Raw genomic sequence first — 72,089 nt, 5'->3', positions numbered from 1 at the left:
TAACATACCGTCCAGACCGATCCAATTAAGAACCAGCCTAGAAGCTGTGGCAGCTCGGATTGCAGTTGGTATTTCAGTTACCATTGTTTCGATTTACATTCCACCATCTCTATCACTGGCCCAATCAGAACTTGACAACCTCATCGCACAACTTCCAACTCCAATTTGTCTTTTCGGTGACTTTAATGGCCACCATCCATTGTGGGGATCAGCTACAATGGACAGAAGAGGCAAGTTGATCGAGGAATTTATATATAATAATGACCTAAATTTATTAAACTCTGGATCTCCTACCTACATCCACCTACCTACAGGATCTACTTCTCAAATTGACTTGTCAGTTTGCTCACCTTCCATCTTTCCAATCATGACATGGTCTGTATTAACTGATCCTTTTAGCAGTGACCACTTTCCGATCATTTGCTCCTTACAAACAGGAGTAACACCAAATCCTGATAAACGATCCTCTTGGAAGTTTAAAAAGGCGAACTGGGATGGCTATTCTGCTCAAATACTTCTAGACAGATCTTACGTTAAAAAAGAACCTATTGATGATGTAAATACTTACATCACCAATCAGATTCTGACTGCAGCAAATACTTACATTCCAAAATCCAAGACATATCACAATCACCGAAATCACTGGTGGAATGCAGATTGCTTCACTGCCAAACAGGAAAAAAACCGAGCTTGGAATAATTTCCGTAAGAATCCCACCACTAATAACCTCATTGCTTATAAAAGGTTTAAAGCAAAAGCAAGGCAGATTAGACGGAAAGCGAAACGAGACTCGTGGATCGCTTTTGCCTCAACAATCACAAAAGACACCGACACACGCCTCATTTGGAAAAAAATACAGGCACTAAATGGGAAATTCGCTCGTATGCCCTCTCCAATACTTCATTGGAAAGGGAAAGACCTATCTACAGCTGAAGAAGTTGCTAATGCACTTGCTGAATCATTTGCTACAATCTCTGCTTCTGCCTCCTATGGGTCCACATTTCAGAACATCAAAACTAGTGCAGAACGATATAAAATCAACTTTTTCACGAACCGTTCTTTCCCGTACAACCAACCCTTTACATTCATAGAACTTCAAGAATCGTTAAACAGATCTTCAAACAGTGCTGCAGGCCCAGATGGAGTTCATTATGTTATGCTGAAACATTTAATTCAAGACGATTTGAGTACCATGTTAATCTTTTATAATCGGATATTCTCCGAAAATGCCTATCCTTCCTCCTGGCGTCATTCTTTCATTATTGCTTTACCAAAACCAGGAAAAGATCATTCCTGTGTTGAAAACTATAGGCCAATATCTCTTACGAGCTGCCTGGGTAAAGTTTTCGAAAGAATGGTTCACACTAGGCTTACTTACATCCTGGAGTCACAAAATCTCCTTCCAGATCATCAGTATGGCTTTCGGAAGAATAGATCAACGCTGGACGTGCTTATCAAAGCCGAATCTCATATCCGCAATGCCTTTGTCATGAAACAACATCTTGTCATGGTCAACCTAGATCTTGAAAAGGCATTTGACACTACATGGCGTCATGGGATTATTATGGACCTTTACCACTTGGGGCTTAGGGGCCATTTGCCGAAAATAATTCAAAATTTTCTGCAATTGCGTTCTTTTCAGGTCCGATATAAAAATGTACTCTCTGCATTTCACATTCAGGAAGAAGGAGTCCCGCAGGGATCGATACTTAGTCCAACACTATTTTCAATCCGAGTTAGCAGCATAACACGAGACATCTCAAAAACTGTTGAAACTTACATGTACGCAGATGACCTTACAATTTCTTGTCGATCTCAAAGTATGAACACCATCGAACGGCAGCTCCAACTTGCTATTACCAAAATACAATCGTGGACTTCACGGAATGGCTACAAACTATCAGAAAAGAAATGCACTCTCACCCACTTTTGCAAGAAACGAACTCTCCATCCCGATCCGGAATTACAAATAAACAATATTCCAATCCCGCTTGTAAGTACCATTAAATTCCTTGGAGTGATATTAGATAGCAAGCTGAATTTTCAAGCTCACATCTCTCATTTAAGAAATACATGTCTAAAGCATCTGAATATACTGCGATCAGTCTCGGCTATGTCATGGGGCGCTGATCGGTATACACTATTGCACCTTTATAGAACTTTAATCCGGTCACGGCTAGATTATTGTTGTCCGGTGTATGACTCTGCCAGGAGCACTACTTTACAACGTCTAAATATTGTCCAGCACAGTGCTCTCAGGACTGCGTTGGGCGCTTTTAAGACTTCTCCAATCCAGAGTCTCTATATCGAAGCACACGATCCTCCATTACATCTTCGTAGGAAATCATTATTGCTCCACTATGCTGCTAAGATCCAGAGTCTTCCATCTCACCCCAGTTGGGAGTATCTTTATAATACTCGGTGGGATTTGATATATGACAGCAAGCCAAATGAAAACAGACCTGCTTCACTAAGGATTAAAGAGCTTTCTCAGAGTTGGAATATCAATTTAAGCGATATTTTTCAGAACACAACTGCTCCTGTTCCACCTTGGACATACGTTTCTTCCTCCCACGATACACATTTTTTGGAGTGGGGAAAGAATACTGTACCTTCCTTTAATATCAGGCAGTTGCACTTAGCTCACACTACTCTGAACTCCCATGCCTGTAAAGTCTATACTGACGGATCCAAAACAGCTACTGCGGTTGGTGCAGCTGCAGTTTTTCCTTCTCTAACGGTTACAGCTTCACTACCATTAGTCTGCAGCGTCTTCACAGCCGAATTATATGCCATCAAATTAGCACTCAGTAAAATTATTGAACTTTCCATCTCACCTGTCATAATTTACACTGACTCGCTCAGTGCTGTTTCTGCCATAAGGAAGAATTTTTCATCTTCTCATCCTACCTTGAAACACATTCATTCTCAGCTATTTTCCTGCAGTGTGTCTAATCAATCAATCAGTTTTTGCTGGATCCCTGGCCATTCTGGTATTCCGGGAAATGAAAGTGCGGATCTTGCAGCTAAAAATCCTCATCCAGCTGGCCCAGAACATCTTCAGGTTCCTTACACTGATTATAAGCCTGTTATTCGCAAAGCAAGTTATGACAATTGGTCACAGATCTGGAAAAGTAACACCAACAATAAACTTTACCAGATAAAGCAAGAACCAAAGCTGTGGCTCTCAGGCTTTCGACAAAACAGACGAGAGGAAGTAGTACTGGCAAGACTCAGAATTGGACACATTCATCATACTCATCTGTTCCTGCTACTGGGAGAAGATCCACCCCAGTGTTCATCCTGTGACAGTCAACTTACTGTTAGGCATTTCCTCTTCGATTGTCCCCTATATTCAACCATACGGTCAAACACTTTTCAGTCAGTCTCTAGGCTGAACCTCTCACATGATTTAACTCATATCCTGGGAAATGAAGCAAACATAAATGAACTTGTAATATTTTTAAAACGTATTGGACTATATAGGAGTATTTAATTTAACACCAACAGTGCTATATTTCGACTAAATAAACTATGAACAGACACAATTTGGCCTCAGTAGCCCTTGTGTCGTTAAGCTAAATAACAACAACAACAACAGCATCTACTTTTGCTGGATCGTCTAATGTGACTAGCATCTTGAGATCGTCAGCATATGAAAGGAAGTTTGGGTGCTTCTCAAGGAAGGGCTCCAAAGCAGTGGCAAAGAACCATGAGGAAAGAACTCCCCCTTGTGGGATGCCGACAGTTGTCGTGATGGTGCTCTCCAACATATGGTTATATTTGATAATAATTTTTCTGTTGTTAAGAAGTTCGTTTAGAATGGCAAGTAGGTTTCCTTCGATTCTGAAGTAATGTTTCAAAATTTTCATCAGCTCTCTTGTGCGAAGTGTGTCAAAAGCTGCTTCTATATCCAGGAATACGATTTCGAGTTGATTCTTAGTATTTAGGGCTTTTTGGATTGCCCAGCTGGTCATTAAGAGATTAGACAGTGTGGATCTTCTCGGAATAACAGTATGGAGATGCAGTTGTCGTCCGTTGAAACAGTGTTCGGACGAAGATGGGCTGGATCGATTTTTCAAAGACTTTTAGCAGCCCGCAGGATACGGAGATTGCTCTGTAGCCTTTTAGGACTTTCGGTTTGTTAGTTTTCGGTACTGGTAGGGTGAATATTCCATATTATCGGTGTGAGACCAAAACTGTAGAATGCGGTTGAATATGTTATGCAAAAGGTCGATCACGTAGACACTGCAAATTTTGAGAATGAAGAGCGGAAATCCGTCGGGACCAACTGTAGGTTTGTTGGGTAAGCTGTTATTTGCTTTCATTGTCATATCTCGCGAGATCGTAACATTCGTAAGTGAGGTCCTGGCTGTATCTGTGATGGCCGCTACATGGAGGGGAGGATATTCTAGATCAGGGTGGAAGGTTGACTGTACCCTGATCTAGAACTGTTTGAAGGTTCCTTCATCCATTACCACCTGACGTCAACGTGTAGTTGCGATGCGTTTAGAATGCCTGAGCCTTCTTTGACCATACTGAAGATGGGCCCTCCTCCTTACGCGCAGGAAATTCGCTCTTTGTTTGCTGTAATTGATGTGGTCTTGAAGGGATCCAGACCTTTTCCAAGTTCTGTAGGCTTTTTGTTTTAGATGGAAAGCTTGCTTTTCCCCGGTCGGTGGAGTATCCAGGGGGGGTAAAGCCCCAAGGTAAGCCCCACAAGAAACTAGCATTTATACTGCAGAGTTGCATGCAATACAAACAGCCCTAGATCACATTAAAAATTGCGACTACCAGAGGTATATGATTTATTGCGATTCATCAAGCGCGTTACAGGCTCTGGTATCGGTGAGTTTTAATCCTCATCCGATCCTGTCCAGGATCCGGCAGATTCTTTTTTCTCTCATAGAATTGGAATATGATATTCGCTTTTGCTGGATCCCAAGCCACATTGGGATCCGGGGAAATGAATCGGCTGATGCCGCTGCTAAATCAGCCATTTCCCTGGATAATCATTGCCTGTCAGTCCCCTATACAGACTACAGGCAAATAATACGTTCTAAATTACTCTCCCAATGGCAAGATTCTTGGCACGGACAGGCCACAAATAAATTACATCGCATTAAGCCTGTAATTGCGCAATGGCAGTCCAGTCTACGCAGGGTCCGAAGAGAGGAAGTTGTTCTTGCTCGGCTCCGCATAGGTCATAGTCATCTAACCCATTCCTACTTGCTGAGGGCGGATGACCCACCTATGTGCGAGATATGTAATGTTATTTTAACCGTTAGTCATATTTTAATAGAATGTCCTGATTTTATAGAAGCGCGACGTTTGTATTTTACCGTTTTTACTAATGTGACTGAGCCATTTACACTCAGTCACATTATAGGTGACAGAGACAATATGTCTGACGTTTTTAACTTTTTACAGTCTATTAATTTTTATAAAAGAATCTAAGGTTTACACTTTTTATACTTTTACTATACATCTTTTGACAATGATTTATTACTTGACGTGGTAGCTTTGGCTACCAAAATGTTTAGTAGCGTTTTAAAATTTGACTTGGCGCATTATGGCCTTAGCTGCCAATGCGCCATAAAAAACCAAATCAAATCAAACCCAAGGTAAGCATGGTATCTTCCATGTCTTGCCTTGCCTCCCTGAACTTTGGCATAGGCATGTTAAAATCCCCTAAAATGGTTGTTTGGATTTCTGGCAGAAGATGGGAGGATAACCAGGCAAAAAGATCTTCTCTGATTGATGGGGTGTGTACTGACGGGAGATACACGAACCGATTTGGATCCTTTTTCCATTCTTGCTGAAAATTGCAATGACTGCTTCGTAGTGTGGCGTTTTACTGTTGTGAACATGTAGCTACCTGAAAGAGGTCTTGAAGAAGATGATAACTCCGCCTCCTCTCTTATCTTTTCTAGAGCGCTAGATAGTGATAGGGAGTGAAGGAGAGGAGCACCACGAGGTGTTTCCCCTCTTCAATCCAAGTTTCTGAGATGCAGATGAAATCTGTCTTCCTGAAGGAAGAGGGCTTGCAAAGTACGGAGCTTGTTAGCTAGGCTCCTAACATTTTGTAGAAAGAAAGTTAATGACATTTAATATCCATTTTGACATTTAATATCCAAATGGATATTAAATGAACAGATATCTTCTAAGCAGTGTCCTTTTTATCATTTTGTACAGAACGCTATCGTTTTTATTATCTCAACATTTATCTTTATACACTACTCAACAAAAATGAACAGTCCACGCAGAAAACGTGTTGTAACTCGTGCAGCATGCAATAAAGCGGGTCAAAATTTGGTATGATGATGTAGAACAGAATAACGATGAAATGAGGAGACAGCGAGAAAGTTTGGATTGGATAGGTATAAGGGACATTTATAGAGGATTGATGAGAATTACCAAAAAGGTCGCATTGCAGAAGTCGATACAAGATGCTCGAAAATATAGTCACATGACATCAATATGGCGTATGATTCCCTCCAATGGCTAAACAGGCCTGACAACGGTGAACCATTCTCGCCATAAGGGTATCTATAAGATTCTGTGGCAACGAATCCTATCTTCCACCAAACGCAGACCTGACTCAGTATCGCTTGCAGTTTGAAAGATCATCGACGAATAATCCCTATCTACTATTGGCTTACACATAATTTTTATGAAAATGTGAACGTTTAAAAATCATGCAATTCGACTGTACCTTAACTTTTTTCTACCAGTGTATATTATGAACGTGTATTTTAAATTTCCAGTAGTTCAAATTTCAAATACACATTCATAATATACATCGATGGAAAACAAAAACAGCGTTTTAATCGATAACTGCAAGAAAAGATTATACCAAGATCTGTAATCCGGGTCACTTCTTTCAAACAGATTATGCAGCTACTTAATAGATTTAATCTATGTTCATTATTTATGACTAAAGGAGAGTCCAACTTCTGTTTTCTCTTGTTTCTGCTTTGCAGCAAAAAAAAAAAAAAAAAAAAAAAATGAAGCAAATGAGACTAATCGACATCTGTGCCTGAGTAAATGAACACGTTTATTATTTCAAAAGCTTAATTAAAAAAAAACAGTTTTTGCAACCTGATATGCTTGTATTGTAATTTCTACAATGCGTACTGTATTTAATAATACTTTATCGTATTATTTCTACGATACTTTCTGTATGTCTAATTTGTAACCTAAGTTGCTTGAATTCCCCTCTCCACCTAATTCTTATAGACCGATAACTGCGATCTCTGCTTCTTTTTTTTTAGTCAGACTTCGTAAAGTAAACAAAACAAGACATTGCAATGGATTGCAACTTCCTATGCTCTCCTAGATGTTTAATCGTACGATTAATTTCGTCCTGTTTGTCCGGATGCAACCAAGTAACGCAATCTGTTTTTGTGAAACCTATTTCGGTTACACATCTCATATACGCACATCCGAGAGAGACCAAACGGATATTAGAATCTTATTTTTTCTCCTATTATTGATTTCTTACTTTAGTCTTGTACAAACGACCCGAGGGGAATAGTAGATTGTGAAGATGGACTGTTTCTGGTAGTCAACCTTGAAACGATTTTTTTCTCTGATGAAGGATGGTCAGCGGTAAAGCGAGACTCGTGTTTCGAATGAGTCAATTATTTTTGGTAGTTCACTGCTGCTGTCAGGAGTAAACCTCACTGTATACGTGGTGGAAGTTAATTCTCATTCTCAGAAAATATGGTACAGATTTTAGCAATGATAGCGTGCACGCACGATGTAAATTGCCATATCCAAATAAGCCACAAGCGAGAAATTTTATTTCCTGCGAATAATAGAAGAAAAACACTGGGAATGCATATTCTGGTCTTAGGGGACTAAAAGATAGAAATATTTAGAGGAAAGGAAAGTAATAATATGTGCTTTAGGCGAAAAGTGTAAGCCACTCCAGCAACGAGAGGAATACAAAATATCATATTAATGGTACAGAGTATCGTTTGCGGTATTACGTAAGCTTAGGTCCCAAACTTGAATCCAGATGGCGTATCTGAAGATAATTTTGGATCTACGTTAATCGCTTATCTGAAGATCACAACTCAGCAACGGGTTCGAACCGAACCATTGAAAATGTATCGCAATTGCTTGATCCTTCGATCACTTAAGTCCCATTGGCGAGTGTTGGGTTTGGTGATTTTATCTCTCCAATTTCCCCCAGATCTGAAACATTAGTTTTAAGCTATTTTCAGAGAAATAGGTGATCCACAAATACCATTTAGGTTAATCTACCTTGTCAATGAAAATTCAGTCTGCTCTAGAAAGTGTAACGTAAAAAGCAAATGGTTACCAAATCACCAGAAAAAAGAGAAAATGTCTTCTGAAGGTGATACTAAGACCATAAATAAGCACACCTCACTACTTCCTTGACATGCATATTTGTGGGTGGTTCGATAGCCAAAAATAAACCAAGGCGCCAGCCCATACGACGTATAATGTCAACGTACACAAAATAAGTACACAAAATATAAATAATCGTCGTATGTGGGGAGCTTTCGGTACGTGTTCCACTCTATCATACCCTGTAATTCAGCCTTGAACCCCTTAAGAAATACCGCGAAATCCTCCTTTGGCATATCCTCCAACTCTATTCTTCAATTTACCCTCGTAAACATCCCTTCGGCTTGTGAGGTCACTGGCGCCAAATCGAGTGAAGTGGCGTTCCCCGCTTTGACAGTTATGAAATGTGTAGGAACGCTAGAGAGACACGTGCAACAAAGCGAGCCTAGCGATATGGATCGCTATCAGAATAATGTAAAGGAGAGGCACTTAGAGTGGGTACAACGCGAACACATCTTTCGCATCAGCTTCTTCCTCATCATATAACGATAGGATGGCAACTTCCACAGCTTTCATTCAGGTGAGGGTCAAAGGGAAGTTATGTTTTATTTCTTTATTTAATACATTGGTGGTTTACGGATAAAAGCCTCTTGATCGCGAACATATGTTAACGAAGAAAATATAAAAGAGTAAAACATTGATATGCAGTTTCCCGGTATGAGAGTAGAAATATAAGTAGACGCCACCTACCGATAACTATATTATAACATAGCATCAGCATGAAGTTGTACTGGGAATTAAAACTTACAGTATTAAGCACATCAGAGCAGTTAATCTTTGTGTTAATTTGTTGCTTTTCCAAAGTCGAAAAACCAATAGAGCATCATATTCGGGAGTATGGCACTCAAGATCACATTCTAATTACAAAGATGCTTAATGCAACGTTGATTTCCTTCTGTTATTGAAGTGGGCATTTGGATCACCAAACAGGCGATTCATAGTCTAGTAGCACTTGGGTAACTTAGAGTGGAAGAACAGTCTCATTTGCGAGAAACTTCCTCACATGAAAGCGTATGATTCTATTCTTAGAATTTCTGTTCAGTTGGATGTCGAAGATTCTCTAAAACTAGTAGATCCGTAATTTGCTACTAGATTGAAACAGATAATACTTAAAATTGATTTAAAGTTAATTATTAATTTTATTCGACCCTTATTAAGAAAGTCGTTGTTCAAGTGAGTAATTAAGCGATTGAGTTTTATTGTGAGCCTCAGCGAAAGAAACGAAATTTATATAAAATGAAGGGAGGATGCTATTTTCCACATGAAGCTTATTTTTAGTTAAATGTAGTTGGGAAGCAAACAGTTCTCCACATTTAGTACAATAACTTGCTAAACCAGCTGACGGGCAACGTTTCGGAACACCTTTGTCACGGCCCCGGGTGCCAAGCGATTGACTAAGCGATTTCTCTTTGTGCTTTCACTGCGACTTTTTCATTGGTGAATTCTGCGTTCCCTTTTACGTTCCTCTCGTTGAGAAATCCTTTTATTTAGTAGCTCTTTAATCAAAAGTACTGGTAGAGAGCAAGGAAGGAAAGTAACCTTTCTTTATTTTTCATATTTAATAGACTAACTCCTACTAATTTCGCTTGGTCACTCCAGGCACTGCTCCTGCCTCCCCGTGGCGGGGCCGGTAACCTTGGCAGAAAAGTTCATCTGCCAGGGGCTAAAAGGAGCCAAAATGGAACAAAATATGTTTCCTTCTTTATAACCGACAAGCAGTCGGCTAGACACAGAACAGGAACATGACTCTTCACAAGCAAAGAGGTTAAAAACCATTTCCTCTGCGACGAGTTTCCTGCATTTTTAATAATGCATTCATTATCAGAACAGCCTCTTAGTAAGCTATCCCCCTTTCTTATCCAAAAACACTTGGAAAGTATTGCAGGGTCTCCCAAGATGGTTAAGAGATTGCAATCGGGGGACTTACTAGTAGAAACTGTCAACTGCAGGCATTCTGAAAAACTCCTGAAAGTGACAAACTTTGCAAAAATTCCAGTAAAGGTAACTGCCCATGCAACCCTAAATACATCTAAGGGTGTTATATCTAGTTGGGACCTTTTGAATGTGACAGAAGAAGAAATTAAAGAAGAGCTAAATGAACAAAATGTAATTGCTGTCAAAAGAATCATGACTAAAAGGGACAATATACACACACCCACCAGAAGTATCATTCTCACCTTTAACAGTCCAAATCTACCCTCAACAGTAAAAGCAGGATATCTACTCTGTCGCATTCGTCCTTATATTCCTAATCCGTTGAGATGCTACAAATGCCAAACGTATAGCCATTCTCAGACGGCATGCAGAGGGAACCTAGCTTGTCCCAACTGTGGATCTTCTGATCACAGTCAAAACGACTGTTCGGCAAAAGAAATGACTTGTCCTAATTGCAAGGGTAACCATCCTGCTTACTCTAAAACATGTGAGAAGTGGAAAATGGAGAAAAAAATTGTAAAATATAAAGTCGAAAACAAAGTTACTTATCAGGAAGCAAGAAAATTAATTGCACCCAGTATATCTAACCGTAGCTATGCCAGTATTGCAAAAAAATATCAAACAATAGCCACGCAAACTGATGTTACTGTTCCATCCAACATATCAATCTCCGACTGGGCTCGAGCTGTTCTTTCTCAGCAACAGTCCAATATCCAGAAGCACTCAGATCAAGCAAGTAATACGCCTCTTACGATTCCAGCAAAATCTCCTCATTCGCCAATGATTGCTACTACACCAAATAATCCCAGTTCAACTTCAAAACAGAGTATTCAGGAGACATCAATGGATCAAGAATACCCATCTAAACAGGAAGATCCGATTCTTGAAATATTTGCAGAAGAAGAAGAAATGGACACAGGTCGCCCCACCTTTCCAAAAAGAAATAAACCAAAGCCAGAACGCCACAAGACAGCCACGTCAGGTACAGCTTCTTCTAAACTCAAATAATGCCTTATATTTTACAGTGGAATTGTAGAGGCTTTAGAGGCAACATTAATGACATTCAGTACTTAATTAGACGCTACTCTCCAGTGGGTTTCTGTCTGCAGGAAACCTATTTAACTGCTAAAATTTCTGTTTCTATAAAAAACTACTCAGTCTATCGAAGAGATCGCAATACATCTAACTCTGCTCGTGGTGGTGTAGCTATTTTGATTAACTCAAAGATCCCTGCTAGTCAAATCATTCTTCAAACCCAAATTGAAGCCGTTGCTGTGCGTCTGATTGCTGAGATTGCATTTACACTAGTCTCAGTCTATCTCCCACCAAACAATACCTACTCTTTCAAAGATATTGAAGAACTTTTAGTACAGCTACCTTCACCAGTCTGCTTGCTAGGGGATTTCAATGGCCACCACCCTTTATGGGGATCCTCTAAATTAGAAAGACAGGGCCGACTGATTGAAACTCTACTAGATAAACAAAACCTTACCATTCTTAATACTGGTACACACACCCATATACAGTTACCTACTAGACAGACCTCTGCAATTGACCTCTCGATTTGTTCTCCGATACTGTTTCCAGTCATTCAGTGGTCCGCTATGGATGATCCAATGGGAAGTGACCATTTTCCAATTGTCTGTAACCTGCTCACTACACAACTACCATTAGACCAACCCTGCAGAAAATGGAAATTTTCTAAAGCCAAATGGGCCAAATTTCAATCAGCAATCATTCTGGACAAAGAAACTATTCAGCTACAACCTATAGATAAAGTAACCGATTATATCACATCCAGTCTTTTAGTTGCAGCAAAATACTCAATTCCATTATCAAACCCCCCAACCCGACGGCACTTCAAGAGGCCCCGGGTGCCAAGCGTTTCCGTGGCCAAGCGATTCTTGCGAGTTTATAAAGCGTTTTTCCTCCAAGTGACAGAGTTTTCCTTGTTTTTCTCTTAGAATTAAAATTTTCTGTTAAGTAGCTCTACTTACTTAAAAACACTAAGAAGAGAGCCCAGAAGAAGGCAAGTACCTTTTTCTTTAATTTAACTAGCCGTACTAACTTACTAACTCTACGCTTGGCCACCAAGCGGCACTGCTCCTGCCTCCCCGTGGCGGGGCCGGTAACCTGGGTGGTAAAGGCAAACCCCCAGGGCAAAAAGGAGCAAGCATGGATAAAAATCATTATCCAAACTTAGAGCCTTTGAGCTCAAGAGCGGAAGATTCCAACCCTGACCATGACTCAAGTCAACCAAAAAGACTGCGAAGAGAAGCAGAATGTCATGACGATTGCCCAAACTTCCTGGTTATTCATTCCCTGTCCGCCCAACCTGTGGGTAAGTTGTCACCATTCTTAATTCAGAAAATCTTGGAGTCAATTGCAGGATCACCAAAAATGGTTAAAAGACTGCAATCCGGAGACCTTCTGATAGAAACAGCCACCTCTAAACATTCTGAGCGGCTGTTAAAAACAACAACATTTGGTGGATTGACAGTAGAAATTACTCCCCACAAAACTCTAAATTCGTCAAAAGGTGTCATCAGCGAGTGGGACCTAATTACAGTCTCCGAAGAAGAACTACTCCAAGAACTCAGCAGTCAGAAAGTAGTAAATGTAAAACGGATCATGACAAAAAAAGATGGAAATCTTACTCCAACAAGATCCATCATTCTGACATTTAGCACTCCAGACTTACCATCCTGTATTAAAGCTGGTTATTTAAACTGCCGGATTCGACCCTACATCCCGAATCCTGTTCGTTGCTTTAAATGTCAGAAATACGGCCATTCCCAGCAGGCTTGTCGCGGGGAAGCCACATGTCCCATCTGTGGCTCTAAAGATCACACCCAAGCGGATTGTTCAGTCAAAACTCCTGTTTGTCCAAACTGCAAAGGAAGCCATCCAGCCTTTTCCAAAACTTGTGAGCTATGGATAACAGGAAAGAAAATACAAAAATACAAAATTGAAAATAAAGTCACGTTTCCTGAGGCACGTAGACAAGTTATGTTGACCATGCCTAGTGGTCGTTCTTATGCAGCTCGAACTAGAAACTTTGTTTCTACTGCAGCTCAAACGGATGTATCAGTTCCGCCTAACACCTCTCTAGCGAATTGGCTTAAAGTTACACTTTCAACCTCTAAAAAAGATAATCCTCATAATCCTCCAAAAAAAACTAGCGAAGCCACAAATACTCCAATCAGTATCCCTACTCATACCCCATTGGTCTCGATTGAAAAAGAACAATTAAAATCTCACTCAGTCTCAAAAAAAATGGAAGCGCCTACCAATAATATGGATGTAGATGAGCTGCTACGTAATGAGGAGCCCATTCTAGAACTCCATGCAGATGACACCATGGATCTTGGACGCCCCACATTCCCAAAAAAAGACCGGAAAAAATGTCCCACGAACAAAAAACAGTCAGACGAATCATCCTCAGCCAAAACTAAATAATGTATAACATCATACAATGGAACTGCAGAGGACTAAGTAGTCATTCTGATGACTTAAGGGATTTACTAGCTCAATTCAATCCCATAGGTGTATGCCTACAGGAAACTTTCTTGTCACCCCAAATTTCACCAAAATTCTCAAATTATGTGATATATAGACGAGACAGGAGTTCAAACTCTGCTGCTCGTGGCGGAGTAGCTATTCTTGTTAACTCTGACATTCCATCCAGGCCGATCCAATTGAGAACCACTCTAGAAGTTGTCGCAGCTCGTATTGCAGTTGGTATTTCAATTACCATTGTTTCCATCTACATTTCACCCTCTCTACCACTTCCTCATTCAGAACTTGACAACCTGATTTCACAACTCCCAACTCCAATTTGTCTCTTTGGTGACTTTAATGGACATCATCCATTGTGGGGGTCTGCTACAATGGATAGAAGAGGCAAATTGGTGGAGGAATTCATGAACAATAATGGTCTTAATTTACTAAATTCTGGATCTCCTACTTACATACACCTAGCAACAGGATCTGTTTCTGCAATCGACTTATCAATTTGTTCACCCTCTGTCTTTCCAATCATGACATGGTCAGTATTAACTGATCCCTTTAACAGTGATCACTTTCCAATTATTTGCTCACTACAAACAAGAGTAACTCCGAATCCTGTTCAGCGATCCAACTGGCAGTTTAAAAAGGCAAATTGGGAAGGATATTCTGCCCAAATACTCTTAGACAGATGTTATGTTCAAAGACAACATATTGATGAAGTAAATACTTATATAACCAATCAGATTCTCACTGCAGCTAATGCTTCCATTCCAAAATCCACGCCTTATCACAAACACAGAAATAATTGGTGGAATACAGATTGTTTAATTGCCAAACAGGAAAGAAACCGTGCTTGGAATAATTTCCGCAAGTATCCCACCACTAGTAACCTAATTTCTTATAAAAGACTCAAAGCGAAAGCTAGACAAGTTAGGCGGAAAGCGAAACGGGATTCATGGATTGCTTTTGCCTCAACCATTACCAAAGATACGGATACACGGGTCATCTGGAAAAGAATACAGGCATTAAATGGCAAATTTTCTCGGCTGCCCTCTCCGATACTTCATTGGAGAGGGAAAGACATTTCTACTCCTGAAGAAGTTGCAAATGCATTAGCAGAATCATTTGCAAAAATCTCAGCTTCTGCCACCTATGCGTCTGCCTTTCAGAACATCAAAGCAGGTGCAGAACGGTATAAAATCAACTTCTTCACGCGCCGCTCACTGTCGTACAACCAACCATTTACATTAATAGAACTGCAAGAATCATTAAACAGATCTTCCAATAGCGCTACAGGACCAGATGGAGTTCACTACGTTATGCTAAAGCATTTACTTGATGAAGACTTGAGAACTCTATTAATTTTTTATAATCGGATCTTCACTGAAAATGCCTATCCTTCTTCATGGCGCCATTCGTTCGTTATCGCCTTACCAAAACCAGGAAAAGATCCTTCCTGTGTTGAAAATTACAGGCCAATATCTCTTACGAGCTGCATGGGAAAAATTTTCGAAAGGATGGTTCATACTAGACTCACCTACATCCCCCTCGACGTGGGCACCTGTACGTGGTGAGGGGACCTCCCAGTGATGCTGCTGGTTTTTCCAGATTAGCATCACTGGGATCCAACGCCCATACCTTGGTTCCAGGGTTACAACATTGGAATCCGGCGTGTGCAGCCGTGCGCCGCGACCCGTGGAAGCGGAAAGGGGGATCCTGGTGGTTGAGGGGCCCAGCCTTAATACACCACTTTGGCCCCTGCTTCGACGAGACGGGTGGTCCCGGACCGGCTCGACTGGGATCAATCGGCGGGTGGTTTTATACTGCTAGGGTCAACTGCGTTCCAGTAAGTCTCCCTCCCTATGGTCCTGGGACGGGATAAAGACTTATTGGTAACGTGGGTATGGTGTTCTAAGCGAACTCGGCGTCCCATTCGTGTACGCAGTACCTGCTAGTTCACGAGTGGGCGCCCCCTCGTAGGGCTCCGTGGTGGGTGAGGTACTTAGGCATCAGACATTTTCTCTTTACTCATATGAGTAATTTAAATCCCCTTTCTTCTGGGGCCCCAACAAGGCCCCTACCTAACCGAGATGATAATACTGACACCAATACTGCCAAAAGAGCCAGAACTGAGGATAAAACACCATCTATAACACCGCTTTTCCTCATTCTCCATTCTACCGGAGAGCAGTCAATTGGGAAGATGTCACCCTTCTTCATCCAGAAAGGATTAGAAGGGTTGGCTGGATCACCGAAATCTGTAAAACGGCTGCGTTCTGGCGATCTTTTAGTCGAAGCTTCAAGCACGAAGCAAGCAGACAGAATCCTCAACGCGACATCCATAGGGGGAATACCGATCAGCGTAACCCCCCACAAAACATTGAACTCTTCACGAGGTGTCATTTCAGAGTGGGATCTTCTTCACGTTTCTGAAGAGGAGATCTGCTCTGAATTAAAAGACCAAGGAGTGACGGCTGTCAAGAGAATATCAATGCGGAAGGATGGGAATCTCGTCCCTACCCGAGTTCTCATCATAACATTTAACACCCCACGGCCTCCAAGTTCCATCAAGGCAGGCTACTTAAACTGCCCAGTGCGGCTTTACATTCCGAACCCACTGAGGTGTTTTAGATGTCAGAAATACGGCCATTCACAAACAGCTTGTCGTGGTAATCCTGCCTGCGCTCGATGTGGTACGAAAGACCACGAGAGCAAGGAGTGTTCAGCTTCCAAACCAATTTGTATAAATTGTCAAGGAGAACACCCTGCCTATTCTAGAGCATGCCAGAAGTGGAAGGACGAGAAAGAAATTCAAAAAATAAAAACAGAACTGAACATATCCTATCAGGAGGCCAGAAAACGCATTCAACCAATAAATAGCGGGAAACCTTCATACGCCCAGAAGGTTTCTGCAAAGTGCACCATCGGTACACAAACGGAGATGACTATACCACCAAAAGAGTCATTTACTCCGATTGCACGCTATTTATTGCATTCACAAAAGCCCACCCAAAAAACACAGTCAGCTGCCACTCCTATTTCCGTACCTCCTAATGCTCCACCACTACCAAAACCAAGTGGTAAAGTAAAGGTGCAAACATCGGAAGGGTCACCTGCAATACGAGAAACAATGGATGTCGAAGATAAGGAGGTATCGGATGACCCAGTTCTGGAAATCTTTGCAGAAGAAGATATGGACACAGGCCAAAGACCTGTGTTTCCAAAGAAAGATAAAGCCAGGACTGAGAAAATGAAGCCCTCAGCCCTTCGGAAACCACCTGATGGACCCAACAAATCCAAATAATGGGAAAGTTTAAATTTCTACAATGGAATTGTCGTGGATTCCGTCGAAATAGTGACGACATCAAGGCGCTCCTGAGTAAGCATGAGCCTACTTGCTTTTGCTTACAGGAGACGTATTTAAAGGCAAATGAGGACCCATACTTGCGTAACGTTTTCGTTATACGAAAAGACAGAGATGCGGATGGACCTGCCCACGGAGGCGTCGCAATCCTTGTGGGTAACCACATCCCATTTCAAGCTACACCACTTACCACCAACTTAGAGGCTGTAGCAGTTCAAGTTACTGTAGGGTTTCTTTTAACTGTTTGTTCCATCTATTTGCCACCTGGGAATGACATCCCCCAGGCAGACCTTGATGATCTCATTAGACAATTGCCGCCACCTTTTCTGTTACTAGGGGATTTTAATGGACACAATACTCTGTGGGGTAGTGTAGACATTAATGGAAGGGGTCGGACTATAGAGCACATGCTTGAAAACAATGACCTGGCCCTTCTAAATGTTGGACTTAACACCTTTTGCCACATGCCTACCCGTACATTTACCGCGATCGATCTCTCTATATGCTCGCCCTCTCTCCTTCCCATGTGTACATGGGAGGTTGAAGACAATATTTATGGCAGTGACCACTTCCCCGTGATATCCACCCTTTGTAAAGGGAGACCATGCCACCCGTCCAGGATGCCACGGTGGAAGATCGGTCACGCTGACTGGAATGCCTTCAAAAATCTAGCACTATTTGATATCAACACAGTCAGCAAGGAACCGATTAATGACGCGGTAAAGTACATTACAGACGCTGTTGTCCTAGCAGCGGCAATTGCAATACCAAAGACTTCGTCTCGGTTTCCACCATTTCCAAAACCCTGGTGGAATTCCAATTGCACTGCAGCAAGAAAGTCTCAAAACAAGGCGTGGGGTATTTTTCGCCGGTACCCCACCGCAGATAACTTAATAACATTCAAACGTGCACGTGCGAAAGCACGTTACGTAAGACGTCAGAGTCAGAAGGAATCTTGGATCAAATTCACATCTTCTATCAATCAGGCTTCATCATCTAAGCTTGTGTGGGATAAAGTCCGAAAAATGAAGGGGAAATATATATCCCACCCTTTTTCGATTCTGGAGTATAATGGATCTGCAATTGCAGACCAAACTGCAATTGCAAATACTCTTGGGGAGGTATTTGCTAAAGTGTCTGCCAAAACATCTTACCACCCTGAGTTTCTGGCCCTCAAACAAAATGTTGAAAGGCAACCTTTGAAATTGTCGTCAAAGAACTGTGAAGAATACAATCAACCCTTCACTGAATGGGAAATGAAAGCGGCACTATCACTATCCCAGGCGAGTGCCGTAGGGCCGGATGACATCCATTATGAGATGATAAAACATCTTTCGTCTCAATCTCTGGATCAGTTGCTCTGTTTGTACAACAGAGTTTATCTTGAAGATGAGTTTCCGGACTCCTGGCATAAGGCAATCGTGCTTGCGTTTCCAAAACCAGGAAAAGATCCAAAATCTCCGAGTAATTACCGTCCCATTGCTTTGACAAGCTGCTTGTGCAAGATCCTGGAAAGGATGGTGAATGCCCGTCTCATGTGGTATTTAGAAGGGAATGACCTCCTTTCCAAAGTTCAATGTGGTTTCCGAAGGAACAGGTCAACACTTGACCATCTTATAAGACTGGAAACATCTATCCGAGATGCTTTCCTTAAACGTGAACACCTGGTGTCAATTTTCTTTGATATCGAAAAAGCGTATGACACGGCCTGGAGATTTGGAATCTTAAAGGATATCCATGATCTGGGTCTGAGGGGCCATCTAGCCCTCTTCATTAAAAATTTCTTATTGAATCGGTCATTCCAAGTTCGTGTCGGCTCTGTTTATTCTCAATCTTTTTGTCAAGAAGAAGGAGTCCCCCAAGGGTCAGTGTTAAGTGTTACGCTTTTCGCTATCAAAGTTAATTCTATTACTGAACAACTTCCTCCAACCGTAAACAGCGCCCTCTTTGTTGATGACTTTACCATCTTCTGTCAGTCATGCAACATGAGGGTTATTGAACGACAATTGCAGCATGCCATTGACCATGTAAAAACTTGGGCAATGGCTAATGGTTTCAGGCTATCACCACAGAAGACCGTCTGCGTACATTTTTGTCGCAAACGGAACCTTCACCCTGAACCAGAACTCAAACTTGGACAACACATCATTCCAGTAGTACCTGAGACAAAATTCTTAGGTCTCACATTCGATAAGAAGTTGACATTTTTACCACACATCCGTCAACTGCGAACAAGGTGCACGAGGGGATTGAATCTCCTTCGTGCCATCTCCTCAAATAAATGGGGGGCAGACCGATGCACTTTACTGCGTCTTTATCGTACACTTGTTCGTTCAAAATTAGACTATGGGTCCCAAGTGTACGCATCGGCTAGAAATAGCGTACTACGGTGGCTAGACCCACTGCACCACCAAGCCATCCGTACTGCAACTGGAGCATTCAGAACATCTCCCGTCCAGAGTTTATACGTCGAAGCAGGTGAACCACCACTATTGCTCCGACGAAAGCAATTGTCGCTAAACTATACCTTCAAACTAAAATCCCAGCCAGACAACCCAACGTGGGCTTGTGTTTTTGAGCCACGATGGGAAACGCTTTATAAAACCCGTCAGACTGCTAACCGCTCCTTTGGCATCCGTGTCCAAGATCTGCTCAGAGAGCTCAACATTACGGTAGACAATGTTGCAAAGTCACCAAGGCATCTACTTCCACCCTGGCATGCTCGCTTACCATCATGTGACTTCTCCATAAAAAGTTGGGGTAAAGCCATAACTCCGTCCTCTGTCTACCAACAACTCTATGCTGCCCATCGATCCGATTACTCTGATTTCTTGCCTGTGTTCACTGATGGCTCGAAGTCAGAGTTGTCTGTAGGATCTGCTGCTGTCTTTCCAGATTGTACTATATCTGGGAAGATTCCCCTCGAATGCAGCATATATACAGCTGAGTTGTATGCTATAGAGCTAGCCTTGGACCACATTAAAACCCGGAAGCATCAAAGATGTATGGTGTACACTGACTCTTCAAGTACACTGCAGGCTTTATCGGGGATGAGATATAATCCTCATCCAATATTGACCCGGGTTCAGCAGACTTTACATTCTTTGTTTGAGAGTTCACTCGATATCCGTTTCTGCTGGATCCCAAGCCACATTGGGATCAGGGGAAATGAACTGGCTGATGCTGCGGCCAGATCACCAGAACCCCAAAACACGTATTGCCTGTTAGTCCCCTATACAGACTACAGGCAAATAATACACCAAAAGATTAATTCCCAATGGCAACAATCTTGGCATGAGCAAGTCACAAACAAGCTCTATCAGATAAAGCCTGTAATCGGACATTGGCAGTCTAGTCTGCGCAGGAACCGCAGAGAGGAAGTTGTTTTAGCTCGCCTCCGCATAGGACACAGTCATCTTACACATGCTTTTCTGCTGAGGGCAGATGACTGTCCTATGTGCGAGAACTGTGGCACCATTTTAACTATTTATCACATTTTAACCGTGTGTCCACGTTTTACCCCCCCTCAACGTGGGCACCTGTACGTGGTGAGGGGACCTCCCAGTGATGCTGCTGGTTTACCAGATTAGCATCACTGGGATCCAACGCCCATACCTTGGTTCCAGGGTTACACCATTGGAATCCGGCGTGTGCAGCCGTGCGCCGCGACCCGTGGAAGCGGAAAGGGGGATCCTGGTGGTTGAGGGGCCCAGCCTTAATACACCACTTTGGCCCCTGCTTCGACGAGACGGGTGGTCCCGGACCGGCTCGACTGGGATCAATCGGCGGGTGGTATTATACTGCTAGGGTCAACTGCGTTCCAATAAGTCTCCCTCCCTATGGTCCTGGGACGGGATAAAGACTTATTGGTAACGTGGGTATGGTGTTCTAAGCGAACTCGGCGTCCCACTCGTGTACGCAGTACCTGCTAGTTCACTAGTGGGCGCCCCCTCGTAGGGCTCCGTGGTGGGTGAGGTACTTAGGCATCAGACATTTTCTTTTTACTCCTATGAGTAATTTAAATCCCAATTCTTCTGGGGCCCCAACAAGGCCCCTACCTAATCGAGATCATGACGCAGATAACACCTCTGCAAAAAGAGCCAGAACTGAGGAAACACCACCACCATCAGTGACACCGCTTTTCCTCATTCTCCATTCAACCGGAGAGCAGTCCATTGGAAAGATGTCACCCTTCTTCATCCAGAAAGGATTAGAAGGGTTGGCAGGTTCACCAAAATCTGTAAAAAGACTGCGTTCTGGCGACCTTTTGGTCGAAGCTTCTACCACCAAGCAAGCGGAAAAAATCATAAAGGCTACATCCATAGGGGGAATACCTATCATCGTAACCCCTCACAAAACTCTAAATTCTTCACGTGGCGTCATATCAGAGTGGGACCTTCTTCATGTTTCTGAAGAAGAGATCTGCTCTGAATTAAAAGACCAAGGAGTGACAGCTGTCAAAAGAATATCGATGAGAAAGGATGGGAATCTCGTCCCTACCCGAGTTCTCATCCTAACGTTTAATACCCCACGGCCTCCAAGTTCCATAAAGGCAGGCTATCTAAACTGCCCAGTGAGGATTTATATCCCAAACCCACTGCGGTGCTTTAGATGCCAAAAATACGGCCACTCACAAACATCTTGTCGTGGTAATCCTGCCTGTGCTCGATGTGGTGTTAAAGACCACGAGAGCAAGGAATGTTCAGCTCCAAAACCTATCTGTGTCAATTGCCAAGAAGAGCATCCCGCCTACTCTAGAGCATGTCAGCGGTGGAAGGATGAAAAAGAGATCCAAAAGTTAAAAACAGAGCTGAATATCTCCTACCCAGAGGCCAGAAAACGTATCCAACCAGTAAATAGCGGGAAACCTTCATACGCCCAGAAGGTTTCTGCTAAGTGCACTATCGGGACACAAACTGAGATGACTATACCACCAAAAGAGTCATTCACCCCGATTGCACGCTATTTATTGAGTTCTCAAAAGCCCACCAAAAAAACACAGTCAGTTGCCACTCCTATATCCGTACCTCCTAGCGCTCCACCACTACCAAAACCAAGTGGTAAAGAGCCTGCAGTAAGAACAGAAACAATGGATGTAGAGAACAAGGAGGTACAGGATGAATCTGTCTTGGAACTCTTTGCGGAGGAAGAAATGGACACGGGACAGCGTCCATTCTTCCCCAAAAAAGATAAATCCAAGACTGACAAAAGTAAGCCCTCAGCACCTCGGAAGCCGCCTGATGGACCCACCAAGCCAAAGTAATGGCTAAATTCCTACAATGGAATTGTCGTGGATTCCGGCGAAATACTGATGACATCAAGGCCCTCCTGCAAAAGCACGAGCCAGTTTGCTTTTGCTTGCAGGAGACTTATCTAAAGGCAAATGATGATCCCACCCTGCATAACATCACAATCTTTCGTAAGGATAGAATTGCGGATGGTCCTGCTCATGGAGGAGTGGCTATCCTTGTGGGTAATCAGACCCCAGTTCAGCCCTTGCTAATTACAACCAGCATTGAGGCTGTTGCAATTCGCCTGACAGTGGGATTTTTATTAACTGTGTGCTCTATTTATTTGCCACCTGGGACTGACATCTCCCAGGAAGACCTTGATGATCTTTTATCGCAGTTGCCTCCCCCTTTCTTACTTCTTGGAGATTTTAATGGACATAACACCCTGTGGGGTAGTGCTAACATCAACGGAAGGGGACGAGTCATAGAGCGTATGCTCAATGACAATGACCTTTCCCTTCTAAATACTGGAACAAACACCTTCTTCCATATGCCTACCCGTACGTTTTCTGCCATTGATCTCTCTATCTGCTCCCCTTCTCTACTCCCTTCACTCACTTGGGAAGTGGAGGAGAATCCATACGGAAGTGATCACTTCCCTGTGATAACCTTGTTACACAGTGGGAGACCGTGTCTTCCTTTTAGGTTACCACGGTGGAAGTTTGATCAGGCTGACTGGAATGCCTTCCAACATCAGGCAAATTTTGACCTCAGTACAGTCAGTCAGGAGCCTATCAATGACGCAGTAACGTACATCACAGAAATCATTGTCCAAGCAGCTGCGAATGCTGTTCCAAAAACATCTGCCCGGTTTCCACCATTTCCCAAACCTTGGTGGAATTCCCAATGCACAGCAGCAAAAAAGGCTCAAAACAAAGCGTGGGGGATATTCCGCCGATATCCTACCACTGTTAATCTAATAGCCTTCAAGCGTGCACGAGCCAAAGCACGCTACATTCGCCGTCAGAGTCAAAAGGAATCATGGATCCGTTTTACATCATCTATTAACCAGGCTACCAATTCTAAGGTAGTCTGGGATAAAATCCGGAAAATGAAGGGAAAATATACATCCCACCCTTCTTCAATCCTAGATTATAATGGATGCGCTATTGCAGATCCAACTGCAATAGCCAATGCTCTTGGGGAAACATTCTCTAACATCTCCGCAACATCTTCGTATTCCCCAGAGTTCCTGGTCCTGAAATATAAACTAGAAAAACAGGCACTTAATTTTAAGACCAAGGGCCTCTATCCTTACAACGGGGCATTCACTATAGAGGAACTGAAAAGAGCCCTCACTCTTTCCAAAGCAAGTGCTGTTGGACCAGATGGCATCCATTATGAAATGATTAAACACCTTTCACCAAAATCTATGGATTGTCTGCTCCTTCTGTATAACAGAATCTTTACTGAGGGGCAGTTTCCGGACTCCTGGCGAAAGGCAATCGTCCTTGCCTTCCCTAAGCCAGGAAAGGATCCAAAAGTCACCACCAACTATCGTCCTATTGCTCTGACTAGCTGTCTGTGCAAAATCCTGGAGAGAATGGTTAATTCTCGCTTAATATGGTATCTCGAGTCAAATGACCTTCTCTCCAACATCCAGTGCGGCTTCCGAAGGAACCGGTCCACTTTGGACCATCTTATTAGAATGGAAGCATCCATCCGGGATGCTTTCCTAAAACGGGAACACTTGGTGTCGGTGTTCTTTGACATGGAGAAAGCGTATGACACAACTTGGAGATTTGGCATTTTGAAAGACTTACATAGCCTAGGCCTAAGAGGGCATCTGCCCTTTTTTATTCAAAACTTTTTAGCCAATCGATCGTTCCAAGTTCGTGTGGGATCCTCACTCTCTCGCTCCTTCAGCCAAGAGGAGGGAGTACCACAAGGATCAGTATTAAGTGTCACGCTTTTTGCCATCAAAGTGAATTCAATCACAGAACAACTTCCTCCAACTGTAAACTGTGCCCTCTATGTTGATGACTTTAGCATATTTTGTCAGTCATGCAACATGAGGGTTATTGAAAGACAACTGCAGAAAGCTATTGATCGCCTCAACTCCTGGGCTCTTGCTAATGGCTTCAGGTTCTCGCCGGAGAAGACCGTTTGCGTACACTTTTGTCGTAAGCGTAATCTTCATCCTGAACCTGAATTAAAGCTCGGACAACATGTAATTCCAATAGCAGCGGACACAAAATTCTTGGGACTCGTATTCGATATAATTTCCTAAAATCAGTAAACCTTTTTAATCATATTTAAAAATCTTATTATTTTAAGATTTTCCATTGTTACTTATTTACTGATATTTGTCTGTTACAGTTTATACTTGTTTTTATAACCTGACGTAGTGACCTAATTCAGTAGGTCACTGAAACTTTTTTACCTTTTATGACAAGGTTTTGGCGCATTATAGCCATAGTTGCTGATGCGCCAATAAAACTCAACCAACCAACCAACCAACGTTTTACCCCTGAACGTGATTTTTATTTTACCGCTTTTAGTCATCTGGCTGAGCCTTATACACTCAGCCAGATTTTATCCGACAATGACCACGTGTCTGCTGTTTTTAGCTTTTTAAAATCAATAAACGTTTTCGCTTATATATAAAATTTACATTTTATTGTGAATTTTTGTTGATTTACCTTTTATACATTTGCTAAATTTTTTGACATAGTGACCTAATTAATTAGGTCACCGAAAGTTTACTCTTTTATACATGACCTGGTCTTGGCGCATTATAGCCTAAGTTGCTAATGCGCCAATAAAACCCAAATCAAACTCAAACTCAAACTCCTGCCTCCCCGTGGCGGGGCCGGAAATCTGGGTGGTAAAACCAACCCCCAGGGCCAAAAGGAGCAAAACATGGACTGTGACAATTTTCCACCGATTAGGACTGCAAATCCAAATACACTGGATTTGCACATACCCGATAATGACTTATCCAATCCGAAGAGACTGAGGACGGATGCTCCCCGAATGGAAAACCCAAGTTTTCTGATTCTGCATTCGCTAACTAACCAATCGTTGGGTAGTTTATCACCATTCCTCATTCAAAAATGTCTTGAGAGCGTAGCTGGCTCCCCTAAAATGGTACGACGACTGAAATCTGGCGACCTGCTTGTTGAGACCACCAACTCAAAACACTCTGAGTCTCTACTCAGACTCACCTCATTTGGTGGAGTTTCAGTTAAAGTGTCCCCACATGCCACTCTTAATTCATCCCCCCTCAACGTGGGCACCTGTACGTGGTGAGGGGACCTCCCAGTGACGCTGCTGGGTTTCCAGATTAGCATCACTGGGATCTAACGCCCATACCTTGGTTTCAGGGTTACATCTTTGAAATCCGGCGTGTGCAGCCGTGCGCCGCGACCCGTGGAAGCGGAAAGGGGGATCCTGGTGGTTGAGGGGCCCAGCTTCAATACACCACTTTGGCCCCTGCTTCGACAAGACGGGTGGTCCCGGACCGGCCCGACTGGGATCAATCGGCGGGTGGTTTTATACTGCTAGGGTCAACTGCGTTCCAATAAGTCTCCCTCCCTATGGTCCTGGGACGGGATAAAGACTTATTGGTAACGTGGGTATGGTGTTCTAAGCGAACTCGGCGTCCCATTCGTGTACGCAGTACCTGCTAGTTCACGAGTGGGCGTCCCCTCGTAGGGCTCCGTGGTGGGTGAGGTACTTAGGCATCAGACATTTTCTCTTTACTCATATGAGTAATTTAAATCCCCTTTCTTCTGGGGCCCCAACAAGGCCCCTACCTAATCGAGAAGATGAAAAAGAAAACACCTCTGCAAAAAGAGCCAGAACTGAGGATACACCAACACCATCAGTGACACCGCTCTTCCTCATTCTCCATTCCATCGGAGAACAGTCAATTGGAAAGATGTCACCCTTCTTTATCCAGAAAGGATTAGAAGGGTTGGCAGGGTCACCAAAATCCGTTAAACGACTGCGTTCTGGCGATCTTTTAGTTGAAGCTTCCAGCACAAAACAAGCTGAAAAATTCTTAAACTCTACATCCATAGGGGGAATACCTATCACCGTAACCCCCCACAAAACTCTGAACTCTTCACGTGGTGTTATATCAGAGTGGGACCTTCTTCATGTTTCTGAAGAAGAGATCTGCTCTGAATTGAAAGACCAAGGAGTGACAGCTGTGAAAAGAATATCGATACGAAAGGATGGGAATCTCGTCCCTACCCGAGTTCTTATCCTCACGTTCAATACCCCAAGGCCTCCAAGTTCCATCAAGGCAGGCTATCTAAACTGCCCAGTGAGGATTTACATCCCAAACCCACTGAGGTGTTTTAGATGCCAAAAATACGGCCACTCACAAACATCTTGTCGTGGTAACCCTGCCTGTGCTCGATGTGGTGTTAAAGACCACGAGAGCAAGGACTGTTCAGCTTCAAAACCGATCTGTATTAATTGCCAAGGAGAGCACCCCGCCTATTCTCGAGCATGCCAGCGGTGGAAGGATGAAAAAGAAATCCAAAAACTGAAAACAGAGCTGAATATCTCCTACCCAGAGGCCAGAAAACGTATCGAACCAATAAATAGCGGGAAACCTTCCTATGCTCAGAAGGTTTCTGCCAAGTGCACTATCGGTACTCAAACTGAGATGACTATACCACCGAAAGAGTCATTCACTCCGATTGCACGCTATTTATTAAATTCACAAAAGCCCACCAAAAAAACACAATCAGTTGCCACTCCTATATCCGTACCTCCTAGTGCTCCACCACTACCAAAACCAAGTGGTAAAAAAGAGCAAAAACGTTCTGAAGAGTCACCCGTAATACCAGAAACAATGGATGTAGAGAGCAAGGAGGTACAGGATGAATCAGTCTTGGAACTCTTTGCGGAGGAAGAAATGGACACGGGACATCGTCCATTCTTCCCCAAAAAAGACAAAGCCAAGACTGATAAAAGTAAGCCCTCAGCACCTCGGAAGCCGCCTGATGGACCCACCAAGCCAAAATAATGGCTAAATTCCTACAATGGAATTGTCGTGGATTCCGGCGAAATACTGATGACATCAAGGCCCTCCTGCAAAAGCACGAGCCAGTTTGCTTTTGCTTGCAGGAGACTTATCTAAAGGCAAATGATGATCCCACCCTGCATAACATCACAATCTTTCGTAAGGATAGAATTGCGGATGGTCCTGCTCATGGAGGAGTGGCTATCCTTGTGGGTAATCAGACCCCAGTTCAGCCCTTGCTAATTACAACCAGCATAGCGGCTGTTGCAATTCGCCTTACAGTGGGATTTTTAATAACGGTCTACTCTATTTATTTGCCACCTGGGACTGACATCTCCCAGGCAGACCTTGATGATCTTCTAACGCAGCTGCCTCCCCCTTTCTTACTTCTCGGGGATTTTAACGGACATAACACCTTGTGGGGTAGTGCTAACATCAACGGAAGAGGACGAGTCATAGAGCGTATGCTCAATGACAATGACCTTTCCCTTCTAAATACTGGAACAAACACCTTCTTCCATATGCCTACCCGTACTTTTTCTGCCGTTGATCTCTCTATCTGCTCCCCTTCTCTACTCCCTTCACTCACCTGGGAAGTGGAGGAGAATCCATACGGAAGTGATCACTTCCCTGTGATAACCTTGTTACACAGTGGGAGACCGTGTCTTCCTTTTAGGTTACCACGGTGGAAGTTTGATCAGGCTGACTGGAATGCCTTCCAACATCAGGCAAATTTTGAACTCAGTACAGTCAGTCAGGAGCCTATCAATGACGCAGTAACGTACATCACAGAAATCATTGTCCACGCAGCTGCTACTGCTGTCCCAAAAACATCAGCCCGGTTTCCACCATTTCCCAAACCTTGGTGGAATTCACAATGCACAGCAGCCAAAAAGGCTCAAAACAAAGCGTGGGGGATATTTCGCCGATATCCTACCACGGACAACCTTATAGCCTTCAAACGTGCACGAGCCAAAGCACGCTACATCCGTCATCAGAGTCAAAAGGAATCGTGGATCCGTTTTACATCATCTATTAACCAGTCTACCAACTCTAAGGTAGTCTGGGATAAAATCCGGAAAATGAAGGGAAAATATACATCCCACCCTTCTTCAATCTTAGATTATAATGGATGCGCTATTGCAGATCCAACTGCAATAGCCAATGCTCTTGGGGAAACATTCTCCAACATCTCCGCAACATCCTCATACCCCCCAGAGTTCCTGGTCCTGAAACATAAACTGGAAAGAGAAGCACTTAATTTTAAGTCCAAGGGCCTCTATCCCTACAACGGGGATTTTACTATTCAGGAACTGAAAAGAGCCCTCGCTCTTTCCAAAGCAAGTGCTGCTGGACCAGATGGCATCCATTACGACATGATTAAACATCTTTCACCAAAATCTATGGATTGTCTGCTCTTTCTGTATAACAGAATCTTTACTGAAGGGCAGTTTCCGGATTCCTGGCGAAAGGCAATCGTTCTTGCCTTCCCTAAGCCAGGAAAGGATCCAAAAGTCACCACCAACTATCGTCCTATTGCTCTGACTAGCTGTCTGTGCAAAATCCTGGAGAGAATGGTTAATTCTCGTTTAATATGGTACTTAGAATCAAATGACCTTCTCTCCAACATACAGTGCGGCTTCCGAAGGAACCGGTCCACTCTGGACCATCTTATTAGATTGGAAGCATCCATCCGGGATGCTTTCCTAAAACGTGAACACTTGGTGTCGGTGTTCTTTGACATGGAGAAAGCGTATGACACAACTTGGAGATTTGGCATCTTGAAAGATCTGCATAGCCTTGGCCTTAGGGGGCAACTCCCCATTTTTATTAAAAACTTTTTAGCCAATCGATCTTTCCAAGTTCGTGTGGGATCCTCACTCTCTCGTTCCTTCAGCCAAGAGGAGGGAGTACCACAAGGATCAGTACTAAGTGTCACGCTTTTTGCCATCAAAGTGAATTCCATCACAGAACAACTTCCTCCAACTGTAAACTGTGCCCTCTATGTTGATGACTTTAGCATATTTTGTCAGTCATGCAACATGAGGGTTATTGAAAGACAACTGCAGAAAGCTATTGATCGCCTCAACTCCTGGGCTCTTGCTAATGGCTTCAGGTTCTCGCCGGAGAAGACCGTTTGCGTACACTTTTGTCGTAAGCGTAATCTTCATCCTGAACCTGAATTAAAGCTCGGACAAAATGTAATTCCAATAGCAGCGGACACAAAATTCTTGGGACTCGTATTCGATAAAAAGCTGACCTTTCTGGATCACATCCGTCAACTCCGCACAAAGTGCACAAGAGGGCTAAATATTCTGCGCTCTCTTTCCTCAACATCTTGGGGTGCGGATCGATGCACCCTACTACGCATCTATCGTGCACTTGTACGATCCAGACTGGATTACGGGTCCCTGGTATACAATTCGGCCAGAGACAGTGTACTTCGTTGGCTCGATCCTGTCCATCATCTGGCTCTCCGTACCGCTATTGGAGCATATCGCACATCTCCTGTCCAGAGCTTATACGTCGAAGCAAACGAACCGCCATTATTGCTTCGACGTAAGCAGTTGTCTCTAAACTACGCTCTAAAACTGAAATCCCTGCCAGACCACCCTACGTGGCTAACCGTTTTTGAGCCGCGATGGGAAAATTTGTACAACACCCGTAAGACTGCCAATCGTCCTTTTGGTATTCGTGTCCAAGAGCTACTCAAAGAACTTAATATAAAGGTAGACAGGGTTGCCCAAACACCAAAGCAACCCCTTCCACCCTGGCATGCTCATGTCCCGGCATGTGACTTGTCCCTTAGAAATTGGGGTAAGTCGGACACTCCATCGTCTGTCTACCTGCAGCTTTTTTCAGCACACCGAGCTGAACATTCTGACTTCGCGCCAGTCTACACAGACGGCTCGAAGGCGGAATCATATGTGGGATCTGCTGCTGTCTTTAGAGACAGCACTACTTCGGAGCAGATTCCTTCTGAATGCAGCATATTTACTGCAGAGCTGCACGCTATAAAGTTAGCCTTGGATCACATTAGTGAATGCCAATACCAACGGTTCATTTTATATTCTGACTCTCTCAGTGTGTTACAGGCTTTAATATCCGTGAGGTATAATCCTCACCCGGTTCTGTCTAGCATTCAGCAGAAGATTCACGTTCTCCATGATCGCGAATATGACATCCGCTTCTGCTGGATTCCCAGCCACATTGGGATTAGGGGAAATGATTTGGCTGACACCGCAGCCAAATCAGCAATCCCTAATAATAATCTCTGCCTGTCAGTCCCCTATACAGACTACAGGCAAATAATACACGAGAAGATACATTCCCAATGGCAGGAGTTGTGGAATGGACAGACTGGGAATAAACTATACCGTATAAAGCCTTTAATTGAACCGTGGCAGTCTAGTCTGCGCAGGAATCGTAAGGAGGAAGTTGTTCTTGCCCGGACCCGCATAGGACACAGTCATTTAACTCATTCATTTTTGCTGAGGGCTGATGACCCTCCTATGTGTGAGTCTTGTGGCACAGTTTTATCAATTAGACACATTTTAATCGAATGTCCAGTTTTTAGCAGTATCCGTCTTACCGCTTTTAATCATCTGACTGAGCCATATACACTCAGTCAGATTTTATCCGACAATGACAATGTGTCTGCTATTTTTAGATTTTTAAAGTCAATAAATATTTTTACTCGTTTATAAAATCTACATTTTTCTTATACTTCTTGACATAGTGACCTAACTAATTAGGTCACTGAAAGTTTAAATTATTTTATAAATGACATGGTCTTGGCGCATTATAGCCTTAGTAGCTAATGCGCCAATAAAACCAAAACCAAACCTTAATTCATCCAAAGGTGTTATTTCTGAATGGGACCTGATGAATGTATCAGAAGAAGAAATTGTTCAGGAACTGCAGGACCAGAAAGTCACACAGGCAAAACGAATTATGATGAAAAAAGATGGAGAACTCCTTCCAACTCGTAGCATAATTTTGACATTCAGCTCACCTAATTTACCTTCATCCGTAAAAGCAGGGTATTTGCATTGTCGCATTCGCCCATATATCCCGAACCCAATAAGATGTTACAAGTGTCAGAAATTCGGACACTCACAAACAGTCTGTCGAGGAGACCCCGTATGTCCTAACTGTGGTTCAAAAGATCATTCCCAGGCTGACTGTAAAGCCCAGGCTCCACTCTGCGCCAATTGTAAAGGTAACCATCCAGCCTTTTCTAAAAACTGTGAACAATGGAAATATGAGAAAAAAATTCAGAAATATAAAATAGAAAAGAAAGTTTCATTCCCAGAAGCCAGAAAGCAAATACAACTAATCACACCTAGACGCACGTATGCTGAAGCCGCTAAAACGTTTCATTCAGTATCGGTGCAGACTGATACATCAATACCTCCAAATACCTCTATTTCAGAATGGGCTCGTTCCCTGCTCAGTTCTGCACCTCAACCTTCAAAGCAACAGATTTCTACTAGAGCTAACAATACACCAGTCACGATACCACCTTCTGCCGGTGCAGATCCCGTAAGATCCGTCCAAGCAGATAACGCAGATTCTATTCGAAAACAGACATTTGACTCCTCCCTTATGGATACTAATGAAATTTCCAATCAAGATGATACCGAAACCATTCTGGAGATCCATCCAGAGGATGAAATAGACCAAAGACCGGTTTTCTCAAAAAGAGAAAGGATTAAAATTGACCGTGCCAAACAGACTTCCAAAAAGCAGTCAGATTCAGTTCCTTCATCTAAATTGAAATAATGAACAACGTTGTCCAATGGAATTGTAGAGGCTTTAGGAGCAACATTGATGACATATACGACATAATTAAGCAGCATAAACCAGTGGGCATCTGCCTACAGGAGACATATCTGACTCCTCAGGTATCTCCTTTGATAAAAAACTATACTCTTTTCAGACAAGATAGACCTATTGCAAATAATGCTCGTGGTGGAGTAGCCATACTCATAGATTCGCGAGTCCCGTGCAGACGCATTTCTTTACAAACCTCTATAGAAGCCGTTGCTACCCGAATAGCAATTGGCATCACTCTGACTCTTGTTTCGATCTATCTACCACCCAATCATCCGTGTACTATTCACGAACTTGAAAATCTTATAATGCAGTTGCCAACCCCTTTCTGTTTATTGGGCGACTTCAATGGACACCATCCATTGTGGGGTTCTCCCAATGCAGATGGACGAGGGCAACTCATTGAAATGCTCATTGACAGACAAAACTTAACCATCCTAAATACTGGTTCACCCACTTACATCCATCTCCCAACAGGAACAGTGTCTGCAATAGATCTATCAATATGCTCTCCGACCCTCTTTCCTAATATTGAGTGGACAGCTCTAGATGATCCACTAAACAGTGACCACTACCCATTAATCTGTAAGATCCAAACATCACGCTCTTCAACTGCAAAAAACCAAATAAAATGGAAATTTACCAAGGCAGATTGGGCCAAGTATACCTCTCATGTTTCATTTGATAAACAGATCATTGAATCCTTCCCAATTGACACAGCCACTGATCATATCACCAAAGAAATTCTAGCAGCTGCATCCATTGCCATCCCACAATCACAATCAGTCACCTACAGACCCATAAATTATTGGTGGAACGATGAATGTAAGAATGCCAAAAAAGAAAAAAACCGAGCGTGGAATATATTTCGCAAATACCCTACTACCAACAACCTTATAAATTATAAGAAACTAAGAGCCAAAGCCCGACACATCAGAAAGGAAGCTAAAAAAAAACTCTTGGATCCGATTTGCGACTTCAGTAAATAAAAATACTGATGTAAGAACAATATGGAAAAAAATAAGACAGCTAAATGGCAAATTTCCTCCATTATCCTCGCCAATATTCAACTGGAATGGACAGGAGCTCTATAGTCCTGCAGAAATTGCGAATACTCTAGGGACAATATTCTCCCAGTTGTCTGCCTCGAACTCGTATGATCCGTCATTTCAGAAGATCAAAGCCTCAGCCGAAAAATCAAAACTTAACTTCAAAACCGCTGCTTCTCTACCATACAATCAGACACTTACTATGATTGAACTTCAAAAAGCTATATATTCCTCAAAGAACAGTGCTGCTGGTCCAGACGGAGTATATTACATAATGCTTCAACACTTAGACAATAAATCACTGTCATTGCTACTGACCTTTTACAACCGTATATTCATTGAACATTCATACCCCACTCGCTGGCATCACTCCTATGTAGTGGCAATTCCCAAACCAGGCAAAGATCATTCTATCCCTCACAATTATAGACGGCCCCGGGTGCCAAGCGTATTTCGAGGCCAAGCTATATTCTTGCGATTTATAAAGTGCTCTTGATAAGTGATTGAAATTATATTTTACGTTCACATTTCTATAAACAGTTTTACTTTAAAAAACAGTTCTATACTTGAAAAGTAACAAGTAGAACACAGGAAGGAAATACACCTTTCTTTACATTTTCCTCAATTTATATTTTTACTAATTAACTAACACTTCAACCGCTTGGCCTCCGAGCGGCACTGCTCCTGCCTCCCCGTGGCGGGGCCGGTAACCTGGGGGAAAAGTTATCCTCCAGGGCGAAAAGGAGTAACGATGGATATAAATGACTATCCACCACTAGAGCCTTCAAATTCAAGGCCAGACATACCAAATGATGATGACCTAAACCAACCAAAAAGGCTCCGAAGAGAAGTGCAGAGCAATGAGATGCCAAACTTCCTTGTAATACATTCGCTCTCCAACCAGCCTGTTGGCAAATTGTCACCATTTGTCATCCAAAGATTTTTGGAATCCATTGCTGGTACGCCGAAAATGGTTAAACGTCTGCAGTCCGGAGACCTACTAATCGAAACAGCTTCCTCAAAACATTCAGAATGGCTGCTTAAAACAACAACCTTTGCTGGGCTACCCGTATCTGTAACTCCCCACAATACGTTAAACTCGTCAAAAGGTGTCATCACAGAGTGGGACCTGATTACAGTATCTGAAGAGGAACTAGTACAGGAACTGGGCAATCAAAAAGTAATTAGTGCAAAACGTATAAAAACCAAAAAAGATGGAAATCTTGTTCCAACCCGATCCATAATTTTAACATTCAGCACCCCAGATTTGCCATCCTCAGTAAAAGCTGGCTATTTAAACTGCCGAATACGGCCTTACATACCTAATCCTCTACGTTGCTTTAAATGCCAAAAATATGGACATTCGCAACAAGCATGTAGAGGTGATGCCATTTGTCCAATTTGTGGTTCCAAGGAGCATACACAAACAGACTGTTCAGCCTCAAGTCCCATTTGTCCAAACTGCAAAGAAAGTCACCCAGCCTTTTCCAAATCTTGTGAAATGTGGAAAACGGGGAAGAAAATCCAAAAATATAAAATAGAGCACAAAGTCACGTACCCTGAGGCACGCAGACAGGTTATGTCGACCATGCCCAGTCGTTCATATGCAGCTCACACTCGAAGCTTTAATTCAACAGCAGCTCAAACAGATGTATCCATACCTCCCTGCACATCTCTATCTAACTGGGTTAAAAACACATTATCAAGCCCTGTCAAAGACACACATCAAATTAAAACCACTGAATCGACCAACACTCCAATCAGTATCCCAGTTGAGACTCGGACAGTCCCGCATGACAAAGAAAAACTGAAAACTACTAAACACAACAATAAACCTGAATCATCCACTGGTAGTATGGAAGTAGATGTAAACCCAGATCATGAAGAACCAATACTAGAACTTCACGCAAACGATACTATGGATACCGGTCGCCCTACCTTCCCGAAAAGAGACCGAAAAAAATCCTCCTCAAACAAAAAACAGTCAGATGAATCGTCCTCATCTAAACCAAAATGAACCACAGCATCTTACAATGGAATTGCAGAGGCTTTCGTTCAAACACAGACGATATTCAATACCTAATTAATCAATATTCTCCGGTTGCCTTTTGTTTACAGGAAACTTACCTAACCACACAAATTTCTCCTTCGATAAAGAACTATTGCATTTATCGAAGAGATCGAAATACCGCTAGCGCTGCCCATGGTGGTGTGGCAATCTTAGTAAATTCAAAGATCCCAACTAAACATATCCCACTCCAAACTAATATAGAAGCTGTTGCTGTTCGTATAATTCTCCATAGTGCAATAACACTAGTCTCAATATACCTACCGCCAAACTGTACTAACTCTTTAAAAGATCTTGAAGACCTCTTTATACAGGTACCTCCACCTCTCTGTATATTAGGGGACTTTAACGGGCACCACCCATTATGGGGCTCTCCTAAATTGGATAGACGAGGCCGACTAATTGAAAGTTTTTTGGATGCACTAAATCTCACTATACTCAATACAGGTGCACCGACACACGTACAGCTTCCAACAGGACACACCTCAGCAATAGATCTCTCAATTTGTTCACCAGTACTAGTCCCAGCCATAGAGTGGTATGTAATAAACGATCCCATGGGCAGTGACCACTTCCCAATAGTATGCAACTTTCTAAAAGCAAAGACTCCTTCAATTCAACCCTGCAGAAAGTGGAAATTTGTCCGAGCAGACTGGGCAAAATTTCAATCATCAATTGACCTCGATGAGGAAAAAATCCGCCTCCAGCACATTGATGATGTGACAGATTACATCACGTCGCATCTTCTAAATGTGGCTAAAGACACAATACCAATATCAAATCCGCCGGGCCGAAAGCATTATAATTACTGGTGGAATGACAAATGCACCACAGCAAAGAGAGCAAAAAATAAAGCCTGGAATTTGTTTCGGAAATGTCCGAGCACAGTCAATCTCATTAATTATAAGAAATTAAGGGCAAAAGCACGCTTCATACAAAAACAGGCAAAGAAAGAATCCTGGACCCGTTTTGCATCCACTTTTCACAGAAATACCGATCCCAAAATAATATGGAAAAAAATTAGACAGCTGTCTGGTAAGTTTCCTACCATACCTTCTCCAATCCTCTCCTGGAATGGAAAAGATCTCTCTAATCCTGTAGATATAGCTAATGCTTTAGCCAATACTTTTGCAGAAATCTCAACAACGTCAGCCTATACTACCTCTTTCCAAAGAATTAAAATCACTAAAGAAAAGCATGCTATTCATTTTCAAACTACCCGTCCTCTCCCATATAACAAACCTCTGCAATATTCTGAACTTTTACATGTCATTAGAACAGCTCGCAATGGTGCTGCTGGACCAGATGGAATTTATTATGTCATGCTACAACATCTTGATGACAAAGCTCTGCGCTGCCTCCTGGTCTTTTACAATCGCATATTTTTAGAAAATGTTTATCCAGCATCTTGGCGTCACTCTACAATTTTGGCATTCCTGAAGCCTGGAAAAGATCCATCAAACCCAAATAGCTATAGACCCATATCTCTCTCAAGCTGCCTCAGTAAAATCCTTGAGAAAATTATCCACAGAAGACTCGTCTGGATCATTGAGTCGGAACATCTAATGAGCCATTGTCAATATGGCTTTCGCCAAAACAGATCATGCTTAGATCTTATGGTCAAGGCCGAATTTGCCATCCGTAATGCTTTTGTCAAACATGAACATCTAGTAATGGTTTCAATAGACATAGAGAAGGCTTTTGATACCACCTGGCGGTATGGTATACTTAGTGATCTTTACCTTCTCGGACTACGAGGCAATCTTCCTATATTCATTCAGAACTTTCTACATACAAGAACATTTCAAGTTCGATATCAACATGCCCTTTCCCCAACTTTCATCCAGGAAGAAGGTGTTCCACAGGGATCAGTACTGAGTGCCACACTTTTTGCCCTGAGAATAGATTGTATTACTAAGCAGCTTCCAAATACAGTTGAGACTTACCTTTATGCAGATGACCTTTCCATCTCTTGTCATTCTCAAAACATGAGGTCTATTGAAAGACAGCTTCAGATATCACTTAATAAAATTCAACAATGGGCGAGCCTCAACGGCTATCGGCTCTCACAACAGAAAACAGTTGCCATCCATTTCTGTAGACAACGCAAACTTCATCCAGATCCTGAACTTCAAATTTCTAACGTCTTTGTCCCGGTCACCAGCAACATCCGATTTCTAGGATTAACCCTTGACAATAAGTTAAATTTCCTAGATCATATTAAAAATGTACGGACTTCATGTCTAAAAAAGTTAAACATACTCAGAGCTTTATCTGCCCAAACATGGGGTGCAGATCGTACCACACTTCTTCGGTTATACAGGGCATTAATCAGATCTCGTCTCGATTACGGTGCTCCAATCTATGATTCTGCCAGAAAGAGTGCATTACGCTGGCTTGATCCCATTCAGCACAGTGCTTTGAGAATTGCAACTGGTGCATTCAGAACGTCGCCAGCACATAGTCTCTACATTGATGCTCATGAGCCCCCACTAACTTTACGCAGGAAAACACTGTTACTCAAATATGCTGTCAAGATACAAAGCTGTGCTTCTCATCCCATTCGGTCATACCTTTTTAACCCACCGTTAGAAACCCTATACAGAAACAAACCTAGCATAGTAAAACCAGCTGGTCTTCGCCTTCTTGAACTTGTGCAAGTTTGGAATATTTCCATCCATTCCGTAAAGCAGGTAGCAACTTATACTCAACCTCCATGGGCCCCAGGTGCCAAGCGATTTATTAGTGACTAAGCGATTCCCAGCGATATATAGAGTGATCAAAAAATAAACAAGTTTCTTTAATTTCCTCGTTAAAATCCTATTATTTTTTGTGAAGCAGCTCTTTATCTTACAAACAGTAAGTGAAGACACAGAAAGGAAACTCACCTTTCTTATTTTTTCTCTTATTCTCACTTTTACTAATCTAACTTACACAGCCGCTTGGTCACTAAGAGGCACTGCTCTTGCCTCCACGTGGCGGGGCTGGTAACCTGGGAGAGGAAAGTAACACTCCCAGGGCCAAAAGAGCAAATATGAGTAGTAAATTAACTACTAGTACTATAGGGCTTCAAGAGAAAGCTCTACCAAGTAGTGAAACAGAAAACACCAAATCAAAGAGACAAAAGACAGATATGGACCCACCAAAAATACCAACATTCATTGTCATACATGCGACAGGAGATCAGACATTAGGAAGTATGTCTCCGTTTGTAATCCAGAAAACATTAGAGGGTCTAGTAGGATCTCCCAAGTCAGTTCGACGGCTGAGATCTGGAGACATACTAGTGGAAACAGAAAATCCCAAACACTCCCAGAAATTACTTTCAACAACAATTTTTGGAAGAATGCCAGTAGTTGTAACACCACACAACACACTGAATTCTTCCAGAGGGGTGATTTCAGAGTGGGACCTCTTAAATGTGTCAGAGGAAGAGCTCACAGAAGAATTAAGAAGCCAAGGAGTTACAGGAGTGAAGAGAATTAATATCCGAAGGGATGGAAATATAATTCCAACAAGAACCCTTATCATAACATTTAATACTCCAAAACCTCCAACAACAATCAAAGCAGGATACCTGAACTGCCAAGTACGACAATACATACCAAATCCACTACGTTGTTACAAATGTCAGAAATTTGGACATTCACAAATGGCATGCAGAAACTCAGCAACCTGTGCAAAGTGTGATTCTAAAGAACACGAGACTACAGTTTGCTCTGCCAACATCTTGAAATGTACAAACTGTAAAGGGGAACACCCAGCCTACTCAAAAACGTGTGAAAAATGGAAACAAGAGAAACTAATTCAGAAATACAAAACAGAACACAACACAACGTACCAAGAAGCAAGAAGAATAATACAGCCACGGACTACAAACAAGCCAACATATGCACAAGCAGTAATCCAATATAAATCAGTAGAAGTTCAAACCGAAATTTCCATGATGCCAAAAGAATCATCTACTGGACTGAAGGCACAGAAACAGGAGAAAACAGTGAATACCTCAATTTCTCTTCACACAGAACAGATATCCACAAATCAGCATCACAACGAAAACCGATCTAAACTTATAAACACCAAAGAAGCCGAACAGATGGAAATAGGAAAAATAAACACAACTGAAGAACCAGTATTAGAAATTTTCACAGAAGAAGATATGGACATGGACCGGCCAAACTATCCTAAAAAAGATAAGACAAAGCATAAGAATGCTCCATTTCGGAAGCAACCCGGAAGCCCTAGAAAAACCAAATAATGGATCAGTTCATCCAGTGGAATTGTAGAGGACTACGTGCCAATTACGACGATGTCCAGTATTTAATAACACAACATACGCCAATATGTTTTTGTCTACAAGAGACATACCTTAGACAACAAGACACCCTTTCAGTGAAAAATTATAGACTGTATAGGAAAGACAGATTAAGAGAAAGGTCAACACATGGAGGTGTAGCCATCTTAGTCCATAACCATATCCCAACCGAACACATTCCTTTAAATAGCAATATAGAAGCGATAGCTGTAAGAATAACACTGAAATTTAGGGTAACCATCTGTTCAATGTACCTTCCACCAAGACCAAATATACCATTTGAGGAAATAGACCGGCCCCGGGTGCCAAGCGTTATAGTGATCAAGCGATTCTCAGTGATTTCTAGAGCGTTTTTCTCGAAGCTGCAGTTTTGTTCAGTTAAAAAAGTTTTCTTACGTTTTCATTAAATACTAGTAAACTTAGACTTACGATCTGTAAGTAAGTTTCAGAAAGGCAAATCACCTTTCTTTTTTTCATTTAAACTAATATACTAACTTTTATACCGCTTGGTCACTCTAGCGGCACTGCTCCTGCCTCCCCGTGGCGGGGCCGGTAACCTGGGAGAAGAAATCCACTCTCCCGGGGCTGAAAGGAGCAAAGATGGATAACAATACGTTCCCACCTTTAGAGCCTCCGAGCTCAAAACTAGCGACAAAACACACCGATGATGACTTCTCCCAACCCAAGAGGTTGAAAACAAATCCTCAAGAGGAGATACCAGCATTTCTCATACTGCACTCTACATCAGACCAGCCTTTGAGTAAATTGTCCCCATTCCTTGTGCAAAAATGCTTAGAGGCTGTCGCAGGTTCACCAAAATCAGTAAGGCGACTCCAGTCTGGGGATCTTCTGGTAGAGACCATGAAATCCCAGCATTCTGCAAAGCTATTAAATCTGACAACTTTCGGCGGACATCCCATAAAAGTCACTCCCCATGCCACCTTAAATTCCTCCAAGGGAGTAATTGCAGAATGGGACTTATTAACCGTATCAGAGGAGGAAATAGTCAAAGAGCTACGAGAACAAAAAGTCATCCAAGCCAGGAGAATCATGACTCGTAAAGATGGTACTCTCATTCCAACAAGGAGCATAATCCTCACTTTTAGCTCTCCCATCTTACCAACATCTGTCAAAGCAGGCTATCTCCATTGCCGTGTCCGACCCTACATCCCAAACCCAATCAGGTGCTATAAGTGCCAAAAATATGGACACTCTCAGACTGCATGTAGAGGTGAGGCAATATGTCCTAACTGTGGATCGAAAGACCACAACCAATCCGATTGCAATGCTACCACTCCTAATTGCCCAAATTGTAAAGGGAATCACCCAGCTTTCTCCAAAATATGCGAACTATGGAAGCAAGGGAAAAAAATACAGAAATATAAAGTGGAAAACAAAGTCACTTATTCAGAGGCGAGAAGAGAAATAATCAAAATGGAGCCAAAGCGTACGTATGCCACAGCTGCCAAACAGGTGCAATCAGTAAGTATCCAAACGGACGTTACAGTTCCTCCTAATACATCTATCGCGAATTGGGCACGATCCATACTCACTTCTCCCAAAGAGTGTCCTTCACAACAAACAACTGAACAAGCCAGCAATACTCCAATCTCCATTCCAGCCGATGCGTCAACAATGAAACCAAAAGCTACAGAAACCCCAATAGTGCATCCACGGATTTCAACGGAAATGGATATTGATCAGGAGAAAAATTCAGATGATGGAATTTTAGAACTCCATGCAACTGATGAGATAGACACAACACGTCCTTTCTTTCCTAAGAAAGACAAAGGAAAAATAGAGAGGTATAAACAAGCTACAACCAAAAAACTGTCAGAAGCAAAAACAACTAACAAGAACGCATAATGGAAAGAATTCTTCAGTGGAATTGTAGAGGCTTTCGTAATGTAAAAGATGACTTGCATGATCTCGTAAACCGCTATGAACCAGCATGTATATCATTACAAGAAACCTATTTAAATCCACAAGTGTGTCCTACCATTAAAAATTATACCATGTTCAGAAGAGATAGGAGTATCGACTCGCCAGCTCGTGGAGGCGTGGCAGTTCTTGTTAGAAATAATATTCCATCTAAACCTGTTGCTCTTCAGACTCCTTTTGAGGTAGTGGCAATGCGCTCAGAAATTGGCATGACTATTACAATAGCATCTATATATCTTCCCCCAAATTCCTCAATCTCCTCAGAAAATCTAGAAAATCTAATAGACCAGCTACCACCTCCTTTCTATTTACTCGGAGACTTCAATGCTCATCACTCGCTGTGGGGATCTCCAACAATCGACAAAAGAGGTAAACAAATAGAAAATCTTCTCGATGTGTGCCAACTTACCCTTTTGAATACTGGAGAGCCTACCTATATACATTTTTCAACAGGATCCATGAGTGCTATAGACCTTTCAATCTGCTCTCCCTCCATATGTACTAATACGGAGTGGTCTGTTCTTGAAAATCCACTAAATAGTGATCATCTACCAATTCTCTGCAAGCTGCAAACACGGGTAAACCCCCCTTTGCCGGGTCGCACCAAATGGAAATTTCGTAGGGCACACTGGAATGAATATGCTTCAAATGTTCAGTTAGATGATGAAATAATTCAACTTCAACCCATAGATTATGTCACACAACATATAACGAATCAAATATTACAAGCCGCCAACTCTACAATACCAAAGTCCTTGCCTGGGAAACGCAAACACAATAATTACTGGTGGAATCCGGATTGTACATACGCTAAACAGGAAAAAAATAGGGCTTGGAATTTGTTCCGCAAATTCCCCACAACCAGTAACCTAATTAGTTTTAAAAAAATGAAAGCTAAGTTCCGCCAAATAAGAAGGAAGGCAAAAAGAGAAGCATGGCTTAGCTTTTCCTCTAGTATAAACAAGGACACAGATATCAGACTCATCTGGAAGAAAATACAAACAATTGATGGCAAATATATCCAGTCCCCAGCCTCAATATTAAACTGGAAAGGAAAGGAGTTGTCCTCACCGGCAGAAATTGCAAATGCCTTAGCCGAATCATTTGCCAGTATATCAAGTGTATCCACCTACAACCCAATCTTTCAGAAAATTAAAAAATCATCAGAGCAGCATAAGATCAATTTCTCCACTAGAGTTTCACACCCGTACAACCAGCCATTTACATTAACAGAACTTTTAGGGGCGCTCAATAAAACTTCCAGTAGTGCTGCTGGTCCAGATGGGATCTACTACATCATGATAAGCCAACTAAACAACAGAACAAAAAGGGCATTGTTAAAATATTACAATCGAATATTTCTAGAAAATATTTACCCAAACTCCTGGCGTCACTCAATTATACTAGCCTTTCCAAAGCCAGGAAAGGATCGCAGCTTTCCACATAATTACAGGCCGATTTCACTGACCAGCTGCTTAGGCAAAGTCTTGGAAAAAATGGTTCACAGGCGGCTAACGTGGTTCCTGGAAACTAACAACTTGCAAAATAATAATCAGTACGGGTTTCGAAAGAACCGGTCCACGTTAGATGTAATGATAAAAGCAGAAGCAAACATACGAAATGCCTTCATAAGGGGACAACATCTGGTCATGATCAATCTTGATATTGAGAAAGCCTTTGATAACACCTGGCGATACGGTGTACTTCAAGATCTTCATTCTTTTGGCTTGAGAGGTCATTTACCCCACTTTATAGAAAACTTCCTATGCCACAGAACATTTCAGGTTAGATACATGAACAATTTATCTAAATCATTTGTACAAGAGGAGGGTGTTCCTCAGGGGTCCATTCTTAGTCCGACGTTATTTTCAATAAGAATTACAAACATGACACAGGATGTACCTAATACAGTAGAATCATATATGTTCGCTGATGACCTCGTTGTTTCTTGTCAATCCCAAACCATGAACACCATTGAAAGACAACTCCAAATTTCCATCGCTAAAATTGAATCATGGGCATTGCGGAATGGCTATTCCCTATCAGAAAAGAAATCTAGCGCAATTCATTTTTGTAAAAAACGCAAACTTCACCCGGATCCCGAAATATTTTTAAAAAACAACCTGATTCCTGTCACTAACAATTTCCGTCTGTTGGGGTTATATTTAGATAACAAACTTAATTTTGCTTCCCATATTGCTTTCCTTCGAACTACATGTCTAAAAAAACTGAACATCCTGAGAGCAGTCTCTGCTAAGTCCTGGGGTGCTGACAGAAGCTCTCTCCTTCATCTGTATAGAGCTTTAATAAGATCACGATTAGATTATGGATCACCTGTCTATGACTCCGCTAGGAAGAGTTCACTATTACGTCTAAACACCATACAGCATAGTGCTCTTAGGACAGCTGTGGGAGCCTTCAGAACATCTCCGGTCCACAGCCTGTATATTGAGGCAAATGAACCCCCTTTGAATCTCAGGAGAAAATCCTTATTGTGTAATTATGCAGCAAAAATTAAAAGCATGCCATTCCACCCTAGCTGGCAGTACCTGTTTGATCCTCAATATGTTGAATTATATCACAGTAAGCCTAATGAAAACCGCCCCGCAGGGATTCGATTGCAAGAACTCACGATCAGTTGGGATCTTAAATTTCACAACATATTCCAAGACCTTGCTACTCCTGAAACTCCCTGGACTGAATTCTCACCTCTCTGCGACAATTCCTTTTCCAGATGGGGAAAATCCTCTGTGGCAAATATAAACTATCAACAGCTCCATAAAACTCATTTGTTGGAAAACTCAGATAAAGTACCTATCTATACTGATGGCTCCAAAACAGATGCAGCCGTTGGTGCTGCAGCAGTTTCTTCTACCTTTTCAGATGCTGTGTCTCTTCCTACGGAATGTACTATCTATACTGCAGAATTATTTGCTATTAAACTAGCTCTAGATAAAATACACAACAGCTGTATAAAGCAATCTATGATATACACAGACTCCTTAAGCGCAATCACTGCCATTCAAACTACCATGCCGCCCTCTCATCCGATTCTTAAAGAGATACGGTCCAAGTTATTTTACTGTAAAAAAGCCAACCAGAAGGTTACCTTCTGCTGGATACCTGGTCATGCAGGCATTCCAGGTAATGAACAAGCGGACGCCGCTGCTAAACACCCTGACTCAAGCACTTCCAGGCAACAAACAGTGCCCTACACCGACTACAAATCCATCATTGAAACATCATGTAGGAAGCAATGGTCTGACCTATGGAAAGCTCAAATAAATAATAAACTGTTGCAGATAAAAAAAGAGCCAAAATTGTGGACATCTAGTATCAGGAAAAGCAGGCGGCAAGAAGTAATTCTAGCAAGGCTCCGCATCGGACACTCACATCCAACTCATCTGTATTTGCTTATGGGAGAGAACCCTCCTCAGTGTTTGTTCTGCCAGTCACAGTTGACAATATATCATATTCTCATTGAATGTCCCCAACTTTCAACTACCAGAAAATCAACCTTTACCTCCCTGTCCCATTTGAAGGAACCGATAACCTTATTGCAGATTCTTGGCAATGATGCAAATTTGGAGGAACTGTTTACTTATTTGAAACAGATAAATCTCTATAATAGCCTATGATCACAATAACATGAGAAATTTGTGATAAGCAAATATCGAACAGGCACAATATGGCCCAAGAGGCCCTTGTGCCAGAAAACCCAAATACAACAACAACAACAAAGGAAATAGACCAACTAATCTCCCAACTCCCATCACCTTTCTGTATAATGGGAGACATGAATGGGCATAGTCAACTATGGGGAAACACTGATATCAATAGACGAGGACGGATAATAGAAAGAATAATAGACCTTCATAACCTTTCTCTACTCAATAATGGCAAACATACGTATTTTCACTTTCCTAGTCGCACAACCTCAGCAGTAGACCTAACCATATGCACCCCTTCACTCCTACCGGAATTAAAGTGGCAAGTAATAGAAAACCCATACAGCAGTGACCACTACCCAGTAATCACCATACTGACGAGAAACCTTCCTTGCCACCCAAACAGACCACCCCGCTGGAAAATAGAAAAAGGTAACTGGCAAAAATTTAGAGAACTGGCAATATTTAATCCACAAATCATCCAAGAAACATCGGTCGATGATGCTCTAAAGCACGTCACAGATACCTTAATACAAGCAGCCAAACAAACAATACCCACAACCTCGACTCGTTTTCCATTGCACCCAAAATCCTGGTGGGACGAAAATTGCATGAAAACAAGAAGACAACAAAACAAAGCCTGGAATAAGTTCCGGAGATATCCTACAACGGATAATCTGATAAAATTTAAGCAAGCACGAGCACTAGCTAGGTATACACGGAAAAAAGCCAAAAAAACTTCCTGGATCCAGTTTACTTCCTCTATAAATAGAACAACAAACACAAAAATAATATGGAATAAAATAGGAAAAATGAATGGGAAGTATAAAAACCAACCATCACAAGTATTACATTGGAATGGAGAAAGCATTACCGAACCATCAGAGATAGCTAATATACTAGGTGAAACGTTTGCTAAAGTATCGTCAAAACAATCCTACAATACTGAATTTTTGACCTATAAGGAGAAAACGGAAAAAAACAGAATTAATTTTAATACTAAAAGGATTGAACCCTACAACCAACCAATTACAATACACGAATTACGTCAAGCAGTATCACAAACAAAACCAAGTGCAGTTGGATCAGACAACATACACTATGATATGCTTAAACACCTAAAGCAGGCAGAGATAGAAAACCTCCTTCAACTGTACAACCGCATATTTCTAGAAAATCAATATCCTGAACAGTGGCATCATGCAATAGTATTAGCTTTCCAAAAACCCAATAAAGATCAGAAGGACCCAAACAACTATCGTCCGATAGCCCTCACAAGCTGCTTAAGCAAAGTACTAGAGAAGATCATCAACAAAAGATTAGTCTGGTTTTTGGAGACAACCAACTGGTTCACCAATATGCAGTGTGGGTTTAGACACAATCGATCCACACTAGATCACCTTGTACGAATAGAATCAGAGATAAGAGATGCATTTATAACCTCAAAGCATATGGTTACGGTATTTTTTGATATAGAAAAGGCTTATGACACGGCATGGAGACACGGTATATTACAAGATATCCACGATGCAGGACTCAGAGGACATTTACCACTATTCATTCAAAATTTCATGAAAAATAGAACATTTCAAGTTAGAGTACAAAACACCATGTCAAAATCATATAAACAAGAAGAAGGAGTTCCCCAAGGGTCTGTCCTGAGTGCCATACTATTTTCAATAAAAATAAATAGCATCACAAAACAACTACCACCCACAGTGTCATATGCACTATATGTAGATGACTTCAGTATTTCATATCAAGCACAGAACATGGGAACAATAGAAAGACAACTACAATGTGCAATTAACAACGTTAGTCATTGGGCCCAGAAAAACGGGTTTAGAATATCAAAAGAAAAAACAGTCTGCATGCATTTCTGTAGAAAACGAAATTTACATCCTGAACCTGAACTAATATTGCAAGGTAACACAATACCAGTTAAACCAAGTGTAAAATTTCTTGGACTTATTCTAGACAGAAAATTGACCTTTGTAGAACATATAAAAGAACTACGAATAAAATGTATGAAACAACTTAACATTCTTAAAGTCTTAACAACAACATCTTGGGGGGCAGACCGTTATACCCTGCTCAACTTGTATAAAGCACTAGTAAGGTCAAAAATAGATTATGGAGCACCGGTTTATGCATCAGCAAGAAAGAGCGCCCTCAAATGGCTAGATCCGATTCACCATAGTGCAATTCGAATAGCAACAGGAGCTTTCCGCACATCCCCTATATACAGTCTCTATACAGAGGCTAATGAACCACCACTGTTCCTGAGGAGACAACAGTTGTCATTGTTGTATGCTTACAGGATAAGACCCATAAGAGACCATCCGACTTGGACAACTTTATTCTCGCCAAAATGGGAAAACATATATAGAAACCGCAAAAGAGCAAACCAGCCTCTAGGCATCAGACTACAGGAGCTACTGATAACACATGACCTCAAAATAGACAATGTTGCAAACCAAGAAGGATATATAGATCCACCATGGATAAACCATACCTCAGCCTATGAACTCCTCACACCAAACTGGAATAAAAATACTTTGTCAGACAGCAACTTTCAACAATTGCATGCAGCACATAGAATGCAATATCCCAATCACATACCAATATATACAGACGGATCAAAATCAGAGAACCATGTAGGAGCAGCAGCAGTATTCCCAGATATTACATTGTCACGCCAACTTCCAAAAGAATGCAGTGTCTACACTGCAGAATTAGTAGCAATTCAAATAGCCCTGGAGCATTTCAGAACCACCTACCACTTGAGAGCAGTAATATACTGTGATTCATTAAGTGTAATCCAAGTCATACAAAACACAAGCAATATAACCCATCCAGTACTCTGGCAAATTAAAAGGATACTAACAGGCTACACAAATAAAAAACAAGATATACGTTTCTGCTGGATACCAGGACACAAAGGGATAAAAGGAAATGAAGAAGCAGATAGAATTGCAAAATCAACCAATAACCTTCAAGAACAATATTTCACAGTCCCACATAATGACTACAAGCCAATCATTAAAAATCGCTGTCTAACTCAATGGCAAGAACTCTGGCAAAAACAAACATGGAATAAATTATATGAAATAAAACCAAAAGTGGAGCACTGGAAAACGACCATAAGGAAATCAAGGAGAGAAGAAGTAGTTCTGACCAGATTGCGGATAGGCCATACGCATTTAACAAATGATTATCTATTACGTGCAGAAGAACCCCCAAGATGCCAAGTATGCAATACTATCCAAACAGTTAAACATATACTTATAGAATGTCCAACATATGAAAATGATCGACACCGAATTTTTTCATCATTATATAAAGGAAACCAAAACATCACCCTTGAAGATCTAATAGGTGACAAAGAACACGTGTCAGATATTTTTAGTTTCATACAAACAATCAACATATACCATCTGCTGTAAATAATAGTATAATACCGCAGAAACAGTTAACCTTTCACATTCAAACAAGATTTATATAAAGAGAACATTGTATAATCAATGAACTGGCGCACTATGATCTCCGTTGTCGATGCGCCAATAAACACCAAAACAACAACAACAACATCAACCTCCATGGACTCCTCCTCCTCTTCCAATCTGTGACACTTACCTCTGTCAATGGAGAAAGAATTCCTTGCAAGCAGCAAATATCAACCAAATTCACGCAGTTCACATTGAAAGATATTCTGATTTCTCTCCAATTTATACAGATGGCTCTAAATCTAATTCAAATGTTGGAGCAGCTGCAGTGTTTCCAAATACAATTGTATCAGCTTCCCTTCCGTCAGAATTTAGTATATTTTCTGCTGAATTATACGCAATAAAACTAGCTTTAGAAAATCTTCATTTTAACTCTTCCTTAAAATCTGTCATTTACACTGATTCCCTCAGCTCAATCATGTCGTTATGTAATTCCTCAGATAAAGTTCACCCTGTTCTAGATGAAATCAGAAGCTTATTACTGCAAATTAAAGAACCCAATCAACAGGTCACTTTTTGCTGGATTCCAGCACATTCCGGTATTTTAGGAAATGAACTGGCCGATAAAGCTGCAAAAAATCCAACTACCTTAGATGTAACCAACATCCCTGTTCCAGCATCAGATTATGCACTAACCATTCATGCTGCTTGCCTATCACAATGGACAGCCCTGTGGCACTCCCAGACTAATAATATACTCTTTCAGTTTAAACAAGACCCGAAAATTTGGCGCTCCAGTGTCCGTACATCGAGACGAGAAGAAGTAGTCCTCTCAAGGGCAAGAATAGGACATACACATCTGACCCACCTTCATTTACTGAGAGGAGATGATCCACCACAATGTACACATTGTTCTAACAATTTGACTGTAAAACATATTCTTATTGGCTGCCCCTATTATAAACAAGCGAGAACTTCATCCTTGATCTCACTGGTTAATCTACATAAACCAATTACTCTTGAAAACCTGATTGGTGATAAGGCAAATATTTCTGAATTTTTTGACTTTCTCAGGCAAACTGGGCTTTTCAATTATTTCTGATTTTCTTTTGATTTAGAGAAAACTCTTGTCTTAATATAATAAGTGAATAGGCACATTATAGCCTTAGCAGCTGATGTGCCATTAAACCTCCAGAGCAACAACAACAACAACAACAATTATAGACCCATCTCTCTTACCAGTTGTTTGAGTAAAACATTAGAAAAAATTATACACCGCCGATTAACATGGTATCTGGATTCAAAACATCTAATATCTGATAACCAGTTTGGTTTCAGAAAAAATCGCTCATCCCTAGATCTTATGGTTAAAGCTGAAACAAATATCAGGAATGCATTTATACGAAATGAACATCTTGTCATGGTCTGCCTTGACATAGAGAAGGCCTTTGACACCACCTGGCGCTTTGGTATCTTAAAAGATCTTCATTCCCTTGACCTGAGAGGTCACTTACCATGCTACATACAAAACTTCCTTCAGTATAGATCTTTTCAAGTTCGCTATAGAGAAGTCTTCTCACAAATCTATATACAAGAGCAAGGAGTACCACAGGGCTCAGTTCTCAGTGCTACTTTATTTGCATTGAGAATAAATCATATTACCAAATGTATTCCCAAGACTGTGAACTCATATCTCTATGCTGATGATCTGACTGTTTCCTGCAGTTCGCCGAATATGAACTTCATTGAAAGGCAACTACAAATCTCACTAAACAATATTGAACTATGGATGACACAGAATGGTTACAGACTATCTCATCAAAAATCGAGTGCCATTCACTTTTGTAACAAACGAGGGATGCATCCTGACCCAGAGCTACACCTAACAAATCATCCTATCTCAGTTATGAGTAGCATTCGCCTCCTCGGTCTAATTTTTGATAGGAAGCTTAATTTTTTAGAACATATCAAATATCTCCGGACAACCTGCCAGAAAAAAATGAACATTCTCAGAGTTCTTTCTTCTACAACATGGGGTGCTGACCGTTACACCTTACTTCACCTGTATAGAACTCTAATTAGATCTCGTCTTGATTATGGAGCCCCGGTGTATGACTCTGCTAGGGAGAGTGTGCTAGTACGGCTTGCTCCTGTTCAACATTCTGCCCTTAGGATTGCTACAGGTGCTTATAGAACATCGCCAGTACAAAGTCTCTACGCCGAAGCCCATGAAATTCCACTCTGCCTCAGAAGGAAGGTGTTACTTTTGAATTATGCCGCTAAAATTCAAAGCATGCCTACCCATCCAATTTGGCCTATACTTAGTGATCCACAGTTTAAAATGTTCTACAGAAATAAACCCAGAGCAGTTCAACCTACTGGCATCAGATTGCAGGCTCTATCTGAAAGCTGGAATGTGCACCTTGAAAAAGTCCTCCAAGATCCAAACACTTCAGTTCCCCCATGGTCCTGGGTTAATCCATCCTGTGACAATTACTTCCTGAACTGGGGAAAAGATTCCCTTGCAAATATTAACGTGCGACAACTTCATACTTCTCACACACAAAATTATCCGCATTTCATGAAAATATACACAGATGGATCAAAGTCTGATAGTGGAGTAGGTGCTGCAGCAGTTTTCCCTTTTAACACCATCTCTGTATCTCTGCCTACTGAATGCAGCAGTTATACAGCTGAGTTATTCGCCATTAAACTTGCCCTAGAAAATATTATTCATTGCTCCATTAAAAAAAGTATAATATATACCGACTCGCAGAGTACACTAGTAGCCCTACAAAGCATCTCCTCACCAACCAATCCTTTAATACAAACCATAAGAAGTAAGATGATTCTTATTCAGGAACGCCAGCAAGTAGTCATCTTCTGCTGGATCCCAGGTCACACTGGGATCCCAGGAAACGAATGCGCAGACCATGCTGCAAAACATCCATCTAACCCATTATCTTCAGGCTTTTGTGTTCCATATGTTGATTACAAACCTATGATACGAAGGACATGTAAGGAACAATGGACACTTCTATGGCAAGCTCAAAGGGGTAATAAGCTATTGGAAATAAAATCAGAACCACAGTTATGGACCTCTAGTTTTCGTACTAACAGAAAGGAAGAAGTCATCTTAACCAGAGCACGAATCGGCCACAGCCAGTTTACTCACCTATTTCTCCTTACAGGAAATGATCCTCCACAGTGTTCTCAATGCAACTGTCAGCTAACAATGAAGCACATTCTTGTTGAATGCACTCTGTACAAACATGCTCGGCAATGTTCATTCAGCTTCCTTCCAAATCTAAAAGAACCTCTAAAACTCTCTCACATCATAGGCAACGATGCTAATCCCTTGGAGTTATTCTGTTTTCTTAAACGAATAAAACTTTATGATCGTCTCTGACTGTTTCCATAACAGTCACCATTGATAACTTTCATATCACTGATAGGCGCAATATGGTCTAAGCAGCCCTTGCGCCAAAAATAACAATAACAACAACAACAACAACTGTGCTGGATGGTATTTAATCGTTCTAATGTACTCTTCCTCGCAGAGTCATACACTGGAGAACCGTAGTCCAAACGGGATCTGATGAGAGCTCTATAAATATGGATAAGCGTATGCCGATCAGCGCCCCAAGACATGGATGACACACACCGAAGGATATTCAATTTCTTCAAGCAGATGGTACGAAGATAGGCCACATGTGCTTGAAAGTTCAGTTTTCTATCTAGAATCAGGCCAAGAAAGCAGACAGTGTTAACCAGAGGAACCGACACATTTTTTATCTTTAACTCAGGATCAGGATGAAATGACCGGAGTTTGCAGAAATGAGTGGTACTGGATTTCTGTTCAGCAAGATGGTATCCATTGCGTAAAGTCCACGATTCTATTCTGTTTAGAGTAATTTGTAACTGTCTTTCGATAGTATTCATATTTTGTGATTGGCACGATATGGTGAGGTCATCTGCATACATATATACTTCAATAGTTTTTGGAAGATCTTCCAATATATTGTTGACCCTAATTGCGAATAGGGTTGGACTCAGTATAGAACCCTGTGGGACACCCTCTTCTTGAATATGAGATGCTGATAGGAAGTTTTGATATCTGACTTGAAAGGTACGTAACTTTAAAAAGTTACGAATAATTTGAGGGAGATAGCCTCTCAACCCTAACTGATGCATATCTGTGATAATACCATGACGCCATGTGGTGTCGAATGCTTTCTGAATATCCAGGTTGACCATAACTAAATGTTGTCTCCTGATGAAGGCGTTACGTATGTTGGATTCAATTTTGACAAGTAAATCTAGGGTGGACCTGTTTTTGCGGAAGCCATATTGGTGATCAGAAAGCAGATTTTGGGATTCAAGAATCCAGGTGAGTCTCTTATGCACCATCCTTTCGAAGGTCTTGCCCAAACAGCTTGTCAATGATATTGGTCTGTAATTTTGAACTAGAGATGTATCTTTTCCCGGTTTTGGTATTGCACAAATATAGGAATGACGCCATGAGAGAGGATATGTGTTTTCTGAGAAGATCCTATTATAAAATAGCAATAGTATGTACAGATCAGCTTCACACAGATGTTTAAGCATTCTGTAGTGAATGCCGTCTGGTCCTGCTGCACTATTTGGAGATTTACTCAAGGATTCTTTGAGTTCAGCTATAGTAAAGGGCTGGTTATATGGAAGTGGGTGATTAGTTGAAAAATTCAATTTTTTTCGTTCTTCATTAGTTTTAATTCTCTGAAAAGCAGTCACATAAGTGTTTGAGGCGGAAGTATTATAGAAATATTCTGCTAAAGCATTTGCGATGTCAGTAGGAGAAGATAGGTCCTGCCCATTCCACTGAATTATTGGAGACTGTAGAGGTAGAAATTTTCCATTGAGAGCTTGTATTTTTTTCCAGATAATCCGAGTGTCAGTATTTTTGTTAATAGTTGAGGCGAACTTAATCCAGGAGTCACGTTTTGCTTTTTTCCTAATTTGTCTTGCTTTGGCTCTCAGTTTTTTGAAAGCTATAAGGTTGGCAGTAGTGGGGAATTTGCGAAATTGGTTCCAAGCACGGTTTTTTTCTACTTTCGCTATGGTGCAATCTTGATTCCACCAATGGTTTTGGTGTACCCGCTTGCTCTGGTTGGATTTTGGAATAGACATTTCAGCTGCTGATAATATATGGCTGGTAATGTGTTCGGTTACTTCATCAATATGTTGTTGCTGTACATACTGTTTGTTTAATAGGACACAAGTACAGTAGTTTTTCCAGTCTGCTTTGTGGCCCCGGGTGCCAAGCGTTCCGTGGCCAAGCGATTCTAGTGCGTCTGTAAAAGCGTTTTTTCCTAAAGAGATTTTCAGCGAATAGATTCTATTTTTGTTTCAACAACCGTTTTTCTTGATTTCTCGATTAAAGTAGCTCTTTCGCACTACAAGAAGTAGGCAAAGGCCCAGGAAGGAAAACCACCTTTCTGTTTCTCTTTATATTAATACTAACTTCCTAACCCAGCCGCTTGGTCACCTTGTGGCACTGCTCCTGCCTCCCCGTGGCGGGGCCGGAAACCTGGGTGGTAAAGCAAACCCCCAGGGCCAAAAGGAGCAAAACATGGACTTTGAAAACTTTCCCCCGATTCAGACAGCAAATCCAAATTCAAAGGATTTGCACCAACCTAATGATGACAAAACCAACCGAAAGAGACTGAAGACGGATGATTCCCTAATAGAACATCCGAGTTTCCTGATCCTGCATTCCTTAGCGAACCAGGCCCTAGGCAATCTATCGCCATTCCTCATACAAAAGTGTCTGGAAAATGTAGCAGGTTCCCCCAAAATGGTGCGCCGTCTCAAATCTGGTGACCTGTTGGTTGAGACTACAAGCTCTAAACACTCAGAGTACCTTCTCAAGCTCACAACCTTCAATGGAATCCCTGTTAAGGTGTCACCACACGCAACACTCAATACCTCCAAGGGTGTTATCTCAGAATGGGACCTAATGAATGTTTCAGAAGAGGAAATTGTCAACGAATTGCAGGATCAGAAGGTCATACAAGCGAAGAGAATCATGATTAAGAAAGATGGCGAACTTATTCCAACTCGCAGTATCATACTGACATTTAGCTCACCCAACCTACCATAATCAGTAAAAGCCGGGTATTTGAACTGCCGCATTCGCCCGTATATCCCAAACCCGCTAAGGTGTTATAAATGTCAAAAATTTGGACATTCCCAAACTGTCTGTAGAGGCGATGCCGTATGCCCTAACTGTGGATCGAAGGAACATGCCCAAGCTGATTGTAAATCGCAGTCCTCACTTTGCCCTAATTGTAAAGGCAATCACCCAGCTTTCTCAAAAACATGCGATCAGTGGAAATACGAGAAGAAAATTCAAAAATACAAGATAGAAAAGAAAGTCTCATTTTCCGAAGCCAGAAAACAATTACAGCAACTAATACCGATGCCAAAACGTACATATGCCGACGCTGCTCAAAAATTTCACTCAATATCAGTTCAAACAGATACATCAATCCCGCCAAGCATCTCTATTTCTGAATGGGCTCGAACTTTACTCTCTACTGTACCTCAGTCCTCAAAGCAACAGACTTCTAATAGATCTAATAACACACCAGTCACGATACCTCCTGTTACTCTTACAACTCCTGTAAGATCTAGTCAAACAGAAAACTCTGATCCCGGTAACAAGCAGCATGCTGAATCTTTCTTCATGGACACGAATGAGACTTGCTCTCATGAAGAAACGGAAACCATTCTGGAAATTCATCCAGAAGATGTAATAGACGCCAGACCAATATTTTCAAAGAGAGACAAAATAAAAATTGACCGACAGAAACAGACTTCCAAAAAGCAGACAGACACAGCTTCCTCATTTAAATCCAAACAATGAAAAACATCATCCAATGGAACTGTAGAGGCTTTCGCAGCAATATCGACGACATCCATGAGATAATTAAGCGTTATAAACCAATTGGAATCTGTTTACAAGAGACATATTTAACACCTCAGGTGTCTACTTCGATAAAAAATTACACTCTCTTTCGGCAAGACAGACCTGCTACTAATAATGCTCACGGAGGGGTAGCGATACTTATAGATGGAAGAGTACCCTGCAAACGCATTCAGTTACAAACCAATGTTGAAATTGTTGCCACACGAATAGCCATTGGCGTTACCCTAACACTTGCTTCAATCTACCTGCCACCCAGTCGCCCTTGTACCATACATGAACTTGAAGATCTCATTCAGCAGTTGCCAACCCCTTTCTGCTTATTGGGTGACTTCAATGGACACCATCCATTGTGGGGTTCTTCCAATACAGACGGACGGGGAAAAATCATCGAAATGCTTATTGAAAGACGGAATCTAACCATATTAAATACTGGTTCGCCAACTTACCTCCACCTCCCAACAGGAACAGTCTCTTCAATAGATCTCTCTATCTGCTCTCCAATCCTTTTCCCTAGTATCCAGTGGACAGCTCTGGATGATCCACTCAATAGTGACCACTACCCTATAATATGTAAAATTGAAACTTCACACTGCATACCTTCAGAAACTCACACAAAATGGAAATTTTCCAAGGCAGACTGGGCAAAGTATACCACTAACGTATCCTTCGACAATCAGATCATCAAATCTCATCCGATTGACACAGTTGCCGACCATATTACAAAACAGATTCTAGCAGCTGCATCCACCGCCATTCCGCAATCAAAGTCAAGCATTCGTAGAAACAGAAATTATTGGTGGAACGAGGATTGTAAGAATATAAAAAAAGACAAAAACCGTGCATGGAATTTATTCCGCAAACATCCTACCACCACTAATCTTATAAATTACAAGAAAATTAGAGCTAAAGCCCGTCATATTAGAAAGAAAGCAAAAAGAGACTCTTGGGTTCAATTCGCAACTACAATTAATAAAAATACTGATGTAAGAATTATTTGGAGGAAAATAAGACAATTAAATGGTAAATTTCCCCCTTTGTCGTCCCCACTTTTCACCGTGAATGGACAGGAGCTATCCACTCCTGCAGAGATTGCAAATGCTCTAGGGACGGTATTTTCACAGTTGTCTGACTCTACGGCATATGATCCATCATTTCAAAAGATTAAAGCTGTAGCAGAAAAATCCCATCCGAATTTTAGAACTACATCCTCTTTCCAATACAATACACCACTTACTTTGGTAGAACTTCAAGAAGCTTTATCCACCGCTAAAAACAGTGCTGCTGGCCCGGATGGAATATACTACATAATGTTACAACATCTAGACAATAAATCATTATCTTCGCTACTGACCTTCTACAATCGCATATTTATGGAGCATTCCTTCCCCAGCCTCTGGCGTCATGCTTTTGTACTGGCGATACCCAAACCAGGGAAAGATCATTCTATTCCGAACAATTACAGACCCATTTCGCTCACAAGCTGCCTAAGTAAAACCATAGAAAAAATGATACACCGTCGACTAACGTGGTATCTTGATTCCCAAAATATTATCTCTGACAATCAATTTGGTTTCCGAAAACACCGATCATCTCTAGATCTCATGATCAAAGCGGAAACAGACATCAGGAATGCGTTTATCCAAAACAAACATCTAGTAATGGTATGTCTCGACATAGAGAAGGCTTTTGACACCACTTGGCGGTTTGGTATCCTGAAAGATCTTCATTCCCTGGACCTGAGAGGACACTTACCGTACTTCATACAGAATTTCCTACAACACAGGACATTTCAAGTTCGCTATCGGCAAGTACTTTCGCAAACATTCATACAAGAAGAAGGAGTCCCGCAGGGCTCTGTACTCAGTGCAACCTTATTTGCAATTAGAATAAATCAGATGACAAAAAATATTCCAAAAGCTGTAAACTCTTACCTCTATGCTGATGATTTGACTGTGTCTTGCAGCTCGCAAAACATGAGCTTTATCGAAAGGCAGCTGCAAACATCTATAAATAACATTGAGTTATGGATGATACACAATGGTTACCGATTATCCTATCAGAAATCTAGAGTCATTCACTTTTGTAATAAACGAAAGATGCATCCAGATCCAGAGATACAACTAACAAATCATCCCATCACAGTGGTGAATAGCATTCGTCTCCTTGGTTTAATTTTTGATAATAAACTGAACTTCTTAGAATATATCACACATCTAAGGACTGCTTGCCAGAAAAAAATGAATTTATTAAGAATTATCTCTTCTACATCATGGGGTGCAGATCGGTACACCTTACTTCACTTGTACAGAGCCCTGATCAGATCTCGCCTTGATTATGGCGCCCCGGTGTATGATTCAGCTAGGGAAAGCGTGCTAGCACGTCTTGCCCCCATTCAACATTCTGCCCTCAGAATTGCTGTAGGCGCCTATAGAACATCGCCAGTGCAAAGTCTTTATGTCGAAGCCCATGAACCTCCGCTCAGCCTCAGGAGAAAGATGTTACTTTTGAACTATGCAGCCAAAATTCAAAGTCTGCCTTCTCACCCCAATTGGCCAATACTTAACAACCCACAGTTCTCAATGTACTACAGAAATAAACCTAGAGCAGTTCGACCTGCTGGCATCAGATTACAGGAACTATCACAAAATTGGAATATACATCTGGACAAAATCCTTCATGATCTGACCAGTTCAGATCCTCCATGGTCCTATATTAAAGCATCCTGTGACAGCTATTTCTTAAACTGGGGAAAACATTCGCTTGCAAATACCAATATACAGCAACTGCATGCCGCTCACACACAAAATTACCAAAATTTTACGCAAGTATACACTGATGGATCAAAGTCTGGTAGTAAAGTCGGTGCTGCAGCTGTCTTTCCCTTTAACACTATCTCTGTTTCACTTCCCATCGAATGCGGCAGTTATACAGCTGAATTATATGCTATCAAGCTTGCCTTAGAAAACATTCTCCACCTGTCCATCCAAAAAAGTGTAATATATAGTGACTCACAGAGTTCAATCTTGGCCTTGCAAAATTCCTCCTCAACAACACATCCCTTAATAAAATCTATAAAATCTCAACTAATGCATATCCATGATCACCGACAAGTTGTCATATTTTGCTGGATCCCAAGTCACACTGGGATATCAGGGAATGAAAAAGCAGACTATGCAGCCAAACATTCATCCAACATAGCATCACCAGGTTACTATGTCCCATATATGGACTACAGATCCCATATAAGAAATACATGCAAAGAACAATGGACTCTTCTATGGCAATCTCAACTGAATAACAAACTCCGTGAAATAAAACCTGAACCACAGTTATGGGTTTCCAGTTTTTCTGTAAACAGAAAAGAAGAAGTCATCCTGGCCAGAGCCCGGATCGGGCACAGTCAGCTCACCCATATTTTTCTTCTTACAGGGAATGATCCTCCGCAGTGTATGCACTGCAACTCCGTTCTCACAATAAAGCACATACTCGTTGAATGTACCTTATACACTGATGCCCGAAAAGCTTCATACAGTAATCTCCAACAACCTTTGACACTCCAACAGTTCATAGGTAATGATGCAAATCTCCCGGAATTTTTCTGCTTCTTAAAACGCATAAATCTGTATAATTGTCTCTAACTGTTTTTTACAGACACCGTGAAATCCTCACCTCGTTTATAGGCGCAATATGGCCTAAGTAGCCCTTGCGCCAGAAATAACCATACCAATACCAATAAGTCTGCTTTGTGGAAATTCCAAGATATACGGGCTTTGGGGCATGATACGACCTGTGTTTGAAGTGAGCTGATGATTGGAAAATGGTCACTGTGGAATGGATCGTTCAACACCAACCATTCCATACTTGGAAAAAGAGATGCTGAACAGATAGATAAATCTATGGCAGATGTTGTGCCTGCAGGTAATTGAACATACGTTGGAGAGCCAATGTTTAATACAGTCAGATTATGGTTATCTAGGAATGTTTCAATTAATTGGCCTCTCTTATCCATAGTGGAGGATCCCCACAATGGATGGTGACCGTTAAAATCACCAAGTAAACAGACAGGAGGTGGCAGTTGTGTTAAAAGGTTGTCAAGTTCAGTCTGGGTACAAGGATAATTAGGTGGTATATAAACAGATGCAAGGGTTAATGATATTCCCATTTCTATCCGAACTGCTACAACTTCTAGGGAGGTTACTAGTTGGAGATGTCTTGATGGTATGGTAGTTTTGACAAGAATACCTACCCCTCCACGAGAAGAGTCAGAATCCCTGTCTCGCCTAAACATAGTATAGTTTTTGAATTTGAGTGAAACTTTTGGTGATAAAAATGTTTCCTGTAAGCATACTCCTAATGCGTTAGTTTGTGTGAGTAAATCATTCAGGTCATCTATATTACTGCGTAATCCTCTGCAGTTCCATTGTAGGAATTTGTTCATTGCTTGGGTTTATTTGACGAAGATTGATCTGACTGTTTTTTCTGAGGTTTCTGCCTGCTTAGTTTTGATTTTTCATTTTTGGGAAAGGTTGGGCGTCCTGTATCCATGGTATCATTGGCATGTAATTCTAGGACTGTGTCTTCGTCCTCTGACTGAACTTCCATTTGAATGTTGCTATAGCATGATTTCATTGTCTTTTGATTTTCAACACTAACAGATTTTGTTCTTTCGGGCAAGGTTGAGATGGCATCAGTTGGGATACTGATTGGCGTGTTGCTGGTTTCATTAACTGTAGATTTTTTATTGCACGTTAGCATGGTTTTGGCCCAGGTGGCAAATGAAATGTTTGGTTCTATGGAGACATCTGTTTGAGTTGAAATTGACCGGCTGTTTTTAGAGACCGATGCGTATGATCGGCTAGGCATGGTTAACAGTATTTGCTTCCTTGCTTCAGGGTATGTGACTTTATGCTCTACCTTATATTTCTGGATTTGTTTGCCTGTTTTCAAAAGGTCACATGCTTTAGAAAAGGCAGGATGGCTTCCTTTACAGTTAGGGCAACTAGGAGTGGCAGCTGTACAGTCTCCTTGGGAATGCTCCTTAGAGCCACAAATAGGACACACAGCATCGCCTCGGCATGCCGTCTGAGAATGGCCATACTTCTGGCACTTAAAGCAGCGAATGGGATTTGGGATGTAGGGCCGAATCTTGCAGTTTAAATAACCTGCTTTAACAGAAGATGGAAGAGTCGGAGTACTAAATGTCAAAATGACGGACCTGGTTGGTAGTAGGTTCCCATCTTTTTTGGTCATTATTCTCCGCGCATGAGTCACTTTTTGTTCCCTGAGTTCTTGTATTATCTCTTCTTCTGACACTGATAGTAAGTCCCATTCGCTGATAACGCCTCTAGAGGTGTTAAGAGTGTTATGGGGCGTAACTGACACTGGAATACTGTTAAATGATGTTAATTTTAACAGCTTCTCTGAGTGAGTTGTCTTAGAAGTTTCAATTAGAAGGTCTCCAGATTGGAGACGCTTAACCATTTTAGGAGATCCACAAACCGATTCTAAACATTTCTGTATAAGAAAAGGCGATAGTTTGCCAACAGGTTGCGTGGATAATGAGTGCATTATAAGAAATGCTGGCACGTCATTATTCTGATTTTCCGTCCTTAGTCTCTTTGGACGATTGGAGTCATGGTCAATGTCAGGAATTTCTGACCTTGAGCTCGAGGGCTCTCACAGTGGATAGTCACTTATATCCATGTCGGCTCCTTTTGGCCCTGGGGGTTTGTCTTTACCACCCAGGTTACCGGCCCCGTCACGGGGAGGCAGGAGCAGTGCCACGAGGTGACCAAGCGGCTATTAGTTGTGTTAGTAATAAAGAAAACGAAACAGAAAGGTTTCTTTCCTTTCTGGGCCTTTCCCTACTTCTTGTAGAACAAAAGAGCTACTTAAATATAAAATGAGAAAAAACGGTATTCAGAAATAAACAGAATATATACAATGGCAAAAGCTCTTTAGCTAGCTCGCTTTGGAAAACGCACTGAGATCGCTTGGCCACGGAACGCTTGGCACCCGGGGCCGGTCCACCTTGGACCATCTTATTAGATTGGAAGCATCCATCCGGGATGCTTTCCTAAAACGCGAACACTTGGTGTCGGTGTTCTTTGACATGGAGAAAGCGTATGACACAACTTGGAGATTTGGCATATTAAAAGATCTTCATAGCCTAGGCCTTAGGGGGCAACTCCCCATTTTTATTAAAAACTTTTTGGCCAATCGATCTTTCCAAGTTCGTGTGGGATCCTCACTCTCTCGTCCCTTCAGCCAAGAGGAGGGAGTACCACAAGGATCAGTATTAAGTGTCACGCTTTTTTGCCATCAAAGTCAATTCCATCACAGAACAACTTCCTCCAACTGTAAACTGTGCCCTCTATGTTGATGACTTTAGCATATTTTGTCAGTCATGCAACATGAGGGTTATTGAAAGACAACTGCAGAAAGCCATTGATCACCTTAATTCCTGGGCACTTGCTCATGGCTTCAGGTTCTCGCCGGAGAAGACCGTTTGCGTACACTTTTGTCGCAAGCGTAATCTTCATCCTGAACCTGAATTAAGGCTCGGACAAAATATTATTCCAGTAGTGTCAGACACAAAATTCTTGGGACTTGTGTTTGATAAAAAGCTGACCTTTCTCGAACATATTCGTCAGCTTCGTACAAAATGCACGAGGGGACTCAATATTCTCCGCTCTCTCTCCTCAACGCGTTGGGGAGCAGATCGATGCACCCTACTACGGCTTTACCGTGCACTTGTACGATCCAAATTGGACTACGGGGCCCAGGTATACTCCTCAGCTAGAGATAGTGTCCTCCGATGGCTGGACTCTGTCCACCATCAGGCTATCCGTATCGCTACTGGAGCTTTTCGAACATCTCCTGTCCAGAGCTTATACGTCGAAGCAAATGAACCATCGTTATCCCTTCGACGTAAGCAGTTGGCTTTAAACTATGCTTTAAAGTTGAAATCCCTGCCAGACCATCCTACGTGGGCATCCGTTTTTGAGCCACGTTGGGAAAATTTATATAATACCCGTCAGACTGCCAACCGACCTTTTGGTATTCGTGTCCAAGAGCTACTCAGAGAGTTTAACATCATGGTAGACAAGGTTGCACAAACATCAAAAGAAACTCTTCCACCATGGCATGCTCATACTCCATCGTGCGACTTTTCCCTTAAAAAAATGGGTAAAGTCTGAGACTTCATCATCTGTCTACCAGCAGCTCCCCCTCGACGTGGGCACCTGTACGTGGTGAGGGGACCTCCCAGTGACGCTGCTGGACTTCCAGACTAGCATCACTGGGATCCAACGCCCACAGCCTAGGTTCCGGGCTTACATCAATGGAATCCGGCGTGTTTGCCGTGCGCTGCGACCCGTGGAAATTCGGAAAGGGGGATCCTGGTGGTTGAGGGGCCCAGCTTCAATACACCACTTTGGCCCCTGCTTCGACAAGACGGGTGGTCCTGGAAGGCCCGGCTAGGATCAATCGGCTAGTAGGCTCGCCTGCGAGGGTCAACCGTGTCAATGCCACACCCCTACCCTCATGGTCCGAGGGACAGGATTCAGGCTGGCGGCGGTGCGGGTATAGTGTCTGGGTAGCCCTGGCGTCCCACTCCCGAGCGCATTTATTGCATGCCGGGTAGTGGGCGTCCCTTTGGGCTCCGTGGTGGGTGGGGAGCCCGGGCACCGAACAACTAAATAAACTTCATGAATCCTGATAAACTTACTTCTTCAGGGGCCCCAACCCGGTCCCTATCTGAAAAATTAGACGGAGAGGCAGATAATATTATCGCAACAAAGAGGCAGCGAACGGAAACACCATCATCAGGGCCTGTCCCAAGATTTCTTATTATGCATTCTACCACTGAAAAACCGATTGGTAAAATGTCGCCCTTTTTTATTCAAAAAGGGTTAGATGGGTTAGTAGGTTCTCCCAAATCAGTTAAGAGGCTCCGTTCTGGAGACCTCTTAATTGAAACTAAAAATGACAGGCAATCCGAACATCTACTCCGAGTAACATCAATCGGAGGAATCCCTATAACAGTGACACCACACAGAACACTCAATTATTCTAGAGGTGTCATTTCGGAGTGGGACCTTCTTGACGTATACGAGGAGGAAATCTGCTCCGAATTAAAACCACAGGGAGTCATTGCCGTCAAGAGAATCACTGCGCGAAGGGATGGAAAAATTGTTAAAACCAGGAGCGTTATCCTGACTTTTAACACTCCTAAACCTCCTGACGAGATTAAAGCTGGATACATCAACTGTTCAGTGCGTCCATACGTTCCCAACCCTTTACGGTGCTTTAAGTGCCAGAAGTATGGACATTCTCAAATGGCCCCGGGTGCCAAGCGTTATAGTGATCAAGCGAATTTCAGAGTGATTCATAGAGCGTTTACTCAGAGCCAAAGTTCTTATTTAGTTTAAAAAGTATTTTTACATTCTCTTTAATTAATAACTTAGTCTTACGAATTGTAAGCCAGTTTTAAGAAAGGAAATCCACCTTTCTTTCTTTTTCTCTTTAAACTAACGTATTAACCCATATACCGCTTGGTCACTCTAGCGGCACTGCTCCTGCCTCCCCGTGGCGGGGCCGGTAACCTGGGAGAAGAAATCCACTCTCCCGGGGCTGAAAGGAGCAAAGATGGAAAACAGTTCATTTCCACCTTAAGAGCCATCGAGCTCAAGACTATCAAATGACAATGAAAATGACTATTCTCAACCAAAGAGGTTGAAAACAACACCTAAAGAGGAGATACCAGCCTTCCTCATCTTGCACTCTCTATCAGATCAGCCTCTGAGCAAATTATCACCTTTTCTAGTGCAGAAATGCATTGAGTCTGCTGCTGGTTCACCTAAATCAGTACGGAGACTTCAATCAGGTGATCTTCTAATAGAAACAACTCAACCTCAACATTCTGTAAAGCTATTAAAGCTCACAACATTTGGAGGACACCAAATAAACGTTACTCCCCATGCTACTTTAAACTCTTCAAAGGGAGTAATAACAGAATGGGACTTATTACTTGTATCAGAGGAGGAAATTGTCCAAGAATTACACGATCAAAAAGTGATACAAGCAAGGAGAATCATGACCCGAAAAGACGGTACACTCGTTCCAACAAGAAGTATAATTCTTACCTTTAGCACTCCTAACTTACCAACATCTGTGAAAGCAGGCTACCTGCATTGCCGTGTCCGACCATACATTCCGAATCCCATCAGGTGCTACAAATGTCAAAAATATGGACACTCCCAGACTGCATGTCGAGGTGAGGCAGTATGTCCCAACTGCGGGTCAAAAGACCATAACCAATCTGATTGTGCCACTACCACTCCGCATTGCCCAAATTGTAAGGGTAACCATCCAGCTTACTCAAAAACCTGTGAATTATGGAAGCAAGGAAAAAAAATTCAAAAATATAAAGTAGAGAACAAAGTGACATACTCAGAGGCAAGAAGACAGATAATCAAAACAGAGACAAAGCGAACATATGCCACAGCAGCTCAACCCTCACAGTCTGTAGGGATCCAAACTGAAGTAACAATTCCTCCGAATGTATCAATTTCGAACTGGGCACGTTCGTTGCTTTCTAGTGCAAAACAGTGTCCTACACAAAAAACAAGTGAGCAGTCAAGTAATACCCCAATCACCATACCAACGGATGTTTCCTCAGCAATAAAACCAAAAGAAACAGAAACCACGAAATCGCAAACATCCACCACCGGAATGGACATCGACGAACATCATGATTCAGAAGATACCTTTTTAGAATTACATGCAACCGATGAAATAGATATGACCCGACCCGTCTTTCCTAGGAAAGACAAAGCAAAAATTGATCGATACAAGCAAGCTGGAACTAAAAAACAGTCAGAGCCGAGAACAACACAAAAAAGCACATAATGGAAAAAATACTTCAGTGGAATTGCAGAGGATTTCGGAATGCAAAAGATGATTTGCAGGATCTAATCGATCGGTATGATCCAGCTGGCATAGCCTTACAGGAAACTCTTCTAAATTCACGAGTGTGTCCTTCCATCAAAAATTATAACATCTTTAGACGAGATAGGAGTATTGATACGCCAGCTCATGGAGGGGTGGCTATTCTTGTCAGAAATAACATTCCATCCAAACATGTTCCCCTTCAGACTCCTTTTGAAGTAGTAGCAGTGCGATTTGAAATTGGTATCACCATTACAATAGCTTCTATATATCTCCCTCCTAATTTCGCTTTCTCCTCAGATGATTTAGAAAAGCTAGTAGATCAGCTGCCATCTCCTTTCTGCTTACTGGGAGACTTTAATGCTCATCATCCTCTATGGGGATCTCCAAAAATTGACAAAAGGGGTAAAATAATAGAATCGCTGCTTGATGCTCATAACCTTACTCTATTAAACACTGGTGCACCCACCTATGTCCATTTTTCTACAGGATCCATGACAGCAATAGACCTCTCAATCTGCTCTCCCTCCATTTATGCCAATATGGGGTGGTCAGTCCTTGATAACCCGCTAAACAGCGATCACCTGCCGATTCTATGCAATATTCAAACACAAGTAAACTTGTCTCCATTGCAGCGATTCACTTGGAAATTCCGTAAGGCAGACTGGCATAAATACTCCTCCCTAATCCATATTGATGATGAGATAGTCCAGTCTCAGTCCATAGATAGTGTCACCGATTATATAACGAATCAAATATTACAAGCTGCAAATTCTGCAATACCTAAATATTTACCTGGAAAACGCAAACAGAGTCATTACTGGTGGAATCAGGAATGTACACATGCTAAACGGACAAAAAATAGAGCTTGGAATTTGTTTAGAAAATTCCCAACAACTGCTAACTTCATTAACTTTAAAAGACTCAAAGCCAAATTCCGCCAAACAAGAAGAAAAGCAAAGAAAGACGCCTGGATATGTTTTGCTTCCACCATAAACAAGGACACGGACAGCAGGCTCATCTGGAAAAAAATTCAAGCACTTAATGGCAAATTTGTGCAGTCTCCAGCCTCAATCCTGAACTGGAAAGGGCAGGAATTGTCCGCTCCAACAGCAATAGCAAATGCATTAGCTGAGTCTTTTGCCAGTATATCAGCAGTGTCCACATACAGCCAAACCTTCCAAAAAATTAAGGCATCTGCAGAAAAACATAAAATCAATTTTTATACTAAGGCATCTCAACCGTACAATCAGCCATTCACGTTAAAGGAACTTTTTGAGGCTCTAAACAAAACATCAAGTACTGCTGCTGGCCCGGATGGAGTATGTTGTATAATGTTAAAAAAGTTAAGTAATAAAGCAATATTTTCCCTATTAAGATTCTACAATCGAATTTATTTAGAAAATACTTATCCGCACTCATGGCGTCACTCAATTGTACTGGCCTTTCCGAAGCCAGGTAAGGATCATACCATACCGAATAATTACAGGCGGATATCACTGACTAGCTGTTTAGGCAAAGTCTTAGAAAAAATGGTGCACAGGCGGCTAACGTGGTTTCTGGAAACAAACAATCTGCTAAACCAAAACCAGTATGGTTTTCGGAAAAATCACTCAACTTTAGATGTGATGATAAAAGCAGAAGTAAACATCCACACCGCTTTCATCAGGAGACAACATCTGGTTATGCTCAATCTCGATATTGAGAAAGCGTTTGATACCACTTGGAGATATGGTATCCTTCAGGATCTTCGTTCCTTTGGTCTGAGGGGGCAGTTACCCCAATTTATACAAAACTTCCTACACTACAGAACGTTTCAGGTCAGATATAGAAACAGTATGTCCAAATCATTTGAACAAGAAGAGGGTGTACCGCAGGGTTCCATCCTGAGCGCAACACTATTCGCAATAAGAATTACAAATATAACACAAGACATCCCAAAAACAGTTGAATCATACATGTTTGCCGATGACCTGATTATATCTTGTCAGTCACAAACCATGATCTCAATCGAAAGGCAACTCCAAATGTCCATAGACAGAATAAAATTGTGGGTGCAACAGAATGGCTATTCATTAGCAGAAAATAAATCAACTGCAATTCATTTCTGTAAAATACGAAAATTGCATCCAGATCCTGAAATATATTTAAATAACAATCTGATTCCTCTTACCAACAATTTTCGTTTATTGGGTTTATACCTTGACAGTAAGCTTAACTTTTCCAATCACATAGCCTACCTTAGAACGGCCTGTCAAAGGAAATTAAACATCTTAAGAGCTGTGTCATCTAACTCCTGGGGTGCTGATAGACACTCCCTCACACATCTTTATAAAAGTTTTATCCGATCCCGCTTAGATTATGGGTCACCTGTCTATGACTCTGCAAGAAACAATTCCTTGTTACGACTGAATACTGTTCAACATAGTGCCCTAAGGATAGCCACAGGAGCCTTCAGAACGTCTCCAGTCAACAGCCTGTATATTGACGCAAATGAACCGCCGTTAAACCTTAGACGAAAATCCTTACTATGTAGCTATGCTGCAAAAATAAAAAGTATTCCATCTCATCCTTGCTGGCAATACCTGTTTGACCCTCAGAATGAAATGCTCTATCGTAACAAACCTAATGAAAACCGCCCTGCGGGTATTAGATTGCAAGAACTGATGCACAGTTGGAATATTAACTTCCAACATATCCTTGAAGACGTAGATCCTCCTGAACATCCCTGGTCTCATTACTCACATCTTTGTGATAATTTCTTTCTGAAATGGAGAAAAGGATCCCTGCCAAACAACAACTTCCAGCAGCTACATAAAGCCCACGCCTTAGAAAACGCAAAGAAATGTCAAGTATATACAGACGGCTCCAAAACAGATGAAGCTGTAGGTGCTGCAGCAATTTCTGCTGCTTTTTCAATAGCTGTGTCTCTTCCTACAGAATGTAGTATCTATACCGCAGAACTGTATGCAATAAAATTAGCCCTAGATAACATAACCAAACAGAAAATCAGAAAAGCTCTTATATACACCGACTCCTTAAGTGCCGTCACTGCCATTCAATCTACTTCTTTTTCCCAACATCCCATTCTGAAACAGATACGTTCTCAATTATACGAATATCAAACATGCAAACAGTTGATTACCTTCTGCTGGATCCCTGGGCATGTCGGCATCCCAGGTAATGAAAGTGCAGATCGTGCTGCCAAACATCCTACCAATGGATCATTCGATCATCTGAAAGTTCCACACATTGATTATAAATCAACTATTAAAACAGCATGTAGACGTCAATGGACTAATCTGTGGCAAACACAAGTAAATAATAAACTGTTCCAGATTAAAAAAGAACCTCAGTTATGGAGTTCTAGTTTCAGGAAAAGCAGACGTGAAGAAGTGATTTTGACAAGACTCCGTATTGGCCACTCATACACAACTCATTTATTCTTGCTTTTGGGAGAAAACCCACCTCAATGTCCATTCTGTCAGACACAGCTAACAATCAAACATATTCTAATAGAATGTCCTAATTATTCAAGTAACCGGAAATCCAGTTTTTGTTCTGCATCCAATCTGCTGGAACCTTCAAATTTACTAGATGTACTTGGAAATAATGCTAATTTTGAAGCACTTTTTAGATACTTGAAAAGCATAAATATTTATAATCGCCTCTGATAACCACTATATTAATAACCCAGTCATAAGTTAATAATGAAAAGGCACAATATGGCCCAGGAGGCCCTTGTGCCAAAAAACCCAACAACAACAACAACAACAACATTCTCAAATGGCCTGCCGTGGAGTCCTTGCCTGCGCTCGATGCGGTGCAAAGGACCACGAAACAACAGCATGTTCAGCCACAAAACCCACCTGTATTAACTGTGAGGGCGAACACCCCGCCTACTCACGAGCATGCCAGAGGTGGAAAGAAGAAAAAGAGATTCAACGGCTGAAGGCAGAGCTTAACATATCATACCAGGAGGCAAGGAAATCGGTCAAACCCCTGAATATCAACAAACCTACCTACGCCCAGAAGGTAGCAGGGAGATGTTCCGTCGGAACTCAGACGGACATGACCATTCCTTCAAAGGAGTCTTTCACTCCCATCGCGCGATATCTATTAAGTTCTCAAAAACCTGCACAAAAGGACCAATCAGCTGCCACTCCTATATCGGTACCTCCTAATGCTCCACAAGTTCCAAAGGTAACTGCGAAAGAAAAGAATAAAAAAGGGGAAGTCCCCCCTACTACCCAAGAAAAGATGGATGTCGAGCAGAAGGAGGTACCCGAAGAGTCAGTCTTGGAACTCTTTGCGGAGGAGGAAATGGACACGGGACAGCGTCCATTCTTCCCCAAAAAAGATAAATCCAAGACTGACAAAAGTAAGCCCTCAGCACCTCGGAAGCCGCCTGATGGACCCACCAAGCCAAAATAATGGCTAAATTCCTACAATGGAATTGTCGTGGATTCCGGCGAAATATAGATGACATCAAGGCCCTCCTGCAAAAGCACGAGCCAGTTTGCTTTTGCTTGCAGGAGACATATCTCAAGGCAAATGATGATCCCACCATGCACAACATCACATTTTTTCGAAAGGATAGAATTGCGGATGGCCCTGTACATGGGGAGTGGCTATCCTTGTGGGTAACCAGACCCCAGTGCAGCCCTTGCTAATTACAACCAGCATAGAGGCCGTTGCAATTCGCCTTTCAGTGGGATTCTTATTAACTGTATGCTCTATTTATTTGCCACCTGGGACTGACATCTCCCAGGCAGACCTTGATGATCTTCTAACGCAGCTGCCTCCCCCTTTCTTACTTCTTGGGGATTTTAATGGACATAACACCCTGTGGGGTAGTGCTAACATCAATGGAAGGGGACGAGTCATAGAGCGTATGCTCAATGACAATGACCTTTCCCTTCTAAATACTGGAACAAACACCTTTTTCCACATGCCTACCCGTACTTTTTCTGCCATTGATCTCTCTATCTGCTCCCCTTCTCTACTCCCTTCACTCACCTGGGAAGTGGAGGAGAGTCCATACGGTAGTGATCACTTCCCCGTGATAACCTTGCTACACAGTGGGAGACCATGTCTTCCCTTCAGGTTACCACGGTGGAAGATTGATCGGGCTGACTGGACTGCCTTCCAACACCAGGCAAATTTTGATCTTAGTACAGTCAGTCAAGAGCCTATCAATGATGCAGTTAAGTACATCACAGAAAATATTGTCCAAGCAGCTGCTAATGCTGTCCCAAAAACATCAGCCCGGTTTCCACCATTTCCTAAACCTTGGTGGAATTCACAATGCACAGCAGCAAAAAAGGCTCAAAACAAAGCGTGGGGGATATTTCGCCGATATCCCACCACGAACAACCTTATAGCCTTCAAACGTGCACGAGCCAAAGCACGCTACATCCGTCGTCAGAGTCAAAAGGAATCGTGGATCCGTTTTACATCATCTATTAACCAGTCTACCAACTCTAAGGTAGTCTGGGATAAAATCCGGAAAATGAAGGGAAAATATACATCCCACCCTTCCTCAATCCTAGATTATAATGGATGCGCTATAGCAGATCCAACTGCAATAGCCAATGCTCTTGGGGAAACATTCTCTAACATCTCTTCAACATCTTCGTATTCCCCAGAGTTCCTGGTCCTGAAATACAAAACCGAAAAACAGGCACTCACCTTTAAATGTAAGAGCATCTATCCCTACAACGGGGATTTCACTATTCTGGAACTCAAAAGAGCCCTCGCTCTTTCCAAAGCAAGTGCCGTTGGACCAGATGGCATCCATTATGCCCCGGGTGCCAAGCGTTCCGTGGCCAAGCGATTTCAGTGCGTTCGTTAAAGCGATCCTCCTAAAGAGCTTTTGCCAGATATAGATTATTTTTCGTTCTAAATACCGTTTTCCTCATTTTCTATTAGAGTAGCTCTTTCGCACTACAAGTAGTAGGCAAAGGCCCAGAAAGGAAAGTCACCTTTCTGTTTCTTTTTCTTATTTCACTAACACAACTAACAGCCGCTTGGTCACCTCGTGGCACTGCTCCTGCCTCCCCGTGGCGGGGCCGGAAACCTGGAAGGAAAAGTTATCCTTCCGGGGCCAAAAGGAGCAATTATGGATACCGAAAATTTTCCACCTCTCAAGACTGTAAATCCTGCTTCTTTGGATTTGCAACAAACTGACTCTGACTATCAAACACGGAAGAGGATGAAAACAGATGTACCTCAAATGGAATATCCATCTTTCCTCATACTGCATTCCCTAACGAATCAGTCTTTGGGTACTTTGTCTCCTTTTTATATACAGAAATGTCTAGAAAGTGTAGCCGGATCACCAAAAATGGTAAGAAGACTGAAGTCTGGCGACCTATTAGTCGAA

The sequence above is a fragment of the Mastigoproctus giganteus genome, chromosome 1 (assembly GCF_048544385.1).
Source record: "Mastigoproctus giganteus isolate SK-2022 chromosome 1, ASM4854438v1, whole genome shotgun sequence".
Lineage (NCBI taxonomy): Eukaryota > Metazoa > Arthropoda > Arachnida > Uropygi > Thelyphonidae > Mastigoproctus > Mastigoproctus giganteus.
Note: the sequence above shows the minus strand (reverse complement) of the source record.